Below are 55,721 nucleotides of genomic sequence, written 5' to 3' on the forward strand. Positions count from 1 at the left end.
CGTGTGCGCACTGCTCCTACACAACACTCTGGGTGTGCCCTGAATGTTGCCAAGTGCATGAACCCTGCATGAATGCTACAGCGGGCCTTTTCCTGTCTACCTGGTCAGTGCATCTGAGTCAAAAGCGCTATCCAGAGCTGTCACAATTGAGCACTCTGGGATACCTCCCAGAGGCCAATACCGTCGAATTGCGACCACACTACCCCAAATTCGACCCAGCAAGGTCAATTTTAGCGCTAATCCCCTCGTCGGGGGAGGAGTACAGAAATCAATTTAAGAGCCCTTTAAGTCAAAGTAAATGGCTTCGTTGTGTAGACGGGTGCAGGGTTAAATTGATCTAACGCTGTTAAATTCAACCTAAACTCGTAGTGCAGACCAGGGCTGAGACACATAGCTATATCAATGTAAGTTCCTAGTGTAGACCAGCCCTAAATACTACTAAGAAAGCTAAGGACTAAAGTGTTCGAACTGGGAGCTGAAAGTTGGGAGCCTTATGTCCATATTTGGGTTCCTAAATAAAAGTGGGCTGCTTTTCAGATTGCCAAGTGCTTACCCCTTCTACTGAAATCACTGAAAGCTTCAAGCGCTCACCATCTTTCTTGACAGGTCTTTAGTATGGGTTGTGTACTGCCAAGGGTCTCCCATGGCAGGGGTTACAAAACAGGAGCACAGCCTAGGAATAAGACTATCATTGGGAGAATGGGGTTGTATTACTGAAGGTTTTTAATGGCACAAGTACACGGCAGCTGCAGACAATGACCAAGATACCAGCATTTTACAATATCTAGATTGGGGGGAGGGGGAGAGGGGGTGGAGGGGGAAGAGAAGGAATGAACTGGTGAAACTGCGCCATTTCTAGAATGGCAGAAGCCAGCCAGAATTGTACAAGGGAAGCTTCCACAAGCACATTTCTGGAACTTTTTATCTTGCTTGTGCAGGCTGGAAATGTTGGTATCACCAGATTGTATTTCAATCAAAAAGCATGGGAGCAATTCACATTGGAACAAGTAATTAAATTGCCGAGAGTGGCATCATGGAAGCATGGTGCCCCCATTCTCTCCCAAGTATCTATATGCCAACTGAATTACAGATTGCTTTCTCCCATCTCGCCAAAAGCAGGAGAGTGAGCCTGTTTCCATCCTGCACCATAACTGGCAAAAAAAAAAAAAAGAGTGGGGGGCCTATTTTGGAAGAGGGCTGCTTCAACACACGCTGATCTTATTCAAACACTGTCTATCTTTAATGCACAGTTCTAGTCCCAGCTCAGCCTGTGGTTTTGTTCAGAAAACTACAGACAGAGCATTTATCAAGCTAGCTGACTCCCTAAAGCTGAGGGGCTTCTGGAACGCTGGGATGGCATTAGGTAAAGAAAGGGCAGAGCAGATTACTTAGTGCCACTTAGCAAGTCTAGAACTCACAACCCTCACTCTAACACTCCCTGGAAGTAATGTTGCAGGATATCCCCTCCTTATTTGCATATCACCCTTGGTCCAGGTCAGGGTTCTCCATTCAGACATTGTGTAGAGAAGGAAGGGGAAGAATTTAAATTGTGTCTGGAAATAACCACTTGGGTAGCTTTTAGAGGCCATATGATCAACAGTATCAAATCTGTAGACTCTCACTGTACTATAAGAGAGGATACAAGGGAACATTTCCAATAAGTTTCAGCTAATACAAGGTAGGTCTTTTTCATAGCACTGATAGGGTCTTAGAATTAATCTATGTGGTCCTTCGTTTTGCAACTGCTTCAGTTACTGCTACTTGGTTTGAACAGAGGTAACATTTTCAAATGCGCTTAAGTCCCATTTTCATCAGCAACATGGGCACTTAAAAGTACAACCACGGAGAGTTTTTAGACCAGGGCCCACATAACACAGAAGCATTAACTCCCTATCCCAAACCAGGAATCTTTGAAATCTTCACAAGAAATGAACAAGAAATGAAACCCTTAAGATGCTAGAACGGATACCGTGCATTAGACTAGAATGTACTGTGTTTAAAGGGAAAAGAAGGAGTCTAAACACTGCAATTTCACTTGGAAAACTTCACAATACAAACAACCTTATTTTGTCCCTTCACCCTTCTTTCCTCCTTTGATCCTTCATTTTCCCCCTTCCTACCCATCAAATAAATTTGTTACTGTTAGATTTTCATTCCCTGCATTTTGTTGGCTTATGGCACAAACTGTTTGATTCACAAGGGAACTTTTGTATTTAACTGACTCTTTGGGCACCTAATGCCAATGTTTAAGCACCACTGACATTCACAAAAACACTGCTCAGCTGCTGCCTATCCCCATAGGTGTCTATTCCCATAATCAAGCAGGTTTCCACTGGGGGCATATGCAAAGCCCCCTAACACCTGATGCTGCTAACAAGCTGCTCAGAGCCCTACCTCATGCCTAAGACCCAGTGTGGATTCTCAAATGTGGCATTCCCTTATCTATCTCACCTGCAAGATCCAAAGTGATAAAGCATGCCTAACCTGCACAGAAGACAGCCAGGGAGGCGGTGAACAGGTCAAAATTTTAGGGGTGGGCTGGCTGGAATATGTGCATCCAAGAATATCTAAAAACCCAATGGGTAGGGCACTCATCTGGGATGCTGAAAACCGAGCTTTGAATCCCCAAACCACATGATTTGGAACAGGGACTTGAACCCAGATCTCCCACATCTCAGGTGGATGCCCTGACCACTAGGCTATACAGTCACTCTTACTTTTTCTCTCTCTATCCTAAAAGAATATTTCATTATTAATACAAAGTGGAACAGCTCTAACAGAAAGATCCACCCAAGAATAGCCAATAGCCTAGTGGTAAGGGAGTCACCTGGTTGGTAGAAGACCCGGGGGTTCTAGCCCCAGCTCCAAATCAGGCAAAGTAGAGATTTGAAAACTAGTCTCCCAGGTGGATGCCATAACTACTGGGACAGTGGCAATAATGGGATGGCCTCTCTTGCGCTCTCTAGTTTTTCCTGAGAATGGGCTGATATGGCCTAAGTCCAGGAGAGGACGTACAGCTAAGAATCCCAACCTGAGATAAGTGCCTAGCAACCAGGATCAATGGAAGTTAAAAGCATAAATACGGAGATGGATCTGGGCCCTGAGCACCACTCCCTTCCTCTGCATTTCACTCCTGGCTAGCCTACATGGGTTCCCATTCACTTTGCTGCCTTCTGAAAAATCCCTTTCTTAGGGATCTAACTCTCCCAATGCAATGCATAGGGAGCCTGGGCAATTAACTCAGGGGCTGTTATTTCCACTGGCAGCAGTGCACCTATTAGTTGGGGAATTAGGGGTTGCAACCCCTAATTCCCCTTTATATTTATGATTAATACTATGACTTGGGCATGGAAATATTCAGTAAATGTCACAGAAAAGGTGTGGGCAAAAGTGATAAGTCACAGAAAGTTAAACAATGTAGTTTTTGTTACATCAACACATGCAAGAGCATAGTGAGGGGTGCTGAAAGGCGAGGCCTGGGGGAGTTATAGAGTGAGCTCACCCCACAGCAGCAGCTCCCCACTCCAGCTGTTGTGACTCAGTGCATTTAGCTCACAGCACCAATCAGCTATGGTCCATCTGCCCCTCTGTAAATGGGGAAAGAAAGGCAGATGGGTCAAACCTGAGTAGCGCTGTGACCCTGTGCACCAGGTTGCAAGGCCACTGTGTCCGGGGGCATAAACAAATATATTTTACAACCATTTCCAAGATTTCACAGACTTTATTCAAATTCATAATTTCTATGATCAGTGTGACAAATCACAACCTTATTTATCACACACAGTACAAAGAGCACGGAGGTCATGAAGCACTTCCCTTTCACAATTTGTTTAAAGCTGTATGGACTGAAGGACAAATGTGTTTTACTTCTAAGCAAGTTGTTTGCAAGTTACATGATAAACACAAGCATTGAACTAGAGACGATCATTACAGTTCATGACGCAGAGGCATGGAAAGGATGGAAGACATTTTCTGTTAAGTTAGCAAATACACAGAGGAGGTGTTTAAACCTGTGCAATGGAATTTCCCCGGCAACACAAGACAACACATAGAACTTCGACTGAGCCAAGGCTCCGGGTTACAGCGTTCAGCAGCAAAGGCACCATCTTTCTGTAAACATGGACTCCTCTCACACCAGCTCTCTAAAGTAGCATTCAAAGCATTTTATGGAGGTACAGCAAGTCATAGCCCTCCATTGCCTATGATCATTTTACCTTTGTGAAAGGGTTTCGATATTCAATAGATCACTATTAAGTCTCCCCTGTACGTATTATGATTAATTCATGCAGAAAGTGCTTCCCCTTGCCTGTATTGGGGTACCAAAAAGTTTCATATACTGTGGTTTTCCCCAAGGCAGGTAAAGCTTCAGATTTCACTCTGACACATTCATGCCTGCAATTATTTTTTTGTTCTAGGTATTGTGCTAAAGACAGGATCCCTCAAACAGAAGGGCTGGTTTAAAATTTGCAACACATTTATATTAAAAAATGCTGTTAAAATATCAATCCCTTTTAGTTGTGAGTCTGCTCAGTCCCTCTCTCCCCAGTAACAGATTGTGCATTAGGAAAGAGTGACTTTGCGCAAATGAATTCATCAAATGTATTGACTTCATTTAAAACTGACTGGCCATTTGTTATGACATTTATATTTTTGATGCAAGTTTCTATACCATGAAGTTCTGAGCGTGCACTGCTTTCAGGAGGGTGGACAGCATTCAAAGAAACCTTTACCAATAAGACTACCAAATTTGAAAACAGCTATGATAAATATTCAATATAAAGTTAAAACCATTTATGCCTTAGACAAAATGAATTGTGCATCTTCATTCAGTAATACTGAACGACTCACACCAATATTCTAACAAAATTCTTACGACTCATACATACAAATCCAGTGATTATGCTAATTAGTGCACTTCACTATTACATGAAACTTGTGCGTTTCTACAGTATTTTCCTTCTGCCTCACAGGGCTGATTCTGACTGGTATTTTAACTCAGTATTATTCTTTTCATGTTCTGTAGGACTGTCAACTGGTACCTGCAGAAAGAATTAAGGGATTAAGTAGTTATACAAATGAAGCTATCCCTGACTTCAGTTTGCCAGTGAACAATGAGACTAATCATTAAATTCTACAGTTCATATAGCCAGTTAGACTACATTACTGTTTTAGAAACTAGATTTGGTGAATAATTAGTTTGAGTTAGATAATAGAAAGGCATAAAAAAACAGATTCCCTTCCCCCTTCAATTTACGATTAAAAATTATATGGAATTTAGATCTCCTATAAATTATATAATTTTCCCATCTATATTACAGATGGAGTGTTGACATGGATCTTAGTGAGATTAACATTCAGTTCATTCCCACTGTATTTAAATACAGTAGAGGAGGATCTTGAAAATAAGGAAATCCTGCTGTAACTTATAGGTACACGTGAATTACCTAAAGTAGGCAGAAAACTATGTGATGTCTTACTGTAACAGCATCTATCACAAAGGCATCTTCATTTCCTTGAAGGTCAAGAAAAATACAGGATGGAAAATTTCAACTGTTTACCCTCATTTAAACAACTAGTGACTATGTAATATATTGCAAAGCTAACAGCTAGGAATACACATCTTGTGATCTACTAAAGAACATAAAGCAATGCTTATTGCTCAACTTTCCCTCACTTCAAAAGGAGCAAAGGGATACACCAGGGATCAGAAACCTTTGGCACGCAGCCCGTCAGGGAAATCCACTGGCGGGCCAGGACGGTTTGTTTACCTGCAGCATCTGCAGATTTGGTCGATCGCAGCTCCCACTGGCCGTGGTTTGCCGTTCCAGGCCAATGGGGGCTGTGGGAAGTGCTGGCTGCTGCTTCCCACAGCCCCCATTGGCCTGGAGCAGCGAACTGTGGCCAGCGGGAGCTGCGATCGGCCGAACCGGAGGACCCTGCAGGTAAACAAACCGTCCTGGCCCGCCAGTGGATTTCCCTGACGGGCTGCATGCCAAACGTTGCTGATCCCTGGGATACACCTAAACCGCACTCAATAAATTCACCATGGCATGAAACTCTACCATGCCTCTCTTTCATACACACGTGGATCTCACTTAAAGGGAAAACCATTATTTCACTGAAATGCCAAATGTATAGCATATACTCCTAAGCCTATACTTAAAAAAAGCTCTTTGCAGTAAGCACTGTAAATTTTGATGCAGTTAAAGGGCTAACCTGCAGCAAGCAATATGGAGACCAATACCAGCTATTAAGAATAGAGAAAACTCTGAAGGCACAGGTGGCACTGTCCTATATTCTGAAGAACCGCTAAGAGATATACACATATCAGTTACAAAGAGAAATAATCAGATAACTGAGGGAAGGTCCTAAAGTGTATCAGCTGCTCTAGCTGAATTAGGAAGCAGTCACATATTGTATTTTGATGTTAAATACTCATGTAATTACAAGTCTAATATTAAAGTGCAATAATATAATCAAAATAAAAGAAGGTTAAATCACTTACAGCTTTAATGTCTGTGTTCAAAATCCCAGAATTTATAGTCTGTCTTCGCAAATCTGATTTGATTAAGGCTGAAACAAAGAAAACATTTGTAACCCCCAACTTTCACATATCGCGACCATTCCAGGAGACTGGCTGTACCACTATGGCACAGATGTGGCAGTTACTTTATCACCTGTTCAAAAGAGATTTCTTTATTTGCACTCTGACTTATTCACCTACCCATATTCTTCACAAGTTTTAAACTTGTCCCTCACAGAAGTCATTTAACAAGTTTTTACATATGACATTTTCTTAACCACATTAAGACATCAGTAGGGGCATGGTGAATGTTGATGCTTTTGGCAAATACTTCCCTGTACACAAGTAAACTTCCCTGTACACTGAGTAAGTCCCAGGTATAAATTTGTGAACCAAACAGTAATTTCTCTAGTCTGAGAGCATTAGAGCTGCCCATAATGAAGTCTTGTCAGGCTGTTTGCATGTCTTTAAATCCCCTCAGAAGAAGGCCCTCAGAATAGAAGACTTTTGTACAGAATCTCTTATATGAAAGAACAGAACAGTTTTATTTCTAGAGGGAAAGCATCTACTTCCACGCCCCAGCACCTCTCCCATGTTCCCTCTGAGTGCACAACGTCCAGGGATTTCTTACTCAACATCAGACCACCAGAAAAGAATGCTATCAAGCCACCCACTGGGGAATGAAAGCATGTGAGTGGGACACAGTACTCCAGGAATCACTCTCAGTTAAGTTTCCTCCAAGTCAGTTCCTCTCTTCAAAGCAACATGCTTTGACATTCAAATGCATTAAATTACAAGTGTGGTCTAGTGAACCAAGCACAGGCCCAAGATCAAAAAATCCCACACTCCAACCATGAATTTGACTTGTTGTGGCACATTGAGCAAGCCACGCTATCTGAGGCATAAACAACCTTCTGTCTATATCATAAGCATGATTTGCTTCAGTTTCTTTGTACCACATTATATAAGTATTAGGGTTATTACAGTATCAAAAATGTTCTGGACTACTACAAAAGTGAGGCAGTGCTATCATTCACTTTTATGGGCTGATAAAGCTTTATAGGCCTATTTACAGTAACCAACAAATTTCTAGTTCTTCATTGGATAATTTACCTTTAAAAAGGTCCCTAAGCCAAGAAATCAAACTCAAGCTAGTGAGGGTAAACTTTCATACACATATAAAATGCTATGATTTCCTCACCAGCCAACTGACATCCAGCATTCCTCATAATCAAAAGGTTCTTATCTTAAGCCCACTCTCAGTGGTGGGTATTTCTAATTGGCTAACAAGGTTAGTTTTTCCACATATTCCATAATGGACAGTTTTGCCCTTGCAGACAAAAAATAAATGTGAAGAATGCTAATGCCATCCAAAAATTTAACACGTCATTAAAAAGTGAATGGCTAATCAGTTCTCAAAAACCAGCTACAAGACATGAATGTTTTGCACATTAATAGCACACCGCTAAAAACCATTTTTAAAAAAAGTAATTCGTAAGACAATTACTAGTAGAATTGTCTATGCCCCACATATATATGGCTTCAGATAACATGAGATCTTATAAGACAGCCTTGCAAGCTTGTCAGTAAAACCTACAGGCAAAAATCTCTTATCACACTCAAACACCAATATGCACAAGAGCCCCATCCCCCAATACACACACCACCTGCACATGTGGATATGTGCAATCCAACACTGTAGTGATGAGGCACATAAAACTTTGAACTCTCGAGCCATCAGGTTTGAGTAAAGCTCAACGATACATAAATCTACCACTAGCAACTAGTTTTACAGATTTTAGCCAACTCCTTACTCTCATAATTTTGTAAGTAATACCCCTCTAGCCATCAAATCTCCAGAAAATGAGATATTAGCCAATGATGGCAGCTACCATAACTAGGCAATTCCATCCCTTTTCTTATGGCAGCTGGAAGGAATTTGTGGTTTTACCTCCAAACTGGCAGATCAAGTTCATACAAAGAAACCTCTTTTTCACAGAATAAAGTTGTGCGCTGTCTGTTTATACAACTATTGGATCATTCTATTTTAGAAGCGTGATCACTTCAGGCAACTGCTAGAGAGTCATTCACTCCAAAAACATTAAAATCAATTAAAAACACCTGGAGCTTTTCATAGGCCAGAAAGGACCATTGTGATCATTTAGTCTGACCTCCTGTATAACACAGGCCATACTACACAAGGCCAAAATAATTCCTAGACTATATCCTTTAGAAAAAATATCAAATCTCGATTTTAAAATGATTGGTGATTGAGAATCGACCATGACCTTGGTAAGCTGTTCAAATGGTTTATTACTCTCATTGTTAACAATTTATTCCTTATTTCCAGCCTGATTTGCAGTTATTTGCTGAGCAATGTATTTGATTGGTTCTAAAAAACCCCACATATTTAAACGATCATTCTGGCTTGTAAACAGACAGACATTAGTGGCAAAACTAACTTCACCCTGTAAATCCATTTAACCAAATCTATCCAAAAATCTCTATTTCTTAAGTGTGTTTTTTCATACTTTGGATTTAAAAATCCAGCTTTATGTACTAATTTAAACTGATGTATGTTTCTTTCATTTGTGTTTACTAAGACGTTTTGCAACGCTTTGAAGATAGTAAAATGTTCTAAATTTATGAAGACACTGTAGAGATGCAGCCAGGAACATGACTGTATACGTAGTTACTGTGTTGTCCTTAGAATGAGGTATGCATGCAGTAAATATTAATAACAATTCTTTAATCAAGGAATAATTTTCCATCCTTTGACATAGATAAGAAAACTGTGTGTTTAAACTCTATTGCTTTGTTGGAGACATTAACTCATCAACAAAGAACAAAAATACCTACATAAATAAAGGTAAATAGCAAATGTGATTAGTTACCTGTTAAAATAATGCCTATTAACATCCAAGCACAGAGGAAAAGGTTTCCTGCACGAGGGCCATAATCTGTTATGAGCTTTCCTTGAACCAGTGTAAAGAAAATCCCAAATATCTGTAATCAATCATAAAACATTTCAGATTTTATTAGACTCATTTAGTAAATCTCTTCTAATTTAGCTTACAAAAATTCAGATCAGTGTATTATAGTTATTCTACCAGTCTAGAGACTGGTAAACAAACACACACTATAGGAGCACAATAAAATGCCAGCAGTCAAATCTAGGACTGTTTCCCCAAAAATTCAGACAGAGAGGCTTTATTAAATGTTACCCTCATTTACAAGAATAAGTCTGCAATAACCTGTGCTGAAGCATTAAGGAGTCCTGATGAAGTGCCTTCAGACTCTGGGTAGGTAATTTCCACAGCAAACTCAAAGCCAAGTGGGAGATAACCAGTCATGAAGAAGCTGAAGGGGGAAAAAAAAAAAAAAAAAAAAGGTGAGAACAAGAGTATCCTAAGCGTGGCTCTATTCCATTGCTATGGATATGAAAAACAAACCTGAACAAAAGGTCATTTTAAAGTATCAGGTTACAGTGTTATGTGCTTGATTTCAAGAATTTATATAGTTTAGGGCTTAATCTGGCCCTCCCTACTTATCTGCCCTTGTTTTACAATGTCATTCTCATATCCTTCCACCATTCTAGTCCTGACACGTTTGTCTGGTTCTCATTCATAAACGATCTGTGCCGTGACTCCACGCAGCTCCTGGAAGCAGCGGCATGTCCCCTCTCCGGCTCCTACACATAGGGGCAGGTAGGTGGCTCTGAACGCTGCCCCTGCCGCAATCACCACCCCCGCAGCTCCTATTGGCCAGGAACCACGGCCAATGGGAGCTGCAGGGGTGGTGCCTGCAGACAGGACAGCATGCAGAGCCACCTGGCCACGCCTCCACATTGGTGATGGAGGTGGGACATGCCACTGCTTCTGGGAGCTGCTTGAGATAAGCGCGCCCGGACCCTGCACCCTGACCCCCTCCCGCACCCCAACCCCCTGCCCCAATCCCCCTCCTGCCCTCCAAACCCCTCAGTCCCAGCCCAGAGCCTGCACCCCCAGCCAGAGCCTCTTCCTACACCCTGAACTTCTCATTTCTGGCCCCACCCCAGAACCCCCAACCCCAGCCAGAGCCCTCACCCCCTCCTGCATCCCAACCCCCAGTTTTGTGAGCATTCATGGCTCCCCATACAATTTCCATATCCAGATGTGGCCCTCGGGCCAAAAAGTGTGCCCACCCCGCTGTGGAGGAACGGGATTGACCATCAGTAAAGACACCAGAACTGCACCTGGGGACTGCTGTGGAAATTGGGGGAACTGAATGGAGGGCAGATGGGAACTTAGTGTACTTACTTTTTACAATTATAACTTAGACTTAACGCCTATCATCACCCCAGTCGCTTCACCTGTCTATCCCTTTCCCCACCTCTCTTTGTTTTTTAGATTATATGCTCTTGGGGGCAAGGACTGCATCTTCCTCTGCATTTGAGATGTGCCTAACATATTTTGGTTGCTAGAAAAATATAAATTGTACATAGTAGCAATTATTATTAGTGAGCTCAAATGCCCAACCCCACTACTTTTGTTTATTTGGGGGCCTGATCCAATGCCCACTGAAGTCAATGGGAAGACTCATTTGTTTCAATGGGCTTTGGATCAGGCTCATAAGAAAGCTAAATTCTGGTCTTCATCACACTGGTGAAAATTGAGAGTAATTGAGAGTAAAATTGAGGTCTACTGACCTCAGCGGACCAGAATTTGGTCCACTCACCCATTGTATCTGTAGTATAAGATAGGTCGTATGTATGGAAAGGGAGTTTTACAGGTATAGTCTTTTAGTTTAAAAAAAGCCATTAGATACTTTCAAATATAGTTTTTAACTGGAATTACAACAGGTTTCCTTTCCCCTTTGATTCCTTACCCAAGCACTCCTCCAGTCACAAACACTATTACAAGGTGTCCAATGTCCAGGGTGAAAGTAAATATGATCATTCCAACAAATGAGAGAATGTAAACGATTAAAGTAGTCTGTCTGCAAACAAAAGCCAAGAGAAAATACCCACCGTAAACCTGAGAAGGCAATACATATTGTCTAACATGGACATCATGTGAATATTACATATTCTCTTTGCTATAATTGAAATATGAGTTTTAAAAATCTGCTTCAGGTAATTCCAACTCATCTATACAAATTGTGCTAATGGATGCAGTCTGAGCAACTGAGGCACACATTAGTTTTATTAGCCAATCATATGCAGCAGGGCAACCATTCTACTGCATTACCATCTACTAGGGTTATTAAAGCTACTGTACATAATTTATAATAAAGAAACACTGAAATAAGAACTTCACTCTAAGACCGTTCTTGTTTTGAAAATCAACATCCCCTATTTCCCTTATACATGTTTGCTAAATACCACAGCATACGCATTCTACAGAGCCTGTAACAGTGTTCTGCTCCACGGACATCCGCTGGATTAAAAGCTGAGTTATGCTTATTTAAAGACCCAGTAGAGGGTGCAAAAATTTGAATAAATAAATTAAGCTCCTAATTTAAAATGTGGTGAAGCCAGTATGCTCCACCAAAGGAGGAACTTGTTGGGTCAAAGCTGGAACAAGATAAAATCGGGAGAGGTGGGTCTGCTGGAACCCAAGATGCCTTTCCTATTTTGCTAACATCATGCATGCATTCTCCAGCCACAAGGATAGACAGAAACCCCTACAAATTCTCACATCACCCCATAGTGGATTCTGCCCAACCCTGCCCCAACCTCATTCTGGCCAGAAACCAATGAGATAGACTCTAAGACTCCTACCTCAGTCTCAGTCATGGCACTCCCTCAAGGACAAAGAAAAATCATGGACATATTGATTTTTTTTTTTTAATCATTTCCCTTCCACAAAGGTGCACTTGAATCTTTGTATTTTTATACAAGACTCCCCTCCCCCGCAAACAATTACACATCTGCCCTACCCCCGCCCATCCCAACTCCACTCACTCACTTACTTGTATGTTTTGGTGTAATCCAGCCACAAACCACAAATAATGGAACCCACCATTCCTGCTACCACCAGTGTCAAGCCAATCCTCCCAGCATTCACTTCTTCTCCCTTTCAACAAATATTTATATGGTGTTTATTAATAAAGTCACTTCCACTCAAGGAGTCAGGCTCTCAGACCTCTTGACAGTTATAAATTCAAACACTAGTACTTATCACCTCCATAACTGTATGGAGTATGCAATTTTAAGGGACTACAAAGGAGACTGAATCCTTGATCACACAAACGTCCACAAAACACCTGGGAAACCAACTCTGCAGATATACAAATAAAAAAGCAAAGGATTCCAGAGAAACTTACCACATAATATGTTACTATCATTTGGTTCAATAATGTGGAGACAGAATAAAATGCCCCAGTCATCATACCTGCAATAGTAAAACAACATGATGTACCCTCCATATCATTAACCATATTGTAAGTGGCAATAATAATCAAACATTTACATTAAAAGAAGCAACATTCCCCACCAGGAAACTCAGTAAGTCACCAGCTCAATGTCTACTTATTGCCTTTTTTTTTTTTTTTTGGTAAAAGGTTTCTCTGTATCCTAAAGCGCCCCAGCCCTCCCGCTATAATCTGTGCCCAGACTCTCAAGGGCTAGCATTCAAGCCACCTGTCTGAATGAGTTGAATTAGAATGACAATTTTAGGGGTCTATGTTAGCTACTCCTTAAAAGGAAGCACTCAAATTAAAAATCACACGTGTCCAAATGTATTTTACCTATTCTTAAAAATGGTAATTAAGATAACAATAACTTAGAGAGATTAGAGAAGACATATTTATGCTTTCCTCAGTGGGTTTGCTTTGTGCATTTAAAAGCATTTTGTATACAGTCAGCTTCATTGTTCCCACAGTTTGTTTCCCTAGGTCTTCCACACATCAGAGAAAAACAAAGCAATAAAGCTACTTTCCTCAGCAAGTCTTGCTCTCCCAGGCTGTGTCTACACTAGAGACATTTACCATGCTACATGACATTTGTCCCCCCAGAACTACTCTCTTAATCATTTAGCAGCTATAAAGACTATGATTTGTCAAGGCTTCACATCAATTAAGCTTCAGTCATTCCAGGCCCAATCTTAATGTCAGAAGTGCTAGTACAATTAGTATAAGCTGTCCTACTATAGGGGGTGAAGGATGTCCGGTGTAGAGCTAATGACAGCCTTTCATCTACCTGCTTCCCCCAAAAGTGCCATGATGCACTGAATTCTGCTCATGGTTTTTGAGAAGACCACAGGCCACGCACAGTTTTTGATCTCAAGCTGTTAAATGAGTGATAGCATGGCAAAGATTGGATGGACTCTAGGAATGTATCTGGCCTTTATTACCAGCCTAAAGATAAAAGGCAACACTCACCATAACTGATCAGCAAAAGCACAAAAGGAATATTTCTGAACAGGTTAATTATTGATTGTTTATAAGAGTAATCTTCAGGAGGAATGTCCTGGAGAACTGCTTGAGCCTGGCTTGGAGGAAATTTAGGCTTTTCATCAAACACTAGAACAAACACAAAAGAACAACATTAATAGAGTTTTTCACCCTACTTACCTTTACTAGTTTACCTTGAGTAATGGCTTGGGATTTTACGTGAATACAAAATGTTCCGGTTTAAGAAACATGGTAAAATAGATTTTTATGAAAGCGTAAACAACAAATGTCTTCCATTCAACTTTATCCTCTGACAAGAGCTAGCCAGACTGAACATGCCACCTCCATTCACTCTGGTTGGAGTGCTACTGACAAACATACCCTAGAGACATTTTTCATCTGTCACATGTTTGGGCCCTTATATCTTAGAATACAGTTACTCTAAGCAAATGCCCAAGTCATGCTATGGCATGAATTAATTGGCGCACTATTCAGAGCACTATGTCTCTCTTTTCAAGATGACTGAACAGCTTACCCAAACCAGGATCAACATATTCCACTCTATTTGGACCTGGTCCAGTTTGTAGTTGGAGTCCCAGAAGTAAACAAGCTAGTGCATCAGCACTTCCCTAAATACACCTTGAGCTAACTTCAGTTAAGAAAGAAGATGCAACAGTTCAAGTCCTGAAACTGAAGCATTAGTATTGGTAAGCCTCCACCATAACTTCTTTTTAAAGAACTTATTTTCCTCCTGGTTGAGAGTAAAGGACCAAGATTAGGGGCTTGTCTACACAAATAATTAGTTTGCAGTAGCTGGGGTCTGAATCTATCCCACACTAGCCTGCTATGAACTAAATGCCCATGTGGACGCTGCTCCGCACATAAACAATTCATTAGCACTCTTTGATCTAGTCCTCTTTAAGATCAGACTAGATCAAAGCGCATTAATGAACTGTTACAGTGTGTCAACAGGGTCCACATGCACAGTTAATCCACAGCAGGGTAGATTAGAATATTCACAACCCAGCCTGCTGCGAACTAAATGTTCATGTAAATAAGCCCTAAGTGTCCTTTACTCTAGATATCCTTCAAGGGAGACCATTTTGTTTCACTGGAAACTTGTCAAGTTACAGTAACTCAGTTGTCTTCTTTCTGATTGGCCCCACAGATAACTGAAGAACAAAACTTGAGAAAATCTGATCTGTGCTATTGCCCTTACATTAAAGCTGTGATTTTCAACCTTTTCTCATTTGCGGACCCCCAAAGATTTTGAACGGAGATGTGGACCCCTTTGGGAATCTTAGGCACACAGTCTGCGGACCCCCAGGGGTCCACGGACCACAGGTAGAAAACCATAGTTCTATAGTAACAATCTTTTGCAGACTGCTTAAATAACCAGTGCATTAGAGGACTGGAAAAAAAGGAAGAGTGTTTTAACTGTTGATTGCTCCTTCTCATGCTCTAACTTGTCCTTGTACTAAAGAGGAAGTCAGCTGACTTTCCCTGAAAGCCTCTTTGAATCCTGGTTTGATGGGAGATATTATTTTTAGATACCATTGCTATCACAACCTATGACAACCGATATTAAGGCCTAAACATACTATAATCTATTTAAATTGTTTTAAAAAATTATATTTTATTAGTACATTTGCTGCCTAAGTTTTAGAGTCAAACCATTCAACTGATGGAAGTCACTGGCTAAGTACCTGGAACCAGCTGTTTGTTGAAGTGCTAAGCCAGCTTTTGACAGCAGTAGCTTCTTCTGCAGGTACAGAGAGAATATTTTCTTCATTTCAGTTTATTCCACTAGTTCAGTTCAATGACTAGTCAATTCAAAGGTAAGGAACTGACTGGGAGCTGAAAAAGCAGGAAAGCTTGTTTTCCTCTTCCAATGACTGAATAAAAACAAGATGTCAGAGATCGACTAGCCCTAAAATCTTGAAGGACATGCAGATAAGAAACAATTACTTTAATTCACTATCTACAGACCATACTTCCTTTGATTAATAAAGCAGTTTTAATGCAAAACATGTTTTGATTACTTTGAATATAGTGGTTACATACAAAAACAAGTAATTTAGTCTAATAAAAACAATTTTAAAATGTTGTTTTTCTACATTTAACTGAATTTTAAATTCCATTCAAATTCAGTTTGCCACAAATCACAAGCTAAAAACTAAAAAAATCAAATAAGGAATGTGTCATTCTTCATTTTGTAACACAATAAAAATATAAAAATTAAGAAAATCTGAATATATGTTAAAGTACAAAATTGCTAAAATAAACGTGTATAGATATAGTTTAGTAAAAAGTAGTACCAAAAACTTAGCATAAGGGCATTTAATAGCAAATCAACATATTTCAATTGTTACCAACCAATGAGAATCAGCTATTATTTAGGAAAATAACTAAAAAGTACAAAAGCAAAACAAAGAATAGAAGTGAGGATTTAACTCAAGGTTTTCTGCTTGCTGATTTATATCATGATTAAAATCAATCCACTCTGGAATGAAGCAGGATCACATTAATTAGATCACCTAGCCCTTGTCTTAAGTATTGAGATGTTCTGCTTACAGTGGCAAAATGAGGGTCAGTCTAGCTCCCTTATTTAGTTATAAGGCCGAAAGTGCACTGCTATGCTAACTCCATTATATCTCAGTATTGTAACATTTGTGACAAAAGATCACAGATAAAAAAAACAACATTTTTGTGCAGAAGACCTGCCAAGGACCTCTACACCATTTATGCACCATTTTAAAGGGCTTAAATGGTACACAAGTCTTCATGCAGACCCTCTACGAAAGGGTGAATTTCACCCCAATCACTAAAGGTTCTACAATACACAAACATAAGAGAACAGGGCAAGAAGAAACTTTTAGTGGTACCTGAATTTACATGCTTTGATATGCGTTTGTATCAGACCCTTAACAGTCTGTAGTATAACTTATTTTATTTATAGTATTAAAAGTTGGATTTCTGTAAATATACCATTGGCTCTGGAGTTTCTTTAGGGATCTTTTGGATACGAATAGGTCAATGAACCTATTAAAACCTTTCTGACCTTTGTGTATATCTCTAAAGACACAGTCACACCATACTAGTTCAATATGCTGTGGATATAAAACCAGTGTCAAAAATTGTTCAAGTGGCATTCAGCTGTATTTGATGATTTAGTATTTTTCCTTATTTCACTGTAGGTGGGACCACTAAAACAGAAAGCACATAAACGTTTATAAAATAAAGTCTAAACACAAATCCTTTCTTACTTGCTATTTAACAATACTTGAATGTGTTTACATTTTATCTTAGTAGGATTCAGTTCTCATTATTTTGATTTATTCAATTAGCATTTTTCCCCTACCACTTCCTTAAACTTTCGACATCCTCAGGTTAGATAAATTCATACACTGATATTTGGTAATCACTAGACACTCAATCACCAATCTGCAGTATTGATCAGCAGCTTTCACATTGACTGTGAATGAGAAATGTGAATTTAATATCGAAGACTGGAAAAATAAGAGCAGCTCACCAGCTTTATAAAACCACAAATGTCCTATCCATCTTCCTGGAGCTTTAGCAAACAAAACCCCACTAAAACCTCACAACTCCTTCCACCCTTCCAATGACAGGTAAGGAGGTTTTATCAAGAAAACAGGAGATAGTTATCTGGTGTAAGAGGAAATCAAGCTCAATTTCAGGTAAAAGTTATATATGTGGAACATAGACATGTGTATATACGTGCTTATATACGAATGCACAAAGCCTTGGAAACAAGCAGGGAGAACTGGAGGTCCTGGTGATGTCAAGGAACTATGACGTGATTGGAATAACAGAGACTTGGTGGGATAACTCACATGACTGGAGTACTGTCATGGATGGTTATAAACTGTTCAGGAAGGACAGGCAGGGCAGAAAAGGTGGGGGAGTAGCACTGTATGTAAGGGAGCAGTATGACTGCTCAGAGCTCCGGTACGAAACTGTAGAAAAACCTGAGTGTCTCTGGATTAAGTTTAGAAGTGTGTGCAACAAGAGTGATGTAGTGGTGGGAGTCTGCTATAGACCACCGGACCAGGGGGATGAGGTAGATGAGGCTTTCTTCCGGCAGCTCACGGAAGCTACTAGATCGCATGCCCTGATTCTCATGGGTGACTTTAATTTTCCTGATATCTGCTGGGAGAGCAATACAGCGGTGCATAGACAATCCAGGAAGTTTTTGGAAAGCGTAGGGGACAATTTCCTGGCGCAAGTGCTAGAGGAGCCAACTAAGGGGGGCGCTTTTCTTGACCTGCTGCTCACAAACCGGGTAGAATTAGTGGGGGAAGCAAAAGTGGATGGGAATCTGGGAGGCAGTGACCATGAGTTGGTTGAGTTCAGGATCCTGACGCAGGGAAGAAAGGTAAGCAGCAGAATACGGACCCTGGACTTCAGGAAAGCAGACTTCGACTCCCTCAGGGAACGGATGGCCAGGATCCCCTGGGGGACTAACATGAAGGGGAAAGGAGTCCAGGAGATCTGGCTGTATTTCAAGGAATCCTTGTTGAGGTTACAGGGACAAACCATCCCGATGAGTCGAAAGAATAGTAAATATGGCAGGCGACCAGCTTGGCTTAATGGTGAAATCCTAGCGGATCTTAAACATAAAAAAGAAGCTTACAAGAAGCGGAAGGTTGGACATATAACCAGGGAAGAGTATAAAAATATTGCTCGGGCATGTAGGAATGATATCAGGAGGGCCAAATCGCACCTGGAGCTGCAGCTAGCAAGAGATGTCAAGAGTAACAAGAAGGGTTTCTTCAGGTATGTTGGCAACAAGAAGAAAGCCAAGGAAAGTGTGGGCCCCTTACTGAATGAGGGAGGCAACCTAGCGACAGAGGATGTGGAAAAAGCTAATGTACTCAATGCTTTTTTTGCCTCTGTCTTCACTAACAAGGTCAGCTCCCAGACTGCTGCGCTGGGCATCACAAAATGGGGAAGAGATGGCCAGCCCTCTGTGGAGATAGAGGTGGTTAGGGACTATTTAGAAAAGCTGGACGTGCACAAGTCCATGGGGCCGGACGAGTTGCATCCGAGAGTGCTGAAGGAATTGGCGGCTGTGATTGCAGAGCCATTGGCCATTATCTTTGAAAACTCATGGCGATCGGGAGAGGTCCCGGACGACTGGAAAAAGGCTAATGTAGTGCCAAATTTTAAAAAAGGGAAGAAGAAGGATCCTGGGAACTACAGGCCAGTCAGCCTCACCTCAGTTCCTGGAAAAATCATGGAGCAGGTCCTTCAAGAATCAATCCTGAAGCACTTGCATGAGAGGAAAGTGATCAGGAACAGCCAGCATGGATTCACCAAGGGAAGGTCATGCCTGACTAATCTAATCGCCTTTTATGATGAGATTACTGGTTCCGTGGATGAAGGGAAAGCAGTGGATGTATTGTTTCTTGACTTTAGCAAAGCTTTTGACACGGTCTCCCACAGTATTCTTGTCAGCAAGTTAAGGAAGTATGGGCTGGATGAATGCAATATAAGGTGGGTAGAAAGCTGGCTAGATTGTCGGGCTCAACGGGTAGTGATCAATGGCTCCATGTCTAGTTGGCAGCCGGTGTCAAGTGGAGTGCCCCAGGGGTCGGTCCTGGGGCTGGTTTTGTTTAATATCTTCATAAATGATCTGGAGGATGGTGTAGATTGCCCTCTCAGCAAATTTGCGGATGATACTAAACTGGGAGGAGTGGTAGATACGCTGGAGGGGAGGGATAGGATACAGAAGGACCTAGACAAATTGGAGGATTGGGCCAAAAGAAATCTGATGAGGTTCAATAAGGATAAGTGCAGGGTCCTGCACTTACGACGGAAGAATCCAATGCACCACTACAGACTAGGGGCCGAATGGCTAGGCAGCAGTTCTGCGGAAAAGGACCTAGGGGTGACAGTGGATGAGAAGCTGGATATGAGTCAGCAGTGTGCCCTTGTTGTCAAGAAGGCCAATGGCATTTTGGGATGTATAAGTAGGGGCATAGCGAGCAGATCGAGGGACGTGATCGTTCCCCTCTATTCGACATTGGTGAGGCCTCATCTGGAATACTGTGTCCAGTTTTGGGCCCCACACTACAAGAAGGATGTGGATAAATTGGAGAGAGTCCAGCAAAGGGCAACAAAAATGATTAGGGGTCTAGAACACATGACTTATGAGGAGAGGCTGAGGGAGCTGGGATTGTTTAGTCTGCAGAAGAGAAGAATGAGGGGGGATTTGATAGCTGCTTTCAACTACCTGAAAGGGGGTTCCAAAGAGGATGGCTCTAGACTGTTCTCAATGGTAGCAGATGACAGAACGAGGAGTAATGGTCTCAAGTTGCAGTGGGGGAGGTTTAGATTGGATATTAGGAAAAACTTTTTCACTATGAGGGTGGTGAAACACTGGAATGCATTACCTAGGGAGGTGGTAGAATCTCCTTCCTTAGAGGTTTTTAAGGTCAGGCTTGACAAAGCCCTGGCTGGGATGATTTAACTGGGAATTGGTCCTGCTTCGAGCAGGGGGTTGGACTAGATGACCTTCTAGGGTCCCTTCCAACCCTGATATTCTATGATTCTATGTGGAATAAAGCAAAGGGAGTATCAACTATGAAAGCCTGCAACTCATTCATTTATCATAGATGTAACTGACCTTGGGCTTGTCTAGAAGGGTTAGAGCCTGGCAAGCTGGGATGTAAATCTACTGCTCACTAAGATGCTATACACAGTCTGCGTGCCATAGACGCTGCTGCTGTGCACTGAAAGTTCCCTATTCCGCTTTGAGGTCAGACCAGCCCTAAGAATACTGTTTTTAGCAACCATTGGAATGAAGAACACTGTCCCCAGGGTTCAAAAGGAGTACTCTAACTCTGGCAGCATTAAGCTAAGATCCTGTTTCTGAACACTTCTTTAAACCGACATCAGTCCTTTAGGGAATCTCCTGATGTTGGGATGGCTGAATATTTTACAGTTGTCAACTCAAGGAACAGCAGAAAATTGAGAGACTTCAGTTATAACAACAAGTCCAAAAACAGACTAAGAGGGAGCAGAGCATGGAGACATGTTATCTGCTGCCAACAAAGATAACAGAAATGAACACGGTTAGTAACACTGGAGGGTTTTATGGACTGTAGTACGAAATGTAACTTTACTGGACACACTAGATCAGAAGCTGATGTCTCATAATCCAAGCTGCACGATAAAGAGACTTTGGCCTGGGGATGCAGAACAAGGCTGTCGGCCTGGGCTAGACATTCTGAAGACAACCATGACAGATCCAGAAGATGCACTACTTGGCCCAAACAGGAGGGATCAGAATGACACAGGCCTTGTCCTGTCTGATCACCAATGTGCATACAAATCCACAGAACAGGAGAACTCTGCTCCAGTCCTAACAAGAACACATCTCTAAATGCGTTTCCATCAATCTCTGCTCTGAAGCAAAACTGAGGGAGTTTTGCATTGCTACATCTGCAGCTAGCCACAGAAAAGGAAGGTACTGAGGCAACTGGGGCCAGGCTCTTACAATCTCACCTGTGAGCATTCAGTGCCTTGAGGCGATGCTTGTGCAATCCCAACACCCACTGCTTTTTGAGGACCTTGGGGCACATCCCACAAGAGGTAACATGCAGAAACCACCTCACGTATTATCAGTGTACAATTTACTTATTCTCAAATTTTTTGCTCCAATGGCATTTCAACTCGTTTAAAGTTAAAACAGGAAACTGAGGCTAAGTCTACTCTTAAAACATCTGCTGATGTAGTAACAGTTAGGGTTGTGATTTTTCTTTTTAAATAACATTGTATAACAGCAAAAGCTCTAGCTTAGATGCAGTTATACTGGCAAAAAAAAAATACATGCTTTTGTGGGGAAAAGCTCATATAATTTAGGGAGCTGGTATTCGCTATTCTGACAAAAGTACTTTTTGGTATAAGAGGCATCTATACTAGGAGAGTTTGCAGATCTAGCTATTCCTGCAAACTCTTTTTAGTGCAGACTAGGCCTAAGTCTATTCAGGTCTTTTTCTACAGCTCAGGGCCAACACACAACACAACATAGCATGGTTAAACGCAGGCAAACACTATTTTAGACAAACAAAACTTGCACATGAATTCAACCTATCTAGATACTTATACAGCCCTTATCATTATAGTAAGCAGCGCCTCCCAAGAACAAAAAACAAGCACATTTAATTCACCACTTGCTAAGAGTATCTGGACAGAAAGCAGATGTTTGGTGTGAGACACTGATAAGTTTATTCCAAGGAAAGCTAAGTCAAAGAGGTGGGATTTGCAATTTGTTCTAAAAGCTGCAGTTCATGGAGTTTAGAGTCACTACTGGATTGCTTTGCTCACACAGCCACCATATGAAATGTTTCACTTACCAACTAATGTTAATAAGAATAAAAGTGTGGATACTGCTGCTGTTCCATAGAACATGATGCTGATATTATGCCCCATTAGATCAGTATCATCAACTGTGTTTGGAACCAAAACTGGTGGTAACAAGAAGCCAATTGCCGTGCCAAGCTGCAAAAAGAAACAAAAAACAAATACACTTTCCTGTGAACACAAGCAATCAAAAGAACAAAGAAAAAAAGTCCTAACCTGTGGAATATGGAGCTTATATTATAGCACAGAAAGTGATTAATAAGAATTACAAAGGAAAAGTGTTCCTGCATTGTACTGAAGGTCAGCAGTTATTGATCTGTCAATTGTACTGACAACCAACAGCCAATATTTCCATAAACGAGTTTTCCTCTCTTCACTGCAATGCTACAGTTGGAATGTTACACACTGACAACAAAAAAAATTATGGAAGTCCTTCTGTAAGGAGGAAATTTCATATGAGAACACTGCTTTATGCACAGACATTTACTTGGCTTGTCATTCTGTAACTGAATGTACAGTACATCTAGACAGGACATGCGTTTCTCTTACAAACCAGTCTTCCCTCGTTCTTGATCATAATCCTGCATTTGACTTCACAGCCTGATGTTATAAAAGGGAAGTTCAGCATTATATTTTCACTGCAGGATTAATCAGGAAGAGATTGGCAACTGGGAAGGGAATGCCTTTGTAGAAACACATTTTCAGTTACTATTAAGCCTGACAAGAAGTGCCATAAAATACAAAAATAGCAGGTTTATGTTTTGGGCCAGTTTCAATTCAGCCTCTAATTCAAGAAAAATAGAAGGCTATGACTTAAAATTTGGCTCCTGGTATGTAAAACATTTGAAAATTTCTGCAGGCATAAGCATAGTTTCTTTAAATTTCTCTTGGTTTTGTCTCTTGTTACTGGCCGCTGCTTAGGCAGTTTGGGTGGGAGGGGGCTCAGGGCTGGGGAAGGGAGTTGGGATGCGGGGCGGCACATACCTCGGGGAGGCTCCATGGAAGCTGCCGGCATGTTCCTGCAGCTCCTAAGCGGAGGGACCAGGGGTCTCAGTACACTGCACACGCTCGCAGGCGCCGCCACCACAACTCCCATTGACTGTGGTTCCCAGCCAATGGGAGCTGTGGAGCCAGAGCTCATGGCGAGGGCAAGGCAGGGAGCCCCACTGGCCTTCCTTCCCCCTAGGAGCTGCAGGAACACCCGGAGCCGACTGGGGAGCTTGCCAGCCCTGCCAAACCTCCCCCTATACAGCACCAGCGGGGGTGCCGGGCCACGCCACAGTCCCTGTGGTGCCCCCCCGACCATTCCCCGAGAGCACCCATGGTCCCAAGTGTTAGTTAGGGGAATATAGTACAAGTCATGGACAGGTCATGGGCCATGAATTTTTGTTTACTGCCCGTGACCTGTCCATGACTTTTCCTAAAAATACCCATGACTAAAACATAGCCTTAGTACTAACTAACTCACTCTTATAGTGGGGTAAGACGACTTCCAGTTGAACAAGAGTGAAATTATCAGCTCCTCTCATGAATTATCCAGTCGTGCTGGCAAGATTACCGAGGCTCACCAAAGGGCAATCACAGTCTGTTTGTCCTGAACTGGTTCATCAGATCAGGACTACAGCTGGTGAGCATGAAGACTTCTACCTGAGTTTAGGAGCATGAAAGGGGCAGGTCCTCTTGCCTACCCCCAGCATCCCTCCTCCATATGGCATCCCCCATAGAACCACCACATGAGGGTCTGAGATGTGGAGTCACGGATGTGCGCAGGGAATGGGCGTAATCAGTTCTTAAAGGGATTCCACAGAGCTAATACCAAAGTAGCCTAGCACACCAAGGCAGCATCATCATAGAGAGCCTTGATGCAAGGATTGCTCTGATTCAGAAGGACTGAATGACAATTTGCCCCAAGCTCACTCTCAGACCACAAGCCCTGCCTACATCTCCACATGACTCTCATCCCCCACGATCTTCTCGCCTCCACCCCAGATGCTGCAGTATTACAGTAGTATTTGTTAGTGTATTTATTCTCTCTTCTTTTTGTTTGGGAAAATGATAATCAGTTATTTAACACAAAGCTAAACAGACCTTTCACCTCATTACAAGTCTCAACTGAAGCTTGTTTCTCCATTAGTTTTTTTCATCGTTTACCTAACTTTCATTGGATTAGTTTTTCTGAAAAACTCTTAAAAATGGAACCATGCTGTACATATTTGAAACAAGCACTTTGTAAGTTACTTGGTGATGTTACCCCAGTTTTGTTCTTTGATGTGCTCAATGCTTTTTTTTGCCTCTGTCTTCACGAACAAGGTCAGCTCCCAGACTACTGCACGGGGCAGCACAGCATGGGGAGGAGGTGACCAGCCCTCTGTGGAGAAAGAAGTGGTTCGGGACTATTTAGAAAAGCTGGACGAGCACAAGTCCATGGGGGCTGGATGCGCTGCATCCAAGAGTGCTAAAGGAGTTTGCGGATGTGATTGCAGAGCCATTGGCCATTATCTTTGAAAACTCATGGTGATCCAGGGAAGTCCCGGACGACTGGAAAAAGGCTAATGTGCCCATCTTTAAAAAAAGGGAAGGAGGAGGATCCTGGGAACTACAGGCCAGTCAGCCTCACCTCAGGCCCTGGAAAAATCATGGAGCAGGTCCTCAAGGAATCAATTCTGAAGCACTTAGAGGAGAGGAAAGTGATCAGAAGCAGTCAGCATGGATTCATCAAGGGCAAGTCATGCCTGACTAATCTAATTGCCTTCTATGACGAGATAACTGGCTCTGTGGATGAGGGGAAAGCGGTGGACATGTTGTTCCTTGACTTTAGCAAAGCTTTTGACACGGTCTCCCACAGTATTCTTGCCAGCAATTTAAAGAAGTATGGGCTGGACGAATGGACTATAAGGTGGATAGAAAGTTGGCTAGATTGTCGGGCTCAACGGGTAGTGATCAATGGCTCCATGTCTAGTTGGCAGCCGGTTTCAAGTGGAGTGCCCCAAGGGTCGGTCCTCGGGCCGGTTTTGTTCAATATCTTCATAAATGATCTGGAGGATGGTGTGGATTGCACCCTCAGCAAGTTTGCAGATGACACTAAATTGGGAGGAGAGATAGATACGCTGGAGGGTAGGGATAGGATACAGAGGGACCTAGACAAATCAGAGGATTGGGCCAAAAGAAATCTGATGAGCTTCAACAAGGACAAGTGCAGAGTCCTGCACTTAGGACGGAAGAACCCCATGCACCGCTACAGACTAGGGACCGAATGGCTCGGCAGCAGTTCTGCAGAAAAGGACCTAGGGGTGACAGTGGACGAGAAGCTGGATATGAGTCAACAGTGTGCCCTTGTTGCCAAGAAGGCCAATGCATTTTGGGATGTATAAGTAGGGGCATTGCCAGCAGATCGAGGGACGTGATCGTTCCCCTCTATTCAACATAGTTGAGGCCTCATCTGGAGTACTGTGTCCAGTTTTGTGCCCCACACTATAAGAAGGATGTGGAAAAATTGGAAAGAGTCCAGCAGAGGGCAACAAAAATGATTAGGGGACTGGAACACATGACTTATGAGGAGAGGCTGAGGGAACTGGGATTGTTTAGTCTGTGGAAGAGAAGAATGAGGGGGGATTTGATAGCTGCTTTCAACTACCTGAAAGGGGGTTCCAAAGAGGATGGATCTAGACTATTCTCAGTGGTGGCTGATGACAGAACAAGGAGTAATGGTCTCAAGTTGCAGTGGGGTAGGTTTAGGTTGGATATTAGGAAAAACTTTTTCACTAGGAGGGTGAAACACTGGAATGTGTCACCTAGGAGGTGGTAATCTCCTTCCTTAGATATTTTTAGGGTCAGGCTTGACAAAGCCCTGGCTGGGATGATTTAGTTGGGGATTGGTCCTGATTTGAGCAGGGGTTTGGACTAGATGACCTCCTGAGGTCCCTTCCAACCCTGATATTCTATGATCCTATGTGGTTTGTTTAAGTACTTTCCATATTGGATTATAAGGGACAGATAATTTAGCTTCTATAACATTTAGTTTAAAAGAAATACATCAGCCAAAGCCTCCATTAAATTATAATGAGTCTCTAACAGCCATGTGCCTTTGAAAACTTCAGAAAAGATGCTGAATCAGAGCAGTCAGGTTTCTCATACAATGCCAGCTTTGAAATGACTAACTAGTTTAGATTTTCACTTATGTAGGCCTGCCGCACTCATTTGCAAGGAAAAAATCACATTAGTTTGTGGGGAGAACGCACAAAAACGTACTGGATCTTAACTCTCTCCTTGTTGTGATAGAGAATTTTGCTGTGTGCCTATCAATGGAAAAATCTCTCTTGGGGTCTGAATTTTCCTCATTCAAACAACATCAGTTCCGTATACTGTATTAGAAAAGCAAACATGCAGAAATACACCATTATCAAAGTGTGCCCCCGCCCCATCAGCGCCTTCTAACTTCAGCTGAGATTTTCCCCAGTTTCAACCAGATTCTTCTCTTCCCCTCCTTCCGTCTGGATTTCCTTCCCCTCTTCCTTAACCTCGATTTCTCCCTTCTAAACCATGGACTTGTGGCTGCTGCACTGATGAACACCGACCTACCCCTGTCCCCCCACGACTCAACCGGGCATTTCTTTTCAAAAAAGAAGGGCGCAAACCCGACTCCCACCTTCCTACAGAGCCCATTTCCCCCCGGATCTTTCGCTCCCTTTCCGCCTTTGCTCACTCTGCCCCCCCCTTGCCCCAGGCCCTCCCGGGCTCCCCTCCGCTCACCTGGTTGCCCAGCACGGCCACGGCGCAGGCAGTGGACACCTCCCTGGGCCCAAACCAGACAGCGGCGATGCGGGAGGGCAGCCCCAGGATGAAGACCTGGGCCACGGCGCACACGGTCTGGGCCAGCAGGGTGAGCGGGTAGAGGTCAGGCCGGGCGCTGGCACACTTCAGCCAGGCGCCCAGGCAGTTGAGGCCGGAGCCCAGCAGGGCGGTGAGGCGCAGGCCGCGGGTGTCCAGCAGCCAGGTGGCCGGCAGGATGAGCGGCACGTAGGCCACCATGTAGACCATGGAGAGCCAGTCCACGCGGGAGTGGGGGGCGCCGTAGAAGCGCACGAAGACGCTGCTCAGGATGCTGTACTGGATCCACTGGAAGGCGTTCACCAGCGAGTAGAGGCTGAACACGGCCAGCACGGGCAGCCTGCGCCAGGAGAGCCGGGGGGCCGCCCGCGCCACGCCCGAGCCCGGGGAAGGCAGCATGGCCTGCGCCTCCGGGAGCGCCCCAGCATCCGCCCCGGCGGCGGGGCTGCCGCGCTCGGCCTCCTTCCCCGGGAGGAGCCCATTGGGCTGCGGGGGCATGTCCCCCTCCTCATCTTCCTCCTCCGCCCCGTCCCCAGCCATGGCCGCGCCTTCCCCGCCCAGCTTCCCGAGCCTCACGCCCGCTGCGCCGCTCCCGTGGCCCCGGCCGGCCCCCGCGCCGCCAGCTTGCTAGGAGAGCAGCGACAGAGGCGCGCTGTGGAGAGTCCCTAGTTCTGCCGCGCGCCCCGCCCCGGCCCCCGTCTCCTCCAATCACAAGAGAGGGGCGGAGCTTCTACGCCATCCTTTTATCCTACCTGGGGCGAGCGCGTGCGCCTCAACCCCGCAGGCCGCTTGCGCTCTCCCCGGTGCCCGCGGGCGCTACGCCTGGAGCTGTCCAGCCGCAGCGCCGGGCCGGTGTAGGGCACTAAAGTGCTCACACCGGCCGCCCTCCTGTGACCTCCCTGGCCCGGCCCTTCGCCCTCCCGCGGGTTGTGGGAGGAGGGGCGTAGTGTATTAAACTGCTCCCTGTAGGAATGTGCTACTGGTCGTAGTTACTGATAGGTAATGGATTGTAATAAACTGCTATTGTAGTAAAGTGCTACGGGATGTAGCAAAGGCCTACACGTAGCAGTTTCTTGCACTGTGGTGTATGTGAAATTGCTACGTGGAGAAATGTGCTATCCGTAGCAGTTATTTATACGTGAGCATTGTAAGAAACAGCTTTTGTCAAAAGATGCTCAACCCCTGTCAAAAGCAGTCCGCAGAATCCTACGGCTAATAAGGGCAGGGTGAAGGGCAGTGGCTTCAGCAGATGTCCTGAGTATGCTCAGTACACTGTAAGTAGCACATTACTACAGAGAGCACTTTACTCCGCTACACCTGGCCTGAGCCAGGTCAAGGTGGGAGGCTGAGAAGAGGGTCTCCCCCAGTAGGGAAGCTGGGAGCCCAGCAGAGAAGCAGGATCCAGCCCCCTGCCCTCTCAGTGGCCCTGCCCCCCCCCCCCCCATGAGGATCCAGCCGCCCCCTGGCAGCAAGACTCCCCAAAGAGAGGAGCCCCTGCCCCCTCCCCGCATGCTCAGGGTCTCTGCCCCATAGGGAAGTTGGAAGTGATGTGGAGAGGATCCAGCCCATCTCACTCTCCACAGAAGGACCACTTCTCTAGAGGGGGCCAGAGCCCAGAAAATGTGGGGAAAGGAGCCAGGGGCCTTTCCCTGCTGAACACCCTTTGAACTGGGGAAGCTAGAGCCCAGACAGGGATGGAGGAAAGTGCCAGCCCCTCTTGCCTGCTGGCAGAGCTACTGTCCAGGACAGGACAGCCCATGCTTAGGAGCAGGTGGATGATGCGCTTCAGCATTGACTGTAATGTATACCCTGCCTGACTAGGAGTGAAGAAAGTCTGGCCCACAGGCTCTCTGAACCTCCCTAGGCCATCAAGGACAATCCCATGTAGTGATGGAGAGGATCCAACCCTTTTACCCCTACAGGAACCCTCTCACCTCAGGGGAGACAGGTTCAGGTTCTACCCCTCTGCCCTATTGCTCCCCTTGGGAAACTAGAGCCCCAAAGATAAGAGAAGGCATTCCCTCTATGCAGCGAGCCAGAGCCCAGCGAGAGAGATGTAGGATAGTTCTGCCAGATAATTCCCCAAGAGGCAGAGCCAGAGTCCAAAAAGCGAGGAACCAACACCTGTTGTTTTATAGCACCCTTCCTTGCAGGAGGAGACAGCCCTATTCCCTCACATTAGTATTGCTAATCCCAAGCATTCAAAAACCAAGAACCATGGCTCATTTACATGGTGCCACGCTAATTAGGTTGTAAATTCCAATGTTTACTAGCCCATGTGGATCCTGCTGGCATGCACTGAAAGTTCCCTACTGCATGTTAACGTAGTACTGTTTGAAACAGGATTACATTAATACACACCACAGAACTTTCAGTGTGCACCAGCAGGGTCCACATGGATCAGTTAGTGCACAATATGCTCGTGTGCATTGGAATTTATATCCCTCCCAGCTATGCGTAGAGCCCTGCGGAGATACAAAAAAATTTGGATCTGCATCTGAGATAATTAACTTGTATCTGACCCGCGATCTGCACTCCACTTTTTAATATGTATCCGCACCAGCACCCTATCTTGTAATCTCACTGGTAGAGCCCTGCACAGATACAAACATTTGGATCAGTGATCAGCAAAGATGGTAAACAATACATCCGCAGATATCCACGGATTTGCAGGGCTATAGCTCTGCGGACTAAAGAACCGTGTAGACAAGCCCTCAGAAAAAAAAATTGTTTTCAAAAGCCTTTAGCCGGAAGTTTCCCATCCCCAAAGTGTATGTGATAATTTCACATTCAAAATACAACCTTAACAACACGCACATGCAGGGCCTGTGGCAGAGTCAGGGGTTGAGCAGTGAGCACGCCCCAGCACACTGGAAAGTTGGCACCTGTAGCTCCGGTCCCAGAGTCGGTGCCTATACCAGGAGCTGCATATTAACTTCTGAAGAGCCGCATGTGGCTCCAGAGCCACAGGTTGGCCACCCCTGTTCTAGAGACATCGTTTGCTCCAGTCCCTGCTGCTGGGTCTTCAGAGAATCCTCCGTGGGCATGTCTAGCCTAGGAAAGAGAGTTTCTAGGGAGAATCCTCATATTGAACGCCCAGCGTTTAAACATTTGTAAAGCTGTTCATTCCTGTCTATTAGATGCTAAGTGGTATTTAAAAAAGTGTTAATTCAAACATGTTAGCTAATGTTTTAAAAAACCACCCCTTTTTTCCTGATCTAAAGGGCCTATGTAGGCTGTGCATGGGGATGATTGACAAAAGTCTGGGGAATGTTACCTACAATCCCCACATAACCTCAACAGAAGCAGCACTGCATCCTCAGTGCTATACTAATGCTCTTGGCTGCACCTACCCATGCCAGTCTAGTGTGGTTCTTGGATCTGTACTCACTGACCCTCTGACCCCATCGCCCCTCCATGCTGTGCATTCGCCCACGGAGCACAACACTGGATTATGCAAGGTGCACAGACACTGATGCTGCCTACCTGTATCCTAGCTCTGGCTCAGTGTAGTGAAATTTACTGGCCTTTATTGGAGTTACAGGATTTGGCTCATTGTAGCTGCCATGCAGAAGTGAGAAAAGCTTGTCCTACCTGGTAATTTAAGGCACAGATGGGAAGACATCAGTTGTGATGGAACCATGACCATGTTGAATTGTCAGTTGCTAGGCAATATGGATCTTCACCAACTGTCCCTTGTTCCAAAGTCCTTGGGCAAACATTCCTTTGTTTTCTCTCTCTACCACTGAAATTTGGCTTGGGCATCACAAACATAGATCCCCCGCCCCAGAAAATACAGCACTGCCGAGGCTCAGGTGTGTAGTGTTTTCATATTGTTAAGATATTTTTCTTGTAAAAGACTTTCACTTCCAGCCCCCCTATTATTATTTATTTGTACTGTATTAGCACCTACGAGCCCCAGTCCTGGACCAGGATCCTAGTGGAGAAGGAACTATACAAACACAGATTTAAAAAACAGACCCTACCCCAAGGAGTTTAGAGGAAAGATAGATTTTTTTTAAAACCAGGCTTGAGTACTGTTAGAAATTTTAGATCAGCTTTTGGAGAGAAGGCATTTTAATCAAATAATATTCTGTAAACTACCTATGAGCTATTTAGATGTGTCTAATAGTAACATTGTTTTAGATAAGAAACTATGTTCTTTGCAACAAATGTCCTTTAAGTTCTCACATTTTATGCACTGGCAGTTTTGACAAGATCAAGGGATTTGAGCCTTGGTTTTTTGGCACTATTTAAATTTAGGTAATTATTACAGCTAGAATAATTCTATGAATATATACTGCATTAAAAAAAGTTAACCCTCTGGCTACATTTGCTTTTTCAAAATACTCTAGCTAACAAGTTCTGGCATGGATATTTGCTGACTCCATGACTTTTTAGTGAATATTGGAGAATATCCAGAGGAAAGGAATTATGAATTCATAGAAAACAGATATGCATCAGAAACCTTTAAAGATTATGTTCATCCAATCATGGAGCAGAAAAAAATACCATGTGACCTATGTGTCCAATAGTCCTTAAATATTTTTTGAATATAAAATATAAATTGTAAATAAGCTACAAGCCAAGAATTTTTTAAATCTTAAGATTTTCTCAAATTTATTCAATGATTAAGCTGCTCACCAACAATTCAGAAGAGGCAAAATTAACTAAATAAATGATTCAACACTAATAATTTGTCCAGCTCTAGGAACTATATTCTGCCTAAGTTTTCCCTGCAGTTTCAATTGACATTTTTGTATGTGAGACTCCATCTGAAGATTTTAAAGTATTGTTAATTAATATGTTATTAGACTTCTAAGGCTTGATTCTAAACTCACTCTGGTTTTACACTAGTCTAATTCCACTGACTTCAGTGAAGATCTTCCTGAATTACTCCTGTGTAAATTAGATTGGAATCAGGCACCTTGGATTTTTTTGTTTGTTCCTAGGATAAGAAAATCTGTAGTTTAATAGTTTATTTATATTTTTATCTGTAAAAAACAGATACAGGGTAAATGTTTCAAACGTGCCTAAGTGACTTAGGAGTGTAAGCCCCATTTTCAAATCTAAGACACTTTTGCCAGTAGAAGCTGTGTCCACATTGGGAGTGCTTTCCTGGTATACCATACTAGTATACCTTCATCTGCAAAGAACTCATAGGCAATATCTGCACTACAGACCCTATGTCATTATAGCTATGCCAACATAGCCTCCTAGTGTAGATGCAGCATATACTGACAGAAGGCCTTAGGCCTTGTCTTCACTTGCAAGCTATTACAGCAAATGCTTCTAGTGGAGACGTAGCTTATATAGCCAAAAGCGTGCTTTTGCCAATACAGCTTATACCAGTTCCCTGAATAAAATAAGCTATACTGGCAAATGGAAATTTTTACTGATATAACTGCATCTGCAGTAAGGCATTTGGTGGCATAGTGATGTCTGTCAGGGTATGATTTTTTACCACACTAGTAACAGACATCGCTATGCCAGCAAAACTTTTAAGTGTAGACCAAGCCATAGGCTCCTAAATCACTTAAATTCATGAACATTTTCTCACAGATTTTAATCTGATTTAGCCAAATTCTGCCCTTGAATTTGTGTGTGTGGTTCTCATTGAAGTTTGGGGAGTCCCCTATGTTCATCGGAAGACACAATCTTTAAAGCTGAAGAAAATACAAGACCTGATTCTGCTCTGATTGGCTTTTCACCATTGTTACTCCACTGACTTCAGACTTACTCCCGATTTCCACCAGCAAAGCAAAGTCAGAATCAGGCTGTTTGTCACTGTGGACACATCTTAAATTTCACTTCCATGGCAAGCGGACAGAGCCAAAGATTCTGTTTACATGAGGATTTGTTTGCTTTTTTACTAGGAATTCTGCTTATAAGAGACACCCACCTAGATACAATGGGTGACGCAGAGAAAAAGCGCCTGATTGAACTGAACATGACAAGGGACCCCTTGTGTATGGTGGAAGGAAAAAGTGACTCAACCTGGCTCAGACCTCAGAGGAGACACTTCCCTCAAAGTAATCGAAGTTCACTAGAGAACTACAGAGAAAAAGAGCCTGCACTTGACACTGGCAGGAGCTCCTGGACAGCACTCACTCCTCTTCACCACAAGGAGAGAAGGCACTTTCCAGAAAGAAGTAAGTTATATGCATTACAGAGAAGAAACACCTGGGGCCAAATTCATCCCTGGTGTAGCTCCATTGACCTCAGTGAACTTAGACCAGAGATTAATTTGGCCCACTATGACCACTGGAATATGAGGTTACAGGATAAATGTCTTCAGCTGCCACACTGGTACAGGATGAACCTCTCTAATCCAGCACTCCCTGGTCGGCAACATTCTTGGTCCGGCATAGGCACTGACTCAGTGGGTAGTCAGGGGCTGGAGCACCCACGGGGGAAAATGAGTGGGTGTGCTGCATCCACTGGTGCCAAGCTCCCCCCCTCTGCCCCCTTCTCCCCGTGCCTCTCGCGCGCCGGCGGCTCCGTGCTTACAAACTCTTCCTCCTCCCTCCCAGCACTTCCAGAGCACCACAAACAGCTGATTCATGGCATTCAAGCTCCGGGAGGGAGGGGGAGGACCTGGGGCCGGCAGCTGGGACCCTGGGCGAGGGGCTGGGATCTAGGGTTGGCATCAGAGCCCCGGGGCGGGGGCCACGCTACACTACGTACAGTAACTTTATAAAGTGCTTTGAGATTCTTTGGGATGAAATGGGTGTTGTTCCATAAATGATTACACCACAAATAATATTTTCCTTTTCTGGGATGGAGGAGAACAAAACCTATTGGTTATTCACTGCCCGTACATTTCATTAACATGGAGTTGAGATTGACTGACAGCGTCTCATACTCTTCTAGAACAATCAAGGGGACCTATACTTAAATCTCTGAAAACCAGGAAATAAAGAGGTATGGTACACACCAACCCCACCCGCAATCTTACCTCTGTCTTCAAGCAATGCCCCAACACACCAGTAACACACACACTAGCATTCTACCCTTACAGGTGCTCAAGAACGCTTTGGGAACAGCACTATACAACAGAGCACTATAAAACAGAGACAAACACCTTTTTGTTAAGGCAAAACTCAAGTTAGGTCTCGTTTAGCAAACAGGAGTTCCCTGTACTTGGTCTATATCCAAATACTAAGTCTACTCTACACAGATGACCCCAGACTTGCAAAATGTTACTATCGGTTCACCCTTGCCTAAGGCTTCCTTGTGAGACATTGCCTTCGCTTACCCCTCACTAAGACCCAGAGACTGCTGACATGCATGCCACCAGACTGCTGACAGTCTCCATGGCAAGCAGACATTTTGTGCACTTCTACTAATACAACCTACACAACTGAGCACTGAAATGTAGCATGCTTGATCCTTCAAGATACAGGTAAGGGTACAAGGTACTCCTCATATCAGTGACAGCTCTGGCAACCTGCTCCAACTAATCTTTCTGCCATTCTGTACAGCTACAGCTAACAGTGAATGGCGGTTGGAATGCATGCAGATAAATGATGCAGTGAAAATCTGTGGAACACAAGACAATGGCACATTCTTTTAGTCATGCCTCATGTCTACTTTAGTTCTGGTAACACCCTTTACTGAATCATTCCCAGCAGCTATTGTCAGCTCAGGAACACGAGGTGGAATGATAACCACTTATATTAATACTGCAAATTCTGCTTTCACTTGCTCATTAGTCAGGCAGTTCTTATTAACACTATTCAACTGCAGACAACGTAAGACTAGAACTCATGGTCTCCTAGTTCTTAGGGCACTTTCTCCAAGGACAAAGTGGATTTTGATGGGGTGGGAGGAAACATGGATCCTCCTTCTCCTTTTGTCTGTCCCCCATCTGGAGGTTCAGTTGTGTGGGGGGCTCTGTTTCAGAACAAGAAAGGAGGCTAGGTTGAGTTAGGAGCATGTGAAGTGCATTTGGAGTGTTCAGGGTTTGAAGGGATAAGAGCTGAACAAGTTCCAGCGTACATGTTCAAGCAGCCTTTTCCCCCCCCTAATGCTTATAAGTTGGCCACATTCCAATGGATTTTCATTGGGACAGCAAAAGGCACCTCTAACCTCGGAACTAGCCCTCTGCTAAATGTCAGGTTCCTGTTCCAAACCACAAGTACCAGAGAGGTTTGGAAAAAAATTAAAAAATTAACACTTTAAAACAACCTGTTTTTTGCTGAACTGTTTTTGCTCAAGCTTAAAAAATCCCAAACAACAACTGAATCTCAATCCAAGACCAAACACTGAAATTTTAACTCCAGACAGTTCAAGTTTGCCAGAGTTATAAAGCAACTGAAACGGCAACCTTATACATTCTGCTACTGCTCCTCCTCCTATAATATAAATATATATTACTAAGAGAGGAATTGATTTTCATAACTATTTTCAAACTTTACTTTTATCCTGCAGATAATGCCATTTTTGGATGAAGCACCACTTAAAAGCGGCCTTCTTGTTTGAGCTCAGGACATTTCACAAAATAAGGAGAAACTCAATATTACAGGGCTGCTTTTAAAATGCGTTTGGATATCTAACACTGGTAGTTAAGCTGTTTCAACAGTAGCTCAGTTCCCAATTAAACTCATTACTAACACTCTAAAGTACATTTTAAAAACAACATAATGTACTTTTCTTTCTCTTCATGAAACTTGAACCTCAGGACAAGACTCAGAAATGAACAAAAGTTGATTCACTGGAACTGTCTAAGACTCAACAATTTTGACCATGAAACCTACTGTTTATTTCTAAACTGAATTAAAATTATAACTTTTATGCATGGTATGCAGATAGGATTTCCAGTTTATTTTATGTGTATTTCAAGCTGTACATTTCAGTCATTAGAGGTTAAATTTTAAAATTAATTTCCAAAGCATGTTAGTCCAAATTTAACTCCCTGTTACAGTTCTCAGCGCAAAGGAAAAATCTAAGCAGCAAAAATGGATTGGACAGCTAGTTCCCTCTATCTCTAAGTGATTTTTTAAAATTTAACAACAAATTTGGGCAACATAATAGCTTTAAAACAAAACCCCTTAAATTTCATATTAGCTAAAAAAATCAGTTTTCTTCCTTGCTTATTTAAAAAAAAAGTGACAAAAATGTAGTGAAGAGCCACAGTATTTGTAGAATCCTGGACTAAGGGTGGGTGAGGAACAGATTGCTGACTGATGTAACCCTCCCTCTTCCTCCCACTCCCTCCCTGATCAGGACGTTGATTGCCCAGCCCCCACACTACTCATCTGGTCACATATCACTTCCCACCTCCGTGGAGGGGTGTTTGGAGTATAAGTCATTGAATGGGGGGAGTGGGCAAGTGTTGGGGGTTTCAGGCAATTGTCTGATCCATGAGGTGTAGAGCGAGGTAATCACTGGGGGGGTGGGGGGAGAGTTGTCAGCCAGTTATCTCTAAAACTACTTAGTTTGTATGTAGCACGTCATCCATAGATAAGTATCATTATCCCATTTTACAAATTGGGAACTGGAGATACAGAAACATGAAGTGACTTGCCCCAGGTCACCCAGCTGGTCAGTGGCAGAGCTGGGAATAGCATCCACCTCTCCTCCCAGTCCACTGCCAGACCCACTGGACTGCACTACCTCCAAAAGGCATGAATTATAAAAATACTGCCGTCTTCTGATTGACCCAGTGGTCCACCTGCAGCTCAGGGGAAGCATCTACATTACAGTGGTACAGCTGCAGGGTAGATGTGGCCTGGTACAAAATTGATGGGAGGTCAGAAATTAGGCCTATTGCATTTTCTTATCAACACTAATTGACAAACAAAGATTTCTGAAAGCAATCCTCTGTGGCTCTGGAAAGCACCAGCTAGGGGAATGCTGTGGTCTCAATATGCCAATATGATGCAAAAGTTTGGCTCAAATAGCAGAGAAAGGTGCAGAATTATGAAACGTGAGAGTCCAGGTTCAGAAGATTCCTCTTTAAATACCAATGGAAATAAGCATTACTGGATTTTTTGATCTATATAAAAGGCATGGAAAGCTGCAGTCTTGTGGCTCTCTTATTTTCCATCAGCCTGCTCTCAAATTATTAATCGTAACTGATTTTCACCTCATCAACAGTAAAATAGCCTACCTGTATAAATACAATAGGTAAAACTTTATTGGGCTTTTATTCTTTAAGATGTCATTTTGGTCATACAAAAATTCCATGTAGCATGAAATATGTATATGTACACTGTAAAAAAAAAGTAATATAAAATAAAGCCCCAAACCACAAACTACAGAGCAGAGCTGTGTTTCGGATGCTCTCATTTTATTGTTGTTTGGCAAGTGTTCATTCTTTCAACCGCTGATGAACTTTGGGGAACAGCTTCAGGGCATTACATGTTGTTACTTCACAGACTGTTTCTACTGATAATCCTTTCACTGCAGCAATGTACTGACAAGCAATCCTGATCTTCTCTGGTTCATTTCTCTCCTAAAAGAGAATTGCCAACAAGGTTACACTATACAAGAAACCAAGTGAGATCAGCCTAGCTTACCCAGGGCCCATAGGACTGAGTCCCTCCCTTCCGTTAATTACTTCAAAAAGGTCACCACTGGCATTTACAAATCTTAAATCACAACTAGGCTCTATGATAAGTTAGATGGAAGAGTCAGCCTGATACTGTGCAGTTTTGGATCTGACACGACCATAGTTCTATGGCAATTTCATTATATTTTAAAGACAACAGCTGGATCAAGCTCAAGAAATTCTACTTCTTTTGTTGCTGAGAAAGAATAAATATTCAGCAACAGTTTGAAGTTCCTGAAACTTCTCTGTGGAGATTATCAGCAGGAAGAAAGCTGTGTTCTTTGAAGTTCTATATATATCAGCCTTGATCCTGCAAGATGTCGAGTGCTTAACTAAAACCCATGCGACTTATTTATTTATTTAAAGTAATAAAAACAATACCTAACCAAGGCTTGAGGCACTCTGACATCACTGATGCTACAATAAAATCCCAGCAGCATTAAGAAATCATTTCACAGGAACTCAGGCAGCCAGAGTCCAGAAACTCCTTTCCACTCTTTTATTGCTGCGGGAACCAAAACCTCAACCCTCTCCAAAAACCTCATCAAAAAACACCTGTTTGAAGAATGGCCAGAACGTCACCAAATTTGGACTATTTAGGGGAGTTAGTTCCAGAGTCCTGGAGCTCTCAGACAGATGCTCTTTCTTTTATAATGAGGGGAGATCCACCTCAAATGTCCCTGCTCACCACAGCTGTTGCAGTGTGGCACAGGGAAAGAGCCAATCCTCCAAGCAGGCCTGTCCCAGGCCATTAACGGCTTTATAGGTCATAACGAAAACCTTAAACTCCACCCGGAGACTAACAGACAGCCAGTGCAGATCCTGGAGTCATATGCTTCTGGTAAGATGCCCCATGCAGTACCTAACATCTCAACTGCCACCGAAGTCAACATGGACTCACAACACACAACATGTTCAAGCATTGCTCAGCACCTTGCGGGCTCTAATCTATTAAAGAGACATTTTCATGTTGATTTCAAACATTTAAAAAAAAACAAAACACTAAAATGTGGGTTTTGTTTGAGTGTAAACATTCCTGTGCAGTTTGGTATCCTGAACACTGGCTCTCATGCATTAGCACAAAATGGCAGAACGAGAAACTGACTAGTCTGTTTTCCAAGCTAAATGTAGTGCCAAATGTACACAGACAGCATTAGTGATGACAAATTAGATTTCTAAAATTTGTAGTGTTAATTACCTGTGATGGTGGTAACAATACAAAGAAGGAAACAATTATTTTAATGATCTGATTTCACATGACAGTGCCCCTTTGAGCTCAGAGGCGCCCGGGGGTGGTGTTTGAGATCTAGGTTAAACTATGTATTTCTTAGTGTGTGTCAATGGAGTGACAGCAATGTAAACCCAGTGAGATAGCAAAATTAACCCTACAGTACAGTGGTTTTCAAACTTTTTTTCTGGGGACCCAGTTGAAGAAAATTGTTGATGCCCATGACCCTATGGAGCTGGGGATGAGGGATTTGGGGTGTGGGAGGAGCTCAGAGCTGGGGCAGAGGGTTGGGGTGCAGGAGGGGGTCAGGGCTCTAGGCTGGGGATGCAGGTTCTGGGGTGGGGAAGGGATGAGGGGCTTGGGGTGCAGGAAAGGGGTTCCAGGTTTGGGGGGGCTCAGGGCTGGGGATTGGGGCACAGGGTTGGGGCGCAGACTTACCTCTGGCGGCTCCTAGTCAGTGGCATAGCCGGGTGCAGAGGCAGGCTTCTCGCCTGTCCTAGCACCACGGACGGCACTGCACCCCAGAAGCATCTAGCAACAGGTCCAGCTCCTAGGCAGAGGTTTGCGAGCGGCTTCGCGCAACTCTCACCCACAGGTACCGCCCCCCCACCCCCCCAGCTCTCATTGGCCGGAAACCAGCCAATGGGAGTGCAAAGCCAGTGCTCGGGGTGGGGGCAGTTTGCAGAGCCCCGTGGCCCCCCTGCTGGCCGCTTCTGGGGCACAGTGCGGTGTCAGAAAAGGTAGGCACTATGCTGCCTTAGTTGGGAAGCACCGTCGACAGGACTTTTAATGTCCTGGTCGGCAGTGCTGACCAGAGCTACCCAGCACCTTACGTGCCGTGACCCATGGTTTGAAAAACATTGCTGTAGTATATGCACCAAGAAATATTTTTCTCTCCTGACATTCTTTTGGCTTTTCTTTTTTAATGTGAGGGAAGGGACCTCTCTTTGCATCTTGCATATGGCTAGTAGTCAGGGCATTAGAGAGCATGAACCCCAAATGCATTAGAGTGCATGAACCCTAACAGTCAGTCACTTCATTTCTAAAATGCAGGTTGGAAGGGTTTAGGATTTAAACTAGTAAGCTACATACTTTACTTACTGTACCTCTTTCTTTGGGCCAAGAGAGGGTGAGTCGGTCTCCAAGCAAATGTTCTCTAGTGGAATCTGTCTTATTAACTTTGCTCGCTTGTAAAGACAGGAGAATAAAACAAGAAACAACACAGGTAAGAGTCCGTTCTCGTCGCACTAATCAATATAGAAAGGAGCACACTATACATTTACACACACAAAATCAGTTAATGGCTAACAAGTCTGACTTATTGGCATTTAATAGGCTGTTTAAGCCACTGGGGATAATCCTATGCCTCCAGTGAGCTGCAAACACAAAGGTTAAGCAGAGTATACTTGCCCATCAGAGCCTCTACCACACTACAAGGATTGTGAATATTCATCCCCCTCAAATGTCTGTTAATCTTTTCTAAATGCAAGCTGTCTTTAACATTCTATTAAGTACATCCACTCACCGAATGACACGTTACTGTGGTTGGGAAAGACAGTACAACAGCCAGCCAGGTGCTGGGCTGGTGTTGTAGGAGACCCACAGTCAAGAACATCCTGTGGACTCCTGTTCTCCTAACCATTAAACTAATGACTTCAGGTAGATGGGGTGGGTTGTGGTTTTCTCTCCCTTTGTCTAGGCAGTTACAGCATGCTCACTGCCATGGTATCCGAGCCCCTCTCAGGGCTGGTGTGAAAGGTAAAGGGATTCACTCCACCAGAAGATCAGAGAAAGGACAATGGGGCAGATGGTAGCTTGGACGTGGGAGGGCTCAGTGTCTCGGCACAAGAATTGGTCATTTGGTGTAGGAATCAATAAGTTAACAGCCTTGTGATTCCTTGGATGCTTGGGCCCAATCGTCCAGCTGAGAGGCACTGGCATGACTCATTCAGTTAACACTGTGATCAGCCAGAAGGAGCATGGTTGTGAGCAAGTCAAGGCACTCTCCTCTCACCAAGTAGTTAGTTGTGCTGTCTCAGCAGCACTTCGAGCCCAAGTCAGCAGTGCAGCAAGGGACAAGGATAAATTCAGCTGGCACTACGTAGCAGGCCTGGGTATGAACAGGAAGAGATCTGGAAAACCCGTTGTACAGAAATGAAAGATTAACTGCTTTACCGCTGCTGTACTAGGTGTATGGGGAGGAGGGGAATGAACCTCAAATCCTGCCTCAGGTACTTGACACAAGAAGGTAGGAATGAGCCATGCCAAGAGTAACTCCACTGGGGTGTCTTTGATGTAGAATATGTTTAAGTGAGATCAGAATGAGGCCCCTAGACGACAGCCTGCAAAGTCTGAGATTCTTTAGATAGGGTATGAATGTGATCCCACTTCCTGACCTTCAGCGTCCTGCCCCGCTCCGCCTCCCGAGGGGCTCTATGCTCTTAGACCCAGATCCACAAAGGTACATAAGCACCTAACCCCCTGACGTAGGCACCTCAGTCCCAATTTTATGCTCCATAAGACTCCCACCACACCCTGTGGGCACCTAAACTCAGGGAGGTGCACATCAAACTATCCCATAGTTCAGGGGTTAAAGCACTCTCCTGAGTAGTGGGGAGACCTCTGTTCAAATCCTTTCTCCCCTCTAGCAGAGGAGGGAATTAAACCCAGGTGTCCCACAACCCAAATGGGCGCTTTAACCACTGGGCTAAAAGTTATAAAGTGGGCCTGGGGGTGCCCTGGATTTTGCAAGGATTGAGCCAGGCACCTAACTCATTCTTACAAGAAATGACTTGCTGTAAGCATAGGCGCCAACTTCCGCTGGTGCCGGTGGGTGCTTGACCCCCCTCTGCCCCTGGTTCTGCCCCGACTCCACTCCTGCCCCGCCCCCTCCCAGCCCTGCTCCGCCCCCATTCCAACCCCTTCCCCAAAGTCCCTGCCCCAATTCCACCCCCTCCCTGCCCATTGGACTCCTTCCCCAAATCCCCACCCCGGCCCCACTTCTTCCCCGCCTCCTCTCCTGAGCGCACTGCATTCCCGCTCCACCCCCCCCCCCCAGTGCTTGTTTAGGTGGCAAGTGCTGGGAGCTAGGGGAAGAAATGGGGATGCAGCGCGCTCAGGGGAGGAGGCGGAGGTGAGGTGAGGTGGGGGATGGGGAGGGGAGCTTGGCTGCCAGTGGGTACAGAGCACCCACTAATTTTTCTCCATGGGTGCTCCAGCCCTGGAGCACCCACGGAGTTGGCGCCTTTGGCTGTAAGCACCTAAGTCATCAGCTGGCACCCCGGTGGCAGGGCATGGTGTATCAGGCTCTCATGCTTCAATGGCCCCAGCTGACAACCAGTCTGGTTCTGCAGTAGTCTGCGTCTTCTTGCGACTCAGCCCTCCAGCTGAGTCACATAGACCCCCATCCCTTTTGGAGTAAGCCAATAGTCCCTAAAAACAGGAAAGCACAAAGTCTCATGGCTTCTATGCCAGGCCCTCGGCCCCCATGTTGGACTCATCATTCCTGTCTCTTCCAATCTTCAAGCCTGTACTTCCCCTCTCGGTCTTGTGGGAGGGATAGGGGAATCCAGGCCCAGCCTCTCCTCTGGCTTCCTGCCCAGGGACCCTGTTTAGGTGGTTATGGGCTTGTTGTTCAATCCCTCACCACTACCCTGGGTTGCCCCTACCTTTCCCTACTTGTCAGCACCTTCCATAGATCTGGGAATACTGCCATGAATTTATGGCTCCCCACAGCTTCTTCCCAGCTAGCTACTGAGGAGCTTCCTCAAAGTTGCTCCCAGCCTGTGAAATACAGCCCAGCTGCTGCTAAACAGTCCTTCCCATTTACCTCTTTCTGACAGGAGTCCCCCCAGCTCTCCTTCTTGGAGCTGGATTTGTGCTTAAGCCCACTGCAGGGTCTCAGCCACCTTCTCCTTCAGCTAGCTTCTTTTCCCCAGTTAGTCCCAGGCTCAGAGGATCCAGCAGGCCAGCCTTCTCCTGCTGATCTGCTCTCCTTCCTAGTCAGCCCCCAACTGAGCCATGTTCAGGCCTTTTAACTCCTCCCTCCAGGCTTGACACCTTTTGCAGGTGTAGTGGGGTAAGGCTGATGGCATCGGCTCTCAGTAACCTCTTCAGCTCCAGTGTGAGTTTGTTACACCCTCTCACAGGCCCTAAGCCGCCTGACTCCAGGAGAGAGGTTGCCAGTTGTGGATGGCTAGCAGAGATAGGCGCATCCCTGCAGGCTGGACTTAGATGCCTATCCCTGTGAGAGGGGCAGGTCTTAGGACACATCCCTCTCATTAGCATCCCCCATTGGCTATCTTAGGCAGCTCCCCACTTTGTGTGCTGGCTTTTGTGGATCCCATTCTAAGGCACTTGTCTCTCCCCAGTCAGCATATAGGGAGTTGAGGCACCTAACTCAACTTTGTGAATTGCAGTGTTGTTCCTGTGATTTCCTAGGCACCTAAGAGTTAGGCATTGCAATGCTCAGCCTCACAATGCCTAAGTCCCTTTGTGGATCCAAGCCTTAGGCCCTATCTATGCCAGAGTAATTCTCTGAAAATCTCCCACTGATGTTAACAGTGGTTCAGTTCCACTGGTGTTAGCAACACTGAGTGCCCTAGTGTAAATGGGCCACCAGATACTCAGCAGAGTCATATGACCATGTTAAAAACAGCATTGCTGGGACTGGTAACACTGGTAGAGCTCAACTGATCTTAGCAGCAAGTGCTATAGACCAGGCCTTTGATTGTAAAACTCCTGGCAGCAGGGACTGTCTCCCCCTATGTATTTGTATAGCGCTTATGTAACCCACACACCTTCTGGGTGTGGTGTTCTGTCCCATCTAGTGGCACCAAGACCACTTAGAGAGAAAGTGAGTTTGCTCTACAGCCTTAGCTAACAGCCAGTTGGCTTTTAGCTCATGAGGTAGAGGCTCATGCACTGAACTCCAGAGGCCCCAGGTTCGATCCCGCCCACCAACAACCAGGGTCTGTCGGCATTACACCTACCAGAACAAAGCCTCTAACTGGTGCTTAGGAGCATTACTGCAGCACAAACACCACCACTACCAATTCAGCTCACTTTGATTCTGCCTTTGGGCCAGATTTTGATCTCCCTTACACTGGCTGCACACTCATGCACCTTCACTGGTTTCAATGGACTCACTCCTGATTTACATCCTTGTAAGCAAGAGGGGAATTGTCTTTGTCTTCTTCTTGGAGAAGCAGCTTTTCACATTTTCTCTTGCCATCCTCCATCCCTGACCCTGTCCATGCACCATGCCACATCGCTTTCCTCCTTATTCTAACCCTTCTTCCAAACTCACAACAGTTAGTTAACCAAACCCAAATGTCAGGGATTTAAAACATCAGTGTGTAAAGATCGTTAATGCCATTAACCCCAAAAGCGTTTGTTAGGAACGCAGGCTCTAGCTCCATCATCATGTTCCAACCATCGTTCCCCAGCTAAGTGTTCTTCTATAGCCGTAGCCCCATCATTGCTCCACGCTGCAATATATTAAGTTAATTAATCCTCATTTTAAAAAACCCAACAAGAACTAAAAGGCCACATATGTTCCTCCCCGCATCCCTTGCTGAGCTATGGGTGATTTAGACTGTAAGCTTCCTGGAGCAGAGACTTGCCATTCTTCATTTGCCTTTAATTCTGTCCTGATTATATATAAACAGAGAAAGTGTCTCTGAGGAAGTATGGGTATCACATGTGCCTATGACACACACTGGGCCCGATTCTCTTTTACACGAAGGCCCATCTACACGGGGTGACAGTGGGCCAGTACAGGCTGGTATGGTGTACCGGTAAGAAGCCAGTGCCCGACTGTACACAGCCCACGTTAAAGAGTTGTGGCAGCAGTGCTTTCACATGGCTGCCCCTTCCCCGTCAGCAGCCCTGCCGGTAGGGACCGCCAACGGGGAAGGCAGAAGGGGCAACGACATTAAAGCAGCGGCCAGAGCCCTGGGCCCTTTTAAATCGCCACCAGAGCCCCGGGAGGTGGGAGCCAGGCAGCGCGGATGGGGCTGGCTGGGAGAGACTGACCCACAGCCCCGCCCCTTCTGCCCGAGACCCCGCACCCTTCAGGGGCCAGAGCCGGCCCCCGTACTGGTAAGAATTTAATATTACTTTCACCCCTTCATCTACATTGCTCTGGAGGAGTAAATGTGCCCTAAAGGGGGTATAAATGTAGTTTACAGATGTTATGTACAAAGGCAATTTACTGCCAGAGTGGCATAAAGGGGCCTTGGTGGGCATGAGAATTCATGTCATTGTATGCATGTCCCCAGGGTCATCCTTGCCCTCTGCCTCACCCTACCCTCCCAAATACCATCCCCCAATACCTGAGCCAATGCATAACGTCATTTCTCGCGCAGTCCAATTAAAACTATACTGAATCAGAGTCCATGAACTTTCCAGGGACTTACCTGATCATTCCTTGTGACAGCTGGAGGAAAAGAAAAACAAAAGCCAGCTTGTACTCCTTCCAGGGCAACAGAGGGTCTGCCAGCAAAGTTATGAAGCAGTGCGTTCCAAATACCTGCACCACACAGAAGAAACCCCAAAAGCCTCAAGACACTAAAGCTAGGCTGTACGAGTTTAACAGCACCACAGTAAAGATTTGTATCATGAACGTTTTTTTTCTGTTTTAATTGTACGAGACTTTAGTGCTGGCTCTCAGTCCTGAAGTCCTTTATTTATCCACAGGCAAAATATGCATCAACCATGGCTTTGTAGGATCCCTCCCTGACGAGTGAGAACATAATTGATTTCACCTGTGACCTCTCTGCTGGGCCTGCCAACAAAGGTGCAGACTCTGATTCCCATGTATCCACTGGGAACCGGACCAAGACCACCAAATTCACTTCATATCAACACCAGAGAGCTGTCAGTGGTAACAATTTTCAGTTGGCATCTGCCGGGGCCAAACTGGAACCTGTAATTAGAGGTGAAAGGCTCCACAGTCAATTACCTACCTCCGCAGCCTTTCTGTCCCTCAGCAGCTTATTTCTGTCCTGCTATCATTAATTGTGTTTGTAATATGCACAGAGATGTAGATAAGTAAATATTTTAAACATAGTCTAATTGTATCTTTCTTCACAACATAGGCCAAATTTCAATCTACAGATCTGCTGGAAACAAATCATAAAGAGAAATAAAGCTATCTGAACACCGTACTCTTCTTGCTTCCATTCAAAGAGTGTAGTGGAAGCTGATGCTGAGACAAAGGCTGCTTTGATTCACTCACAAAAAAAGTTACAATAAAAAAAAAACAATTCTGTTTCATCAGAGGTTTTCCACTCTGCAGAAACTGTCACTCCTTGAGCATAATACGTAAACTTGGCAGCTCCACAGCATCTTCCACTCATAGTTTCCAAACTTCAATGAATGGAGTTCTAGGACACACACGTGAGGTAGGGAAGCATTATTAGCTCCATTTTACAAACAGGTAAACTGAGGTAAAGGACTCACTTTTCTTCCCAGTTACAAAGGTAAATCAATTGAATTACACCAGCATCTAACTGGTGTAAGAGCAGAAACAGGCCCAGAGAGCAGTTAAGGATTTCTTCGTGCAACAACAATCAGTACTGGTTATAAGGGTTTGATCAGAATGGAAAGCGAGACTTACCTTGCTCCTTAAGAAAAGCAATAGTTTGTCTCCCAGCCGAACGAGAATGCACGTTTCTGGTCATTACAAAAAACATACTTTAGAGAAGCAGAGAAACACTGGTGTTTTTTTTAATATAAAGTGATTTCTTTTTAGAAAATAAGCTCTCTCTCTTAAGGAGAAAACATTACTGTTCAGGAAAACAAGAGTTACAACTGGCACTGCTGGCAAAGTGAAGAGATTTGGTTCTATTCTGAAAAAACAGCTATAGAAAAACGGCACCTCTTCCTCACCAGGTCTGCACCTCATGTGTATTTAGAGTCAGATCTGCTGAATTTAGTGACAAAAATAAGGTGTTACTCTTGTTTGCCATGCAGAGCCAACACGGCTAAGGGAGAGCAAGCTGGATTCCTTTCCTCCTACTGCATCATCATCAGAACTATTTACTTAGTACCAACCAGTTTCACTGACATAAACTGAATGAAGACAATGACACTGCACAGTCACTGAGGGCTTCATGTGACCTGCAGAACGTTTATTACTGGCGCTGATGCAAAGAAGAAAAGAACCCAGCTTGGTTTTCAAGTCAAGGGTTGAATCTGAGGGCTGGCAGCTGGGGGGTGGTGGGGGGGGAATCTTTTCACTGGTAAACTAAACACATTTGTTCTGGAAATCACTGGGAGACAATAAACACGGCATCCTACCACACAAAAGTTACTTTCATTGAAACAAAGAAAGAATTACAAACCAAGAGATTTTGTTCTCCATCCCCACTTTTTAAAGTTCCTACCATTTGGGGGCAAAATGGGGTGAGGGGTACAGGTGGTTTAAAGTTCTCCTTTGCACTGCCCCAGTGCTGGTGCTGCTCTGTCCAGGCCATTATCCCTAAGCTGAAAAGCTAAAAGGGGCCAGAAACAGTAGTCCAGGATAATCATGGCACAGAGGCATTCTAGAGTCTCTCCCCACTCCTTTCTCCAGCCATGCCCCCTTTTATCTGCTAAGTCAGCTGCAAGGGGATCAACTACAACAAGTTGGTATTACACCACCTGAGGGCCCCCCCCGGCACTTGATGAGCCTCTCTGGGCCATTTAAACTGGCTTTATGACCACATTATGCTGGCGGTGCAGTGCAAAGTGGCCATGTTGCACCAAAGGATATGGTCTTTTACTTTTTGAAATATTTTCTTTTAAATTATCACTGCTGACCACGTTTTTTCCAACCCCTTCTTCCTGTCCTCATTTCCCCTCCTCTGTCTGAATTTTAAGAACCAATTGTTTTGATCGGATTTGTTTGTATTCTCCTGTACAGTGCCCCAAGCACCTTGGGAGAGGTACTTGATACATATAATTATCCCCCTCTCCTCCTCGGATGTGGGGTTTGCATGTTGAATACCTGTTGATAGTTAGGAGAATTACACATATAGGGAGAAGAGAATAAAGTAATACGGTCTTTGTCTTCCTGTTTCCTGATGCTGAACTCGATATCATCAAATTAAATATAAAAATCTCAGTTTATTTTAATAATACTCTTATTTCCCCCCTAAATGTTCACTTATCAAGTACAGTGGAAAACCACCTATCTCATGGAATAGAGAGTTCTGGGAGAGATGCTGATTTCATTCATGCCAGTGTAACTCCTCTGACACCGCTAGAGTTACACCCACATAACAGAGATCAGAATCTGAGCCATGGTCGTTATTCCAATAAAAGCTCTGGATTAGGGGGCGAGTTTTCCAATGGAAATGACATACATAGAGGCATGAAACCTAAATTTGGACAACAAGGAGTTTAAATAAGAGGGTCTCTCTCTGCTGTGGTGGGTGCACGTGCCGAATCCTGCTCCCATCGAAGTCTGTGGCAAATCTCTCTCTGGTTGAAATCCTGGCCCTAATGAATTGTGGGGGAGCTTTGCCATTCATTTCAAGGGGCCAGAATGTCATCCTCTGACTTAATTTGTGCAGAAGTGGGACATAAAATGATGCCTTGAAATAATACAAGTCTAACCCCCATCGAGGTTTTATTTGGGGAGCATAGCTCAGTTCTTATCCAAAAGATGAAAAGTGTACACATGGAAAATACACCTCCTTTCAAAAACAATTCTTTCAGAAGAAATGCCAGCAAGTCTCCCACATTTTTAATGATGACTTAGCTAGAGAGGAACATTCATCAGCCCTAATCTCTTGACACAGGCTCTGGCTTCCCAGATGTAAGCCACCTTTTATTATTGTTATTTTTCTTTTTAACCTTAAACTATTGAATATTTTGACTAAAAATAATCCAAACAACCCATCATTAGCAATATGCTTTACCGCCCCTCCTGCACTCCAGGAGCTGTGACTTAGGAAACAGGTGCTGAGCTTAGTTAAGATTTGATATATGAGGAAGACTTTGCTTGGAGGTGTTCTGACTCACACTGGCAGGTCCAGCTGTTTAGCTATATCCAGCTGTAACGCAAAGACCTTCTGCTGCTCCTCACGTTGCTGGGATGTGGACACAAACCATGGAGTGAAGTCTAGACCAATCTGCAATGAGAATCAGTTAAGGGATGATACAAAGTTTATGAAATCTTAAGTAAACTTCAAAATGCATGGAGAATTAATGCTTTCAGTACATTAAACTTCAAATGCTGTAGGCTACTATGAGAAACCACTATAACTAAGACAAGATTAGAAGGCACTACAATCTCCATATAAGATCTTGTACCTGGGGGTACAGTAGTACATGAATGCAGAATAAACTATATTATATATAAGATAACACAAAAACGCTTTGCTAGGAAAAAATCTATAGCAGCTCAGCTAGTCTCCCTACCACTGTCCTAGCTGCAGGATTCTAGCATATCTTTGCGGACCATCTCCAATACTTATTCATAAAATGATCATGTGGGGCCTGATTCTAGTCTCACACCAAGAGAGGAATTTGGGGTTTGTTGAATCTCAGCAAATATGATTTCTGTCTATAAAAAGAAACGTAAGCACCATAAACCACAGATTGCAATATATTGCACAGGCCTACCAGAGCAATGGCTGAGTCAAGAAAACCCTGATACTAATGAAATCAAATAAGGCACTCTACCTCTCCAATAGCCACCAGCTTATCTTTGTGCTTCTCAAAGAATGGAAGGGCAGGTTCCAAGTCCTGTAATAAACCAGCTACAGCTCACATGCTTCGTTAAAATACCAGTGGGGTAAAAGAGGTCCTGGCATGTCAATGAAATTGCAAAACAGGCATTAGTAGACCATGGTGAGGACAGAAATATAAGGCAGGTATTAAAATTATATACTGAATTGTCTACCAGCTACTGAATGTTTTAAGTACCCATTCTTTAAATAAGACTATAATTAAAAATTAAAAGAAAGCCCAGTCATTCTGCTGGGCTGCCCAGAGCCAGCCAGCCACACAGCCACACTACGGTGGAAAGTACAGGCTTGGGCTGGGGCTTGGCCGTAATAGCCAGAAGATGTGTTGATTCAGCATATCTTCAAGGCAGCCTCAGATGGCAGGGCTCCTCTGGAAGTCCTGGGGGAAGTGTAAAGCTGCCCTCCACTGATGGAATCCCCAACAGGGACAGCAGTGGGAATAGCATGGGTCCTCCCCTGAGGATGAATGCCCCAGTATGCAACCTCTCCTGCTGCAATTTGCATCCCATGGGCCAGCAGAGATTAGTCAAGGCCACAGTTTGCAAAGTGCAAAAGCAGCTATATAAATAAAAGGCATCACTATTATCCCATAGGGCTTGCCTACATGGAAGTTAGTGCCCTTAAGCTCGGGTCTGAATTTACCAGGGTGGATAAAATCAACGATTTAATTTAAAAAAAAAAAATCAGATTTTTTTGATAAAAGGTTTTTTCCCCAAAAAGCATGTCTAAAGATAGTTTTAATTAAGACACATTATAGTTCAAAGATATCTCATCATGGAATAGGGATTATAAATTCTAATTCTATAGTGTGAGACAATATATTCATGTAATGTTTAAAAAAAGTTTTGTAAATGAGTTCCAATAGTTCATGGATTAGGGACCCAATCTTATGGGGTTCCACAGGCTTCTGTATAGATTATTTAGGTTAATCTTTCTATCTACCCAATGGGACTCAGTGCTCAGTCTAGAAGATACCACCAGAGATGAGTAGTTTTGCAGTTCTCAAACTGTGGATTTGTGTCTCTGGAGGTAACATGCTTGTTAACAGCAAAAATGTTTTTAAATAAATAAATAGAGAGAGAGAGGTGAGAAATAAGACCTCAGCTCTATTGTCCCTCTTCAAATTTGTGTACACAGAGTCAATCCCTTACCTCTCTCTAAAAGTGCAAAGTTTCAAAAAGTTCAATGAATAGAAGATTGTTGGAGCGGAATAGATCTGGACAAGGAGAAGAAGTCCGGGGATAAATGTGAGAAGCGAGGGACAGATGCTTGTTTTGTTAAAATATGTGTTTGCTGTTGAAAAAAAAAAAATCCAGAATACTTAATGTTGTTGTTTTAGTTAAATAAAACCATTTAAATGTCTGTTTGGTGATGTTCTCCTCCTAATACAACATGGCAAGAAAATCCTCCAAATACTAATGATTAACCTGTTGAATTGGAGATAGTTCAATGACTTCATAAATATCTGCTTCAATTACCTTTGGTAAATGAAATAACCAAACAATCATTCATTTTCTGATATAGCTGTGAAACTCATCTGAAAAGTTTTCAAAATAAATCAGTTTAAAAATGTATAGTGTGTACCTTCTAAAAATGAAACCTACATCTATCTCTGAGTTGTGAAGAATATGTATTACAGTTCTAACAACCAACAAGATTGCACTTTTATGTAGAAACCCATGATTAAATCGAGTCTTCCTGACTATTTTTTAAATCAAATCTGGCCTGGACTTTACAGTGCACTAGCTGCTCCACAGTAACTTCCCATATGGACACACTGCACACTACGGTACCTTTGTGCACTTCAGCTTTTTTTGGTCCAGTAAAAGGTATTCCCCACCTTGCCCCTCTAATATCCTAGGGCCGGCACAGCTAAGACTGCACTGCACAGGGAACTATGACCATCATGATCACACAGCACCCTCTGGAGGCCAGTGAAGGAACTGCCTTCATGTCTATTGACAAGGTGCTGTGGTGATGGCTTATGCAAAAGGCTAAGATTTTGTCACAGTTATTTTTAGTAAAAGTCGCAAGCAGGTCACAGGCTTCTGTGGATTTTTGTTTACTGCTCGTGACCTGTCCCTGACTTTTACTAAGAATAACTGACAAAATGGGTAGGAAGGAGGGTCTAGCACCAACCATTTCTGGCGCTCCAAGGTTCTCCCTGCTGCCTTGTGCCTCAGAGCTGTAGGGGAGCCTGTCACCAGCAGCAGCTGAGAGCTGTGGGGAGCTGCAGGGCCCCTGCCGGCTGACAGCTCCAGCCCCGCTGCTGAAGTGGAAAATGTCACGGAGGTTTCTGGAAGTCACTGATTCTGTGACCTCCATGACAAAATCTTAGCCGTACTAAGTTATGCATCAAGGAAGCAAAACAGGATAAAAATCATAAAATAAATGGGCCCTTGCTTGAAGTCTCCTTAAATAGCTTTTATCATCTGCTTCAAATCCTGCACCTAACCTATTTCCAAGATCTCACCACATTTGCTAATTTTTTTACTTGTTGCTTCATCTCCAAAAAAGGCAAAAAAACCTGTAATAACTCCGAGGCCAGCCATGACTTCATAGCTGTCACCAGGTTGCACAGCAAGGGCACTCCGAACTTCACAGGAAAGGAACTCAGACCTTCCTGCTCTGAAAGCACAGACCCTTACTCCTTAAAGGAGAGCTCCCTCCAGTTGTTAACTAAGTAGGGCCTATGCACATATCTGATGCCATCTAACAGAGAGCAGTATCAGACATACACACTAGCCAGTTTTCCCCCCAATAAATTGGTGATAATTACATTATCTTTATTAGAGTTAGGCACAGAAGAGAAGTGTCCATATTCACCCATGTGACAGCTGTAGACACAACTGCTACCATGGCTGATTTCTGCTCTAAAGACTTGAAGAGCTACATAAGTGGAGTTACAAATACCCATATGAAGAAATTCATTTGATTTAACAAAATACAGGCATAGGAAGCTCGGCAAGTCACCTGAACAGTAACACTGCGATGTCCATTTGCACTGCTCTGAATCGGGTGAATCCCAAAACATGCCATGACAGACTCTGGATACCTTTAGGAGGGGGAAAACATGTCAATGGGATTAAAACATCTAGCTCAGCAGTGAGAGTAACATCATCCAGTGGCTGTTTGGTGGCCTGTAGGCAATAAGTTAGCGGTCACAGCCAAGTTTCTAGCAGAGAGGTGTCCTCACTCAGGGAACACCCATCACAATCAGCACTGAGTTGTCATTCTTAGCAGAAACACCAAGGACTGAACAGATTGGGAAGATTGAAATACCCTTTCACCACTAGAGATGGGATGGTCTCTCAAAGGCCTGTCTACACACATTTTTGTACTGGTATAACTATGTGAGTTAGGAGTGTGATTAGTTAGTGATACCACTATGCCAGTAGCACCCCTACTGTGGTCACAGCTACACGGATATAAAAGTGCCTTATACCAATAGAGCTTATTCCCCTTCACATGTGTGAACGGCTACAGTGATATAAAGCTCCTTCATTCCTACACAAATACATCCACCCTCATGGGGCTGCACCACTTTAACTCTAGCAGTATAATCAGAATGGTACAACTTGTGTGTGTAGACAAGGTGGGGCTGAGGCACTTTGATGAGGCAGAGGACATCTGCAATGCCACCCCCATGCTTTGTCCATTCTTAGGAGAAAGAGATGTCTCCAGGACTGCTCCTTTGCACACTCAATTCATACATATGCAGGTGATCAATAATGTTTAACAATGAATACTTTACTTGATCTCTTGATATTTCTATGTTTTACATTTTGCTTTTTTTAAAAAACAAAGAAAAATACAATCTCTCTCTCCCACACACATGCACACACATTATTTTTATAAAAGCAAAAGATACTCTTTGTTAGTCTGTTCCAGTTCTCCAGCTCTCTGCCATGGTGAGTCAAAAACAACCCTCAGGCTCATTTGTATGCAATCACCCTGTTTAAAGAGGCCATATTGCAGTCCATTCTCCCTTAGAATTAGAAGAGGAGAGAATTTAGACATGTTACTTCCCCTCTCCACAAAGCACTCATGGAAGAATAAATATATCTTGATTTTAGGTTCTCACCTCTGTAGGATATATGGTCCATTCCCCTGCCTTACAACAGAAACAGCTTGCTATTCAGCATGTACCCTCCAATTAAAGGCAAAATCCTGCTCTTATATTCATATGTTCAGCTCCCATGGAAAGCCCTGTACAGTATAGTCTTAATTTCAAGTATATAGTCAACTTTGCCTTAAACTTCTTTATGCCATCACCTCACTCATCATATGGCTGACGTCCACACTTCAGCAACTCTATGTGATGAAACCCTTCATAATATCTAGACCAAATGTTACAACTTCGAAACAAGCTGCTACCTTGGAGGGGTGAAGGGGTTATCTCCCGCATCCTCATTCACCTTTAGACACCTGAAGGTCATTACAATATCACCTCTTTGTTTCTTCTTTTTCAGGCTAAACATGTTTACATTTTTGTCAGCTGACACACATGCAAGGCCAAGATTCTGTCTCATTGCCTTCCCCAGTACTCACCCTGTAATCTGGATATCCTTTTTTAAATGAGATGCACAAAAGTTGCACATGATTCTAAGAACACCATTCGCAAGACCTTATGCGGCGAGATCCCTATAACCCAGTTGCTAGGGCACAGGACTGCGAGTTGCGCATGGGGTTTATCCTTGGCTCTGAGATGCAATCACTAGTCCTGATTCCCCACTACCCTAGCTCCCTGTGTTGTCATTTACACATGCACCAAGTGGGTGTGAAATGCTACCAGATCAGAACAGTAGATTTACCCTGACCATGCACAGATGTAAATGACTATGCAGAGCCCGAGGCAGTGGAGAACCAGGCCCAACAGCATGATCGTGGCCAATTCAATTAATCTCTCTGTGTTTCAGTTTTTCTATCAGTAAAGTGAGGATAATGAGACCCATTCACCCCTGTCCAGAATCTGGAGAGCTAGATAAGACAAGTACTATGGCAAGTGTTAAGTAGAGCGTTATTTCTTTGATCTAAAAGATGTCTTTTTACTGACACAAGGCATGCAGTGAAATAACAAACCTTTCTGCTAGATCAATAACCTCCTCAAATTCACTTTGCTGCTCTGTAACAGAAACAAAGGCTCGAACTCCAGCCTGGATAGAAGAAAAACAAACAAACAAAAACCCCTGTATTTGTTACTGGTGAAAGTTACACTTCCCTCCTGTTTTATGTATGTATTTCCATTTATAAACGACTTAGCTAGGAACTGCTCTAAGAGCACATTCACTAAACTCACTTCAGTTAAATACATCATTAAATGAGTGGAGGAAAAAAAAATAAAGTAGTACCAAAATAAATGACTTCTCACCTATCCAACCATGCAGGATTGAACAATATATTAGCCACACTGCCTCTCTGCCCCTCCTAGTCCAACCCCATCTCAAAATCCTGAGGGAAGAGCTAATCCTTAATTTGCCCTAAAGTTCCACAGATTCAGGGCTTGTCTAGACTACCGCTTAAATCGATGTAAATTACATTTGTAGGGGTGTGAAAAAACCACCCCCGAGCGACATAACTTACATCGACTTAAAGCCGTGTCTACGCTACGCTATGTTGATGGGAGATGCTCTTCTGTTGACTTAGCGCATCCTCACCAGATGCGGTAAATCGACCTTGCTGCATCGATGCAGTGATGGCCAATTTAACGTGGTAGTGAAGACAAACCCCAAAGCTCTGTTGGGTCAAGGAAGAAAGCAAGCTCCAGAGACTAGGGCCCCTTAATGAGAACACCCTGATGGTAGGCCCCTCTACCAAACCCTGACAGAATAAAGCATTCTTGATTGCTGTTCCTGCGCCCAGAATTTGGGGAGCCCAAATGATCTATGCTAATCCTTCCAGTTGCTTCACACGCACCCCTCCCAAGCCTTTCAGTTGCTTCACCACTCAGTATTACTGCAGTCTTGTCCAATTTGAGTCAGGCAACCAAACTGGCCAGCTGGATGGGATGCAATTACTGAAGATAATGACAGTCAGCCAAGACACTGCAATTCAAACGTCCTCCCTAGCCCTTCTAATGACCCT

At 43.9% G+C, this 55,721-nt stretch overlaps 2 protein-coding genes across 5 annotated transcripts in view; both read right to left on the reverse strand.

Annotated features, from left to right (window-relative positions):
• Window positions 1–3,701: 3,701 nt before the first annotated feature.
• FLVCR1 (FLVCR choline and heme transporter 1) lies at window positions 3,702–27,655 on the reverse strand. Its single transcript, XM_077811955.1, has 10 exons — window positions 27,038–27,655; window positions 22,282–22,426; window positions 13,886–14,026; window positions 12,830–12,897; window positions 12,476–12,579; window positions 11,390–11,500; window positions 9,778–9,883; window positions 9,418–9,529; window positions 6,506–6,573; window positions 3,702–5,039 (listed from the first exon to the last, which is right to left on the reverse strand). The coding sequence occupies exons 1-10, from the start codon at window positions 27,653–27,655 to the stop codon at window positions 4,965–4,967; spliced, it is 1,548 nt and encodes a 515-aa protein (XP_077668081.1). The 3' UTR covers window positions 3,702–4,964.
• A 9,737-nt stretch (window positions 27,656–37,392) lies between these two features.
• Window positions 37,393–55,721, reverse strand: part of LOC144263106 (putative deoxyribonuclease tatdn3-A) — a 24,394-nt gene continuing 6,065 nt past the window's right edge. Inside the window, exons 3-10 of one of the 4 annotated variants that reach the window (XM_077813766.1) lie at window positions 54,720–54,793; window positions 52,611–52,692; window positions 49,573–49,635; window positions 48,910–49,019; window positions 46,520–46,575; window positions 45,318–45,430; window positions 40,005–40,085; window positions 37,393–37,574 (exon numbers count right to left, since the gene is read on the reverse strand). In XM_077813766.1, coding sequence (XP_077669892.1) covers window positions 37,431–37,574; window positions 40,005–40,085; window positions 45,318–45,430; window positions 46,520–46,575; window positions 48,910–49,019; window positions 49,573–49,635; window positions 52,611–52,692; window positions 54,720–54,793 — 723 coding nt within the window. In that variant the 3' untranslated portion in view covers window positions 37,393–37,430. Of the gene's footprint in view, window positions 37,575–39,990; window positions 40,086–45,317; window positions 45,431–46,519; window positions 46,576–48,909; window positions 49,020–49,572; window positions 49,636–52,610; window positions 52,693–54,719; window positions 54,794–55,721 lie in introns of all 4 variants that reach the window. The other 3 variants (XM_077813768.1, XM_077813769.1, XM_077813767.1) reach the window with 3 other exon arrangements.

The sequence above is a fragment of the Eretmochelys imbricata genome, chromosome 3 (assembly GCF_965152235.1).
Source record: "Eretmochelys imbricata isolate rEreImb1 chromosome 3, rEreImb1.hap1, whole genome shotgun sequence".
In the NCBI taxonomy this organism is placed as follows: Eukaryota; Metazoa; Chordata; order Testudines; family Cheloniidae; genus Eretmochelys; species Eretmochelys imbricata.

Excerpts from the sequence above, each read along its gene's own strand:
- FLVCR1 (XM_077811955.1), bottom strand. The coding sequence starts at position 27,655 with ATGGCTGGGGACGGGGCGGAGGAGGAAGATGAGGAGGGGGACATGCCC. Across the intron at positions 22,427-27,037 it reads TGGCCGTGCTGGGCAACCAG|CTTGGCACGGCAATTGGCTT; the intron begins GTGAGCGGAGGG and ends TTCTTTTTGCAG. Across the intron at positions 11,501-12,475 it reads GATTACACCAAAACATACAA|ACAGACTACTTTAATCGTTT; the intron begins GTAAGTGAGTGA and ends TTTTGTTTGCAG.